At 41.9% G+C, this 60,948-nt stretch overlaps 1 protein-coding gene across 1 annotated transcript; it reads left to right on the forward strand.

Annotated features, from left to right (window-relative positions):
- Positions 1-32,723: 32,723 nt before the first annotated feature.
- Positions 32,724-56,190, forward strand: Exoc1l (exocyst complex component 1 like). The gene is made up of 3 exons (XM_052735914.1): positions 32,724-33,288; positions 45,429-45,559; positions 55,824-56,190. Exons 1-3 carry the CDS (start codon positions 33,168-33,170, stop codon positions 56,088-56,090), a joined length of 519 nt encoding a protein of 172 aa, XP_052591874.1. The 5' UTR covers positions 32,724-33,167; the 3' UTR covers positions 56,091-56,190.
- The last annotated feature ends 4,758 nt before the right edge of the window (positions 56,191-60,948 follow it).

A 60,948-nucleotide genomic window follows, 5' to 3' on the forward strand; every position in this document is an offset into this window, starting at 1 on the left:
TCTCTGCCCAGCCATGTCACTTCCTGTCTCAACCTTCCAAGTGCTGGGATTAAAGGTGTGTGATCCCAAGTGCTGGAGTTAAAGGGGTGTGCCACCACTGCCTGGCTCTGTTTCTCTTTTAGACTGGATTAATCTCATGTAGCCCAGTGTGGCCTTGAACTCACAGAAATCCAGACAGATCTCTGCCTCTGCCTCACGACTGCTAGGATTAAAAGTGTGTGCCACCACTGCCTGACCTCTATGGCTAACTCTGTGGCTAGCTCTGTCCTCTGATCTTCAGGCAAGCTTTATTTGTTTAAAATATCACCACACTTTACAGTAAGAGGGCCTAAAGGCAAATACTCCCTATTCACAACAGGGACTGATAGAGGCAGATTGGGGTTCTAAATACCATTCTCTAATGACAAGAACCATATTTATTATAGGATTGGTGGGTTCTTGAGCTCTGGGGAGGAAAATATAAGGTCAGACTAGACTATGAATAAAAATTGTTGTTAGGGGAAGTTCTTTTAAACCAGAGAAATGTGAGCGTTTCAATGGCCAGAGCTGAAATAATTTGAGCTATACAGTGAACAGGAACAGAAGTGAATTATAGCCAAACAATAAAATATCTATCCTACACAAATCCTCAAGAGTGTGTGTGCAGTGAAAGGAAAGAGAGATTCAAGGGAGGGGGGGGGGCGATGCTTCTTCCTCACAAAAGACTTAAATAATAAGTGGAGAAAGAATGCAGAAAATAAACCACCACTGGATCGCCACAGCCAAGAGTCACTGGTGAGCAGTGAAATCAGGGAGGAAGGCTTTCCCCCAGCCTCAGAGAATCTTACTAATACTGATCAATAGCTTTGGTGGTTCCAACAGGTGTCTATAAATTCTTAAACACACTCCCTTCTGGAGTGGAGTTTGCTATCCCTGAAATCAGCTGGACTTAATAAACTTAAAGGTGTAGACAGATGCATGTTATGTAATGGTTCCATGAGAATTTAATTGAGGCCATGGTTACCTCTAGGACTTTGTCCAAGTTGTAAGTTCATTGGTAAGTTCAGGACTGCTTGTCCTCAGACAAGAATTTCAGCTTGTAACAAGAAATTAATTGACATGATAATTATGAGGGTTGACTACCACCCAGTAGATTGAAGATAATTTTGTGAGCAGAGAAAAAATTTCCTTTGAGATATGCCTGATGCTAAAAGAATGATGGATACTTGTAATATAACACTTTATTCCTCAGAATACTCTGAAATTTTTTTTATCTTAAAATGTTCAAAGATCAATACCGCTTCTTACTGTATTGCCAGCTTATAAAACATATAACCTCTTTTAACGGCTAAAAACAACAAATATAAATTCAGTTTGCCTAAGCACATTAAATTTTTAACAGAAACAGAAAAGGTCCAAATGATCTCTTAGGAGCAGAAATCTGTGTCTACAGAATGGCTCACTGGAGTTCACTCAAAGATTAGCAGGTTGAAAATTACAGAAAACGTTTTAACAGGTAAACACAACCACTTAGCTCTGTAATCACATTTTTCTCTCATGCCCATACCTCAAACAACTAAAAACTGGAGTAGGAAATAAGAACTCAAGGATTAATAGCATATGGTTTATTTTATTTTTTACTTTTACTTTTATTTTTAGTAGACCTGACTAGGCTAGAACTCAGAGGTCCGCCTGTCTCTTCCTCCTGAACGTTGGGATTAAAAGTGTGCACCACCATGCCCAGCAAGGACTAATATTTCTTTAATCAATGTTTAAAAATGATGAAAGAAAAGAATTGCTTCACCAGATCAAAAGAAAAGAGTTACCCCAATTTGTTTATAAATCTTAAAAATTGAGTCAAGGATCAAATAGAATCTGTAGAAATACCAGGAAAATAATAAGACATCATGCTGTATTGTGTGTTAGGTTGTTCTTGTTCACACTGGAAGCAAAATAGGACAGAACTGTACTTTCTAAGTCACAGAAAAATAAACAGTTTCCTTCGCTACCTCTCTGAGAGTTCCTCAGCTTCTTTGCTTGGGTTGAGTGCACAGCAACCTCTCCAGCGTTTCCAAATCTTTACTCTGTAAAGCAAAGAATGCTAACATTGACTGCACCCTCCTTGTCCCCATGGCCACAATTTCTCTAACGATCTGGGAAGGATTTCTAGCCTGGGGAACTCGAAGTGTTGTGTGCCTGTGATATTGACTTTTAACTCTACAACTTAAACTTTGTTGAACTAACTTGAGGAAATAGATGTGCTTAAAACAATGGAAGCAGCCTGCATGGAATTGTCCACATAGTGTAGGGAAATAAGTTTGGCTATCACCTGGACAACGGAACCATTACGTCTGCTGAGAGGAGTTTCATGGGAGTTAGTGGGTGTGAGTCCCTGGAATACAGCTCGACCTCAGGTCAGCTAAGCTTACTAAACACTTCAGAAACCTACAAAGGGGAGTCAGGATGTTCCAAGAACACCAACCATGCTTACCTGCAATTGCAGACAACAGAACGCCCCAAACAGACTCTCCTCTTTCTATGCAGACATACAGATGATAAAGTTTAATTTATAAAGGAGCACAACAGTGTGTTTAAAATGGTGACACAGAATAATGGCCACCCTCTGCAGCATGAAAGTTACATGAATACGGTCTCTCCTGTTGAGTGAGTCAAGGCAAATGTTAATATTTAGGAGCCTCAGGTGATCATGGGTAAGTTGAAAGTTGCAGAAAATGAAGCTGTGGATGACAGCACAGTGACTATTGAATTTCCTATAATTTAGAGACTTCAGTCTGAATACTGGTCTACTGACTGAGGGTCACACCGTGAGAGGAAATGCAGCTGTAGCTTGCAGTAGCTTGTCTTCATGCACTGCCATCCTTGGAATTTTATTTCAGCCTTAGTCATCGAGGCAAAAGAAAATGGCCTCTACACTGTATCATGATGTCAGTTTCTCCTCCTATCCGACATGTGATGATAAAAATTCTAAATTCACGGCAGGAGAGATTGCTCAGTGGGTACAGAGCCTGTTCTGTAAGTGTCAGGATCTGAGCTCAAATTCCCTAATCACCTGTATAAAGGTGAATTCGACAGCACGCTCTCTGTAGCCTCAGTGCTATGTGGGGAGGTGGGGGTGGGGGAGGGGGGAGATCCCATCTCAAACAAGGTGGAAGGTAAGGACCAGCCAAGGTTGTCCTCTGACCTCCACATGTGTAATGAGACACAGAGAGAGGGGGGGGGGAAGGGGGGATTTTTAAAAATCTGAGTAAGATCAAGACACTCCTAGACCTATTCTGGTGAATTGCTTGCTCTCACTGATTACACCCCTCACCATAATCATATATATACTTACAAAAGCCATTTCTAGTTTGGGGCTCCCTGACACAGGAAGTATTCCGATTCATTTCTTCTGTTTGTTTGTTTTTCAATAAAATGAATGACTGATAGCAGTCATGTACTCAGAAAATGTTTGAGTTGAAAGAACACATGATCTTTAAGTCAGGAACTTCACTCCACTGTGTGGTGTGTCTACATGGGAATGATGATCCTGTCGTGGCTAGAGCTGGTCACTGGGGTCTAGTTCACAGGGACCCAAGGAAAGAACTTAACTTACCACGTTTAGCCTACTCCACCAAGCAGAAGAAAATAATCATTTAATTGTGCCAAAGAACTGAGAAGGGTGAACTGGTCTAGTTGATGTCAAGACGGTCTATATATAATAGGAAATTAACTCTCTTAGACATAAGAGTTTACAGAATTAACTTCTAATCTATGCTAGAAGTCATAGATAAACTATAATCTAATTATTTTCAATATGAATTGAGTTTGAAAAAATTCTAAGCTACTCTACAAAACATACACCAATATGAAAATGTCCAGAAGATTCACATGCACAGAAAGAACCGGGGATCCATTCTAAAACATTAAGGTTTATCCTCTGCCATTTGGGAAATGGAATTTTTAATCTCTTAAATTTTCTTCTTTACAACTTCCCTATAATTTCAAAGTTTTACATTAAACCTGTATTGCTTTTATATCTCAAATTTAAAATCCAGCAACAATTTTATTATTAAAATAATGTTTCCAATTTTAAAAGTGAAAATCTACTGAAATTCTACCAAACACAATTCTTATTTCATTTTGATGCATTTAAGATCTCCCCCCCACCCTCTCTCTCTCTCTCATGCACTCGCGCGCGCACACACACACACACACACACACACACACACACACACACGCCTCTCTTTCATTCACTCACTCTGTGTCTTTCTGAAAATTCTTGCTAGAATATGTACACACATACTGATACATACAAATATATATACCTAGGTTCACACACAGGACAGAATGTATTTGACAGAATCTGGTTTGGAGGCTGATTTGGTCCCTCCATGATATAGTAACATTTTTAGGCTGTCATTTTCATAGCTGCATCGTAATCTAGTACAGGATGCACGACAATACATTAATCCAGTCAGTCCCTTCTCAGCACCCGTCTTTCATGTCACCTCCTGTGAGACTATACTGCCTCCCCTATGTTTTGGTTCAGCACCCCACTTATACCCCATTGGCCCTACAGCACAGCACCTAGTGAATGCTGAATGGACCGTTTTCCGTGCTGAACTGTAAGCTGTGTGAAGACAGGTTCCATCAGTGTCTGCTTGTTATGACATCAGCTACAATACCCAATAGAGGTAGGAACCCAACAGGTGTCAATGTAAATGTCTCCCTTTCCAAAATTGTCAACAACTAGATGCACATACCTGGATGTACAAATCTGGACACTTATCCAGTTTACTCATGGGGACAATTTTAAAAGTGGAATTGCAAAGAAAACATAATAGAGATCCCACAACTCTTGATCCTTAAGCCAAGGGATGTTGTATAAACATTTTGATTTTTGAGAAGTCCTGTGAAGTCACCCCAAAACCTCTGTGGGAGTTAGTGCTCCCACATCATTGAGTAGAAGGACCCATTCCCCCACAGCCTGGAAAATCTGGCATTGTTTTTCTTCTTTTTTACCATGTCCCAAGGTGATAGATATACTTACCCATCTTGCTTATCACTTTAAAAATGAAAGAGTTCATTATTCTAGAAATCAGATCACTATTAATTAGATGTAAATCAAAATACTCACCATACTACATTTAGAAAAATTGCTCATGGTAGATAGTTTACTAGCTGGCTGGTTAGTGATATTCAAGTAAAACAGCACCCACACCATGCCCGATTCCTTTCAATGTGCCTGAAGGAAGCAGAATATAAGTAGAAACAAATATATAGTACATACATAGAAATGTATATATGATAAAGGGGTATACAGGCAAAACATACCAGAACACAAGCAAGCATGGAGTAAGTCTACCTGTTGTGGAATATTATTTTAACTGTGTGAAGGTGTGTTACATTTGTTTCTGCTGCCTTTGTTAACGATGCCAAGACGTGTTACATTTATTTGATTAAATAAAATTAACCTGGGGTCAGAAGGCTGAGTCAGCAAACCAGCTGACAGGAAGTGGTAGGGAGAAACCACGTGTTTCTTAGGAACCAGGGTTCCTAAGTGGGGGCTGAGCAGAAGGACACCCTGTTTTTAGGGAGACACGAGCTAGGAGAGAAGGTTAGCTACTTGCTATTCAGCCTCTCTGAGCGAGCAGAACTCCACCTCAACCTGATTGATTCATCCTGATTTGACCTGATTCATCCTGAGTTCTATAGAGGGCTAGAGATCTAGATAAAGTTTCCTTTATAGGCTGTGACTGAGCTGGTGCCTGAGGAAACAGGAGGCTTAACCGTCGCTGGTAGCTGTGAAGCTGCAATGGCCGGTTGGGGCAGCAGTTGCTTAAGGTGCCGGCACTGTATTGAATGTAAAACATCTACCTGAGCCAAACACACACATGAATGTACAAACTAGGATCCTGGGGGAAACTCTCTGGCCTGGGCTTAAAACTCACTGTAAATTAAACTAATTGTCAAGTGGCTCTCCCAGCCCATTTTCTGTTTCTGTTATAAAACATCATACGCTGGATACTTTACAAAGAAAAGACGTTGAATTATCTCTCAGGACTTGGGGTTTACGAACACACACCCTTTCAGTTTGGATGGCTACGGGAAAGCATGTGAGTGCTGAGCTATGCATGTAGAAAGGGAATCGGGGCTGCTCACTTGTGACAACCCACTCCCAAAGGAACTGATTGAGACACACTCCTCACACGAGGCGGAACCGAGAGCTGGTGACTCCAAGCTCCTCTCATCCAGTTGCTCACAGGATATATAATGGGTCCTTATGAACCATTGTCCCATCACCGTCCCATAGAACACTAGACTTACTATTTCTACCTAACTCCGTTGGGATACCCATTATTTAGATAACCATCATCCGCTCTCCCCACCACTCTTCCCAACTTCTAACCATCATCCCCTCTTCCCATCACTCTTCCCAGCTTCTACCAATCACTGTTACACATTCCACCTGACTTTAAAAAACTACATATGAGAGAGACCATGACAATTTTTGTCTATGTCTAACTTTTCCCACTTAATAACATTTTATAGTTCCATTCATCTCATGGTAAATGATATGTATCACTTCTTAATGTTCTTTACTTCTTCTCAATCCACTCATCTACTGACTGGTTCTAATTTACTCTGTATCTTGGCTAACAAGTGTGCAGGTGTTTCTTGAATATGCTGATATGATTCCCTTTGAATACAGACATTCAGAAGTAGATTGCTGGATGTGTGGAGAGCTCAAGGAGCCTTCGTACTGTTCTCCAAGGTGACCACACTAACTTGCCCTCCATCAATGACATACCACATTCTCCCCAAATGAGTTTTGTCCTTTGACTCATTCTGACTGGAAATGTGGTATCTCATGGCTTTGACTCACATTTCGCTGGTAGCTAATGAAGGAGACCCTTCTTTCTCAAGGTTGCTGGTCATCTGAATTTCCTCTTTTGAGAAGAATCTATTCATACTTCCTGCCCACCTTTTAATCAGATTGCTTTGTTTCTGGTATTGAGTCAAAGGTTCCTTACATATTTTGGGTATTAATTCCTTGTTGGGTGAGTAGTCTGAAAATTCCCCCTTTCTATAAAACATTTGAGATAGAAATGGTCAATTGTCCTAATTTGATCACCACATATGGTATAGATGTAGTGAATCATCACATGGGATCCTATATAGTTCCCCAATTAAAATAATAATTTTCAGGGGCTGGAAAGATGACTCAGAGATTAGGAGTGCTTGCTATTCTTGTAGAGGATCTAAGTTGTGTTTCCAGAACCCACATAGCAGCTCACAAGCATCTGTAACTCCAGCTCTACAGGATCTAATGCCCTCTCCTGGCCTCCATGAACACTAGGCATTCACATATTGCACATACATACAAGCAGGCAAAGCATTCATACAATAAATAAATAAATACTTTAAAATAATATTTAAAAGATATATGCATATTACTGAAATTATCATAGTTTTTAAAGCTCTGGTTGAAATGTACTAAAAGTAATTTGGAGGGTGGGGAGGTTGCCAAGGAGGTTGCTCAGTCAGTAACGTGTCTGTGGCACAAGCATGAGGACCTGACTTCAGGTCCCCAGAAGCCACAGAAAAGGCCAGGTGTGGCAGTTCACATCTGTAATTCCAGAGCTGGAGGGTATGGATTCGAATGGGATCCCTAAAGCTCAGATCAGCCAGTGAGTTTCAGGTTCCATGAGAGAGCCATCTAGGAAAGACACCTCATGTGGACCTCAAGCCTCCATACACATATGGATATGCATGGACATTTGTATGCATATGCACACCCACCCACCCTAATGAACATATATGATGCTCAACACCTCTCCCTCCCTCCCCCCATCTCTATCTCACACATACATACACACACAGAGTAATTTCACTGGTTTCTCCTCCTATATGTTGTTGTTGTTTTTTTTTCCAGACAAAGCCTTACTATATAACCTAGGTTGCCCTCAGACTCACTATGTAGCCCTGACTGGTCTCAATTCTCCATCCTCCTGCCTCTACCTCCTGACTGCTGGGATGACAGGCATGTGCCCTCGTGACCAACTTCTGTTTCCCCCCTTTTGTATGTGGCTACAAAGAGTTAAGATCATATTACAGCTCATATTTGTGGCTTGTATCATGTCTGTATGAGACAGTAATTGTCTAGACCAATAAGATCAGCCTTAGATGATGAATCAACTGTTGGGGTGTCCTAAGCATTCTCCAGAAAGGTAGAATAAAGTGAGCATTAACAGGTCCCAGAAAAGAACTGAAGTGGGCTTGGCTTGAACTCAGGAGTTGGGGAGGGGGACTTCCCATGGGTAGAGGTGAGGAGAGCCACAAACCAAAGGTGTTAAGCCAGGTTATCCAGGTCTGTGACTCCTCGTCATCACTCTGAGGCTCTGGCATAGTGTTGCCAAACACTCTAACCCTAGGTGAGTGCTGCAGCAAGGTTAAATCTTGAGTTATAGGTTAGGGTAAAATGAGAAGGGTGTCTTCTCATTCTGGAATGAAGAACAGAACTAAGAGACTGTCCCAGTTGGCTTTCTGCTGCTGTGATAAACACCATGACCCAATGCAACTTGGGGAGGAGAAGGATTATTACATCTTCCATGTCACATTACATCACTGAGGGAAGCCAGGGCAGGAACTAAAGCCAGGAACCTGGAGGCAGGAACTGAGGCAGAGGGCCCTGAGGAACATTGCGTACTGGATTGCTTTCAGACCTCATTCCAGCTACCATTCCTTGTAGAGCCAAGGCCCAGCATGCCTAGAGATGGTACCACCTACAGTGGCCTGGGGCCTTGACATCAATCAGCAATCAAGAAATTGTCCCACAGACTTGCCCACAGGCCAACCCAATTGAGGCAATTCTTCAGTTGAGGGTCCCTCTCCCCAGGTGTGTCAATCTGACAATCAAGATCAGCTATCCCATGGACCATGGACCTGAAGGACAGACATCTTTCAAGGTCCCTTTTGTAATGGCAATTCTAGAGTTGTGGTTGGGGATGATAGGTTTGGATTGAAAGCACAGTGATACCATCTCTTAAACAGTCCCTTTCATCTGGATGTGCCACACAGTTAATGCCTTGAATGAGTCACTGTCATTATGTCTGGCTTTGTACCCATCCCTTCCGTGATGAGCAGAGAGCAGCTACCATTCCCTTTACTCCAGGTTCATCATTAGTCTTTCTCCAGGAAAATCCCTTCAGGCTTTGGACTTAGGACAGGTGAATGGATACAGACTGAAGCTCATGATCTTTTTCAGTCTTAGACTCCCATAACAAACATACAACAGATCAATGGCTGGCTGGTGCCCCAATGAGAGATATGACAAAGAGACAGAGGAAACTTTTGGAAGTGGTGGATATTTTCATTATGATTTCGGCAACAATTGACAGATACATGAATGTACAGAAACTTCTAAAAATGTACATTATAAATGTCAATTTTAGTTTTATAAAGCTGTAATAATGTAGCTTCCTGTCAATCAATCAAAAAATCAGTGATCAATTTTCACCACCTATACAGACTTGTCTACATCCTTGGTAGGAACAGAAGTCTCTGCCTGAAGAGTATCTTAGAAAGACATTCTATCATTTTCTTACACACACAAAGCATATTTTTTAAAAAATTATTTTGTTATTTGTGTGTGTGTGTGTGTGTGTGTGTGTGTGTGTGTGTGTGTGTGTGTGCCCAAGGAGGTCAAGTGAGGTCATTAAATCCTCTGGAACTGGAATCACAGGCAATTATGAGCTACCCAACATGGGTGTTGAGAATCAAACTGCTGTATCCCAGAAGAGCTGCTGTGCTCTTGACACTGAGCCATCTCTCCAGCCCCATAAAGCAGTTTTGATCAATGATAGACAACATATTTGACAATGAGTCCATAAAATTATATAGTCTGCCGATGTTGTACTAACCTGCCTAATGACATTTCCCAGAAAACATGCATTCCTGTTAAGAAACTCATGACTATTTTAGGAGTCTTGCTTCCATAATATAATCACACTGTGTTAATCAAAAGAGGGTCTTCTGCCACACTCTGAACCCAGTGGGTGCATCGCTAGTTGCTAGTGAATAAATAAACCTTTGAAAACTCTAGTATAACAGAGTGGTCCTCTTCAGTCAGGTTACACAGAAGCAGAGCCTGAGACAAGTCTTCTGATGCAATTGGTTTGAGACTTCAGGGATGCAGGGTGAGCAGGGGCTGGGTGAGGCAAGAAGCAAAGATGTGGGTCCAGTAGCATTCCAGTCCCAGCCTGACCCCACAGGGACCCATGGAGCATAACACTAAAGTGTGCTTCCTGTTTAAGTAGTTAAGACTGGCTGCATAGACTCCCTTTTCTGTCATCTTCTAACTAAGCATCACACTGGAGTCTTGGGGCATGATCTCTTTGATATTCCACAACAAGGGCTATTCACTTCCCAAGGTACAGCTGTGTCCCATTGGAAGCCTGGCCTCAGAGAAGCTGAAGGATGGACACCGCTGCTGAGAAAGAGCCCTAATGACAGGGAAACTGCTTAGTTTGAATTTGGTTCCAGCATTTGGTATCCTGTGTCTCAGTTTCCTTATCTGTAAAGGGAACTAATGAGAGCAGCTGCTTCACACACTCATGGGTCTAAGTCCAAATGCATGCAAGCACTCGGGATAGCACTTTATATAAAACCGTGCTTGTAATTCACTTGGAATCAATGACAGCATGAATGCTTGCCAAACATAAATTTGATCTGTTGCCACTGTAGTGTTCCAAGAGATGCCCACACCAGCTGGGTTATTAAGCAAGGGCTATCCAGTTGTTCTACATAGCTGAACACTGAGGGGTGAGATTATCACCCCAATGCTAAATTTAACCATAACCTAAACAGTCCACATCTAGGAGACTGCTGAGATGCACACCCTCGTTTTTAACTGGCAATTTCTCTGGGTTTAAAGTCAAACAAATTAATCTTCCATGTGTTTCTCTTTGAAGAGTGGAGATGGAGGCTGTTAGGTTCCTACCACAACAGCAAACAAGGTAAATCAACTCTTAAAAGTGGAAGGCCTTGTTGTGGCTCAGAGTTCCAGTCTCTGGGCACTGGACCCTGTTTCTCTGGGACTAGGTTGGTTCAGTACTGCACAGTGGATGCTCTGATGGGGAAGGCCTGTTCACCTAGTGCAGGCAGGTAAGCAGCCAAGGGCATCACTATCCCCTTCAAGGATATACCGCAATGACCTAACTTCTTCCCACCAGGCCCCGCCCCTTAAAACAGTGGTTCTCAACCCTCCTAATGTTGCAACCCTTTAATACAGTTCCTCATGTCTTGGTGACTCCCAACCACAAAATTATTTCGTTGCTACTTCAGAAGTGTAATTTTGCTACTGCTATGAATCGTAATGTAAATACCCAATATACATATGTTGAGAACTGATGCCCAGTAGCATATGGCATATAATAGCTATTTCCTTTTATTTTACTGTTATACAGACTGAGTGTGGGAAGAGTTGGAGCTTTCACATTAGAGAGACCTGGGCTCCCTACCTCACCCCTGCATTTACCAGCTGTGCATGTCAGCAAGTTCCTTTGCCTCTCTGCCTCTCAGTTCCTATTCTGTAAAGGAAGAAGATCATAATGAAGATCAATCAGGCACTGTGTGTCAAGCATTTTGCACATCACTAGGCACTTAGGAACTAGTCGTCACAAACAGCTGGAAGTCTACTGTTATAGAATATTGTTTTAGGTGTGTTACTTTTATTTATGTTTCATTTGTTTAACTCTGTGAAGCTGTGTTACTATGCCTGTCTAAAATACCTGATGTTCTAATAAAGAGCTGAACAACCAATAACAAGGCAGGAGAAAGGATAGGTGGGGCTGGTAGACAGAGAGGATAAATAGAAGAAGAAATCTGGGAGAACAAAGAAGAAAGAGCAAGAGAACAAGGAGAGGACACTAGGGGCCAGCCACCCAGCCAGCCACAGAGTAGAAGTGAAAGTAAGATTACAGAAGTAAGAAAAGGAAAAAGCCCAGAGGCAAAAGGTAGACTGGATGATTTAAATTAAGAAAAGCTGGCTAGGAACAAGCCAAGCTAAGGCCAGACATTTATAATTAAGAATAAGCCTCCATGTGTGATTTATTTGGGATCTTGTGGCAGGCCCCCAAAAGAGTAAAAACAACCAACAAGAGTCTACCTTAAACCTCTTCTTAGACTAGACTCTTCTCAAGATACCAGGCGGTTCTTATTATACCAAATGGATACAGAAGGAGACAAAAACCATGATTTTTCCAACCTCAGAAATGTCCTTATCACTTGTTCTTACTCAGGATGCTTATCTTGTCTCTCTGATGCCTCAGTTTCTTTATTTGAACACACCTTGTATTGATTATTGTAATCGTGAAAACATTTTGAATAAACATACCACGTTGAAGTAACACGATCATTCAATTATTGTTTATTGAAAGACGTGATTTACAAAGTATTTGAAGCTGGTCTGTCAAGATGGCTGAGGAAGTAAAGACACTCGCTGCACAAGTCTGGTGAACTGAGTTTCTCCTCACAACCCCCAGTGGAAGGAGAGAACCAACTCCTGAAATTTGTCTTCTGACCTCCACATACACCCCATGGCACACACACCAACACTTCTACAAACATATCACACACACATACACATAATAATCAATACATGAGTAACACATATTTGAAACTTACTGAAGGCTGGGAGATCACAAAGAATTTAACACAGATAATCCTCACTATTAGCCAAAGACCCTTAACATTCCTTTCTGTATCCTTTTACCAAAAAAAGATAACCTGTCAAGCAGGTCAATCCATCTCACTGATGACGGACGGCTCTTTCTCCCCCTGGCCATGATGAACAGACAATATAGAAGATGTGCTGGCAATTAGGGGGAATTATATTTTGTACAACATAGCCTTGCACAACTGGAGCTAGGGGTTTTTTGTCATATTTCCACTGCCAAAGTTTTAGATGCTTAGAACATTAGAACTAGAAAATCTATAGCATTCTGAAGAAAAAAAAATCAAGCACATGTATGTACTTTCACAAAAATGATAAAATGGTTATCATAAAGCATGCAAGATTAAGAGTTGGAGAAAGAATATAGCAAAAAATGTAATAAATGAAAAATAGTGAGCAAGAGATAATTGACTCCTATATGGGATTTTTATTTTCTTTTTAGTTGAGAAAAGTAGTTTTGCATATGGAAGGCAATATGATGTTTCCATACAAGGCATACATTTGTGGAATTATCAAGTCAAGTAATTAACACAGATAGCCATTTATAGGTTTTTTTTTGTGGTGAGAACATTTACATCATTTTTTTTCACTATTTTGAAATACCCAATACATTATTGTTCACAATCTTCACCACTCTGTGCATAGGTCACCAGAATGTCTTTCCCCTGCTTCGCTGAAATTTCCTATTCTTTTTAACCAGATGGCTGACTTAGAGCTCCATCCTAAACCTGCAAAGAGACAGCTAAGAAGCCTTCCGGGTCCACTGAGAATCCTGGAAATCTCTGGAATGGGGCAACACCAGATATTTTTGACAGCAACAAAACTAGGGTAACCTGAAGGATCAGGCAGTGTTTCTGGGGAATGCACTTGGCTCCTCAGATCACTCCCACTCTGTGCACCTGTTCAACATCGTCCTCCCCAGACACTGGAGGCTCATTCTCTGGAGAAAACAGGGTTTCTGTTCAGGAATGTTAGGCACAGAAGAGGGGCCATATGCTGTAGCCTCAGTTGCGAGCACAACATTACCTAGTGTGTGTGTGTTGAGACAACACCCTCTCCAATCCCTTTTCTTGGTGAGTCATTTTCTAAACATGCACACAGGGCTGTTTCTTTCAAATGAAAAACTAGAAGATACTTCCTTAGGGAAAAAAAGAGCATCCTAAATTGGTATGTGTGGTGATGTTCACAAAATGCCTCCTGGAAGTCACCCTCCAGTGAGTCCCACAAGCCCATAGCTTCCAGATAGCTCAGAGCTCTTACACATGACCTAATGACTAAGCAGTACTGGATACCTATGGAAGAAACACACACCTAGAAGAGGAACCGAAACAGAGGACCAAGCGGGAGATGGGGAGGGGAATCAGAAAAGCAGAGATCACTAGGATAATGCTTAAGTAAAGACAATGTACTTCGATAGAAAATAGCATTTTATCCATTAGAAAAGAGTGTTTCTTCCTCTCCCCTCCCTGTGTGTGTGTGTGTACACAGGTGCATGTGGAGGTCAGAGGTTGATGTTGGATGTTTTCCTCAATGTCTCTCCACCTTGTCCTTTAATAATATTTTTTGTGCTTTTTGAGATTATCTCCTTCTTCCCTTTTCTCCCTCCAAACCCTCCTATGCACATACACACACCCTTGCTCTGTTTCAAACTCATGGTCTCTTTTTTACTTATTGTTACATGCATGTGTGTGTGTGTGTGTGTGTGTGTGTGTGTGTGTGTGTGTGTGTGTGTGTGCGTGCATGCATGCTCACCCTGCTCATGCCTGGGCGCACCTGTGGAGGTCAGAGGACAACTTTCAGGAGTCGGTTCTCTCCTTCCTCTTGTGAGGCCAGGGGATGGAATTCAGGCAGCCAAGCTTGGCAGCGAGTGCTTTTACTCACTGAGCCATCTTTCCAGACCCAAAGACGTTTTTAAAATAAATTTTCAGGAAACCAAAAATTCTTGGCAAGTATGTGTGTAATCGCAGAAATAAAAACTCCACAGAAAGGAGAGAATACAAAGAAAGGCAACTCTTCTGAAAGGTAGAGAGCAAACACACCCAGAGTGCATGCTTTGGCAGCTTATACCTCAACTGGGACAATAGGGGCTTGGCACGACCCCTTGTCAGAACGATGTCATGGTTTTAGTACAAAAGGTCCTGAAGGTTCACGTGCTGAACTTTTCTTTATAGCTTCATCCCCAGCTTGCGGCACTGTTCCAAGGGGACTAGATCACAAGGGTGCTAACCTCATGAGTGGGTCAATCCATTGATGAGTGCATAGTTTAGTGTGCTATTAGAAGGAGGGGTCCTCGTTGGAAGACAGTGGTCACTGGGGACGTACCCTTTGAAGGGTCTATCTTGTCCTTGGGCCCTTCTTCCTCCTGTAAGATGAACAACCTCCTCTGTTCACCCTCCTGCCTCTGTCATGTCCTCTCTCATCTCGGTCCAAAGTGATGGAGCCAGCTGGGCACAGGCTAAAACCCTGGTAAACCAGAGCCATGATGGAACCTTCCTCCTTTCAGCTGACTTTCTTGGATATTTCATCACAGAGAGGAAAAGAAGAGTAGCACAGGGGGAAAGCTATGTTAACACATATAAAAAATCCACATCATTACTGGAGACATTTTGTTGCAACAATTCCAATGATCGAACAGTTCCATTTCTGAGTATATACACCCCAAAGTCATGACATCTACAATTAAAGAAGACAGAAGATAACAAGTGTTGATGAGAAGGTGTAGAAAATAAAACTCTTCTGCACTGTGGCTAAAAGTGTAAAATGGTGAGCCAGAATGGAAAATGATAAGACAGTTTCTCAAAAAAAAAAAAAAGAGATTAAGCTCAGTACCATATGGTACAATAATTCCTTTCCTGAGCATCTACTCAAAAGAACGAAAGCAAAGGCTTAAATGGGTACTTGTACAAATGTGTTCAAAGCACCCTTATTCACAATAGTCAAAAGCTAGAAATAACTTCCTTGCCTACTGACAGATTAATGATAAACAAAATGTGGATGATAATGGAATGGTATTCAGCCTTTGAAAGAGAGGGGATGTTGATCCATGCTAAGTGTGGACGAGCCTTTAATACATCATGCTGAATGAAACAACTCATCCAAAAAGAACAAATGGTGCATAATTTCCACTTCTCTGAGATATTCAGGGAGGTTAAATGGGTAGTACCCAAAAGCATGCTAACAGCTGGGGGCCGGGGTGGGGCGACTGGTCCGTGGGTATGGGATTTCCTTTGGAGAGGAAGAAAAGTTGAGATGGATAGTGGTGACCATTGTGCATCATATGGTGCATCTACAGTGATAAATCTTGTATGTGTTTTCCTATAAGAAAAACTGAGAGTGAAATATGCAGTCTACAAGAAACAGAATCCAAGTTAAATGAAATAGCTCAGTAGTTGGGAGTGTTTTCCTCCAAGGAAAAACTGCTACTTTTCTCCCTTTCTTCCTTTTATTTTTTATATGTCTTTATTTTCACTGTTTAAACATGGTCTCACTATGTAGCCCTCGCTGGCCTGGAACTTACTGCGCAAACCAGGCTGGCCTTGAACTCACAGAGATGGCGTGCCTCTGCCTGCCAAGTACTGGGATTACAGGTCTCCTTCACCACACCTGGCTGCTGCTTTTCAAAGAAGTTTTGTAAACAATCTTTTAAAATTATATGCACAGAATTAGATATTACTATAAACAAGCAACAGGAATAAATTAGACACCATTTTAGGCAACCAAATCATCGAGAAGACCAAGTTAATCTAAAACAGAAAGGTCAGAGTTCAGCATCCTTCCCATTGGTACCCATAATAGCCTCTTCTTGCATTTCTTAAAATAAACATTGCTGGGAGTTCTGCCTTAAGCTTTCTTAAATTACTTTTCTTCATGTTTTATTAAATGCCTGATAACACTACCAATTTTCCCACTTTGCCTGGCATTACTGGTTAATGGCATCCCTAGTCTAACCACGATTTTGAAATAATGTAGTTTTCCTGGTTGTGTTTGCTGTCTTCGTAACCCAGTCAAACTGAAGTTTCAGGCCCTGCATCCAGTGTTGCTTCCCCAGCGCTTAGAGAGGGGTTGTGGATAAAAGATTAGACATACTTTTTTAAAGTGGAGGCTATTGAATTAGCTGAGTCCAGAAACTTGCCCATGGCCACCTTTTGGCTGCAGAATGCCTCTCCATTTCAACTCAAGCTGCCAGTCAAATATTAATTTTAATGTTAATATTTCCAGTAGAAATATGATAGCATCATAAAGAGCAGTAATACTGAGCAATAATATATAATTTACCATGCTTCAGACTTTAGAATAAAACCTTCATAAGCACAGTGCCTCCAACAATAACCCATTAGTTAGCAGTTGAACGTATACTAATGGGAAGCTATAAAATAATTTTTAAAAGAACTATCAGGACCTGTTATCAGCATATCCTCCAACACTGACAAAGTGCTTTTTCCCAGAATAGTAATCAGTAAGTCATTAACCTTGGAACACTAAATAAAATTCCCTATGCTTTTAAGACGCCGCCCATTATACAATAGTGTCAGTTACTATGGGTGGCTTCTCATCTGATGCCATTGTCTCAACCAGATTGTGTTTCCCAAGGAATACTTATATAAAAAGCACTCTTCAAGCATTTGTAAAAAGCAATGGATCAAAGTGTAGTCTTGAAATGTGTAAGCTGAAAGTGGCCTCTTTTTTTCCAAAGGGAAAAAGTGAAAATTTTATTTTCTATTGTTGTTGCCCAAGATTGGTTGATTTCAGGTCTGGTATGAGGTTAATCTTCATATTCTCAATGTTGATTTTGAATTGGAAGAATAGGGGTGGAGTGGGTGGCTGTTTGAGCCATGCCCTGAAGCACATCCCTAGTGAGGTAGCAGATAGCTGTTATATCTGCCTAGGACCTTGAGGTACATGGCCCTGGGACGTGGCTGCTGGGGGACCCTTAAGACCTGGGATGTACATACAGTCTCCCTTCTTCACTATCTCGTGGTTTTGGATGCTGGTATGGACCAGGGCAGATCTCTCCAAAGAATCACGTTAGAACGTGCCTCACCCTTCCAGGATCCTGTGACAAATTCCTTTATTCTGTCTTGTGAGTTAACCCTCAAATCAATTCCTTCGCTCATTAAGCAGGCTCTGTGGATTGCTAGCATTATAATCCCAATGTAGGGGTGTTTCCAATTCAGTGGAAGACGAGAAAGCGTGCAAGTGGAGCAAATAGCTGGTGTGCATACGTGCTGCCCAAGCAAGCTACGCCTGGCAGTGTTGAGGGTGATCCCAGTGAGCCAGAGTCGTGGGCACTCACCGGGCTAAGAAAGCCTGTGGGCTACACAAACCTAGGCTGGGCCTGGAAGCTGGGAATGGCATGGGCAGGCGAGGTTCCAAGGATTCGCCAGGCTGGGCAAGCACAAAGGCTGTGAGGCCCAGGCTAGGCCTGGAGGATGGACATTTTTTACTTTCTTTCTTTCTTCCTTTCTTTCTTCCTTCCTTCCTTCCTTCCTTCCTTCCTTCCTTCCTTCCTTCCTTTCTCTTTCTTTCTTTCTTTCTTTCTTTCTTTCTTTCTTTCTCTCTCTCTTTCTTTCTCTCTTTCTTTTTTCGAGACAGGGGTTCTCTGTGTAGCTTTGTGCCTTTCCTGGAATTCACTCTGTAGCCCAGGCTGGCCTCAAACTCACAGAGATCCGCCTGCCTCTGCCTCCCGAGTGCTGGGATTAAAGGCGTGAGCCACCACTGCCCCTCTCTTTATTTCATGAGTAAGGAAACAGAGGCTCAGAGAGATGACGAGATGGACTCAAGACCATCCTCAGGTAGGAGAGGACTGAGACAGGGACAGGGCTGCCTCCTCCATATTCTGCTTCATACCTGAAGAGAGTCTTCTATCTCCTCTACGTTCTAAATCCGTAGTCTTTCTAGAACTTTCCATTTCTCCTCATCACTTTCTTTTCCACTGTTGGTTATGCTTTCATTATGGAAAAAATTTAAAATACACCAAAATAGTAAAGAACAGTATAACACACCCCAAGTTTAGCAGTTATCAACACTGATCCACAGTTGTTAGTTTTACTTCACTTTGCTTCCTACATAAAGTTTTTTTTTCTCCCCTCACAAATGTTTTAAGGTAAAGATCAGATAGATAAGTAAGTCCAGTCAAATTGACTCCAGGTTGTGCTTGCTGACATCAAGACTTGATGATATTGTCAGAAATCTGGACCAAAGAAAAACTGGAACCAATCTTCACCTGCACTCATCATTAAACTACTGCCTCCCTGCTTCTAACCCGTCCTTGATACCTGGGGTAGCCACCCTGACTCTAGGACTGTTCAAACCCCGTTTTTGTACTGGCAGTGTGATCTTTACTCCCCTTGCCAACAGGGGTCTCCCTGGAGCCTTGGGGGACCATGAGTGGAAGAAGGGACCTAGCTGATTTGGGTGGGCTTCACCTTTGGAGGCTTCCTGCCTCAGTTAGTGACTCCCCAGTAATGCTTCACCCCGGCAAGGGCCGTGTCTTCCCATAACAGCACTAAGTCCCATTTGTAGCCTTCTCAATGCTTGGAAAGCCACCTCCAGCCACCTCCTCACCAGGGACAGCCACATGGGCAACCTGAAGGGCCCTCATCCCAACGCCAGGCTCCAGCCATAGGCTCTTTTTGGGAAATCAGAAACAGCCCACCCCAACAGCTGAGCTCCTCACCATTCTAACCACTTCAGCCTTTTAGCTTTATCTCCAGGCAGAAGGATGATCCTTGCTTCCTTCAATGGCTTCATTCATGACACAAGAGTACTTTTGTCTTTTCAATGAAAAGTCTTTGTGCCCAGTCAAATCCTCTTCAAGGTTACCGTTGTGTGTTTCTGCCTGGTGACAGATCTCTCTGAACACCACATTTTAGGTTCAATCCCAGCACTTCGGTTTGCATCGGAGTTTAATAATTAGTTGGTAGTTCGTGAGATGCTGCTGAGCTTAGGGTCAGGTGTGTGTGACAACATTAAAGTCAGTAAAAGTTCTGTGCGAGCAAAGGGATTCAGATCACCTTCCTATGTGTCGTTCACAGGGAAACGATGCTGTTCCTGGCACCTGCCAACCCCTCAATTCCAGTTCGCATTTTATGACATCAATACCAGAGACACATGTAAGTATCTGCTGTCCTAAAAGCCATGATACATTTCTAACATTATGAAAATGGAGAGGCTTTCAAACACACATAACAAAGAGCAAGATTGGGGCAGGTGGGAAGCCTCCCAACACCTGTACCTTCCTCCTAGTCTCAATCATTCTTAGTGTCTTCGTTTCATTTCCCACTGCATTGATGAAATACCCTGACAAAAGCCGCTTAAGGGAAACAAGGTTTATTTGGCTCACAATGCCAGCTTATAATCCATCACTGTGTGGAAGCCAAGATGGTAACAACTTGGAGCAACTGCTCACATCACATCCACAGTCAAGATCAAAGGGCAATGGATTAATGCATGTATGCCCATGCTCATCTCACTTGCGTATTTTCATTTAGTCCAGGGCATAGCCCATAAAATAGGGCTGCCCACATACAGGGCAGATCTTCCCACTCCAGTTAACAAGAGTAAGAAAATCACCAACAGGCCAACCTAATCTAAACAATTCCTCATTGAGACTCCCTTTCCAGACAACTCTACAGTGTGTCAAGTGGACAGCCAAGGTGAACCAACCCAGTCCCCTTCAAGAAGACATTCACTTCCCTGCACCTCTATTTCTCTGTCACTTGGGGTTCTAAATTCTGCTTATCGTGCCGACCCATAGACTTACTTGATTCACTCAATATTGATCATCTACAGGCAGGGTCTTGCAGATTCACTCAATATTGATCATCTATAGGCCAGGTCTTACGGTAAGTATCCCAGAGTATACAAGGAGAATTCTAAGATAGTTCCTGCCCAAAGGGAGTTAACAATCCAATGTTTTCCATGGAGCACCATGTAGCAGACACTGCTAGTAGCTGAGAATACAACATGGCCTAAAGTATGGCTCTTTCTTCAAGGGTATAACAATTTAGGAGAGACAGAGACAGACAGACAGGGACACAGACAACCAGGCATAATGTGAAAAACACAGGATGAAACCAGGCTTGTAAGCTCAGCTACTCTGGAGGCAGGAAGATCACAAATTCAAGGCCAGCCTAGGCCGTTTATGGAGACTTTCTTTCAAAACAACCAAACAAATAAACAAGAATATGTTAGGGGTTACAGCTCAATGGTACAGCATTTGCCTAGCATGCATAAAACCCTAAATTCAAATCCTCAGTGTCACTGAATAATAACAAAAGGAAGAAATGCGTCAGCCTGGCAGTTGAAGAAATCAAAGACTTGAGTAGAGTTTGTTAGAATGAGGCATAACCACAGTAAGGAAACAGCAGAGGGAAACTGTCTGCAGAGGCGCGCTAATGAGTGGCTCTTTTTGTTTTCATTTTATTTTTCTATTTAATTCCCCTCTCATCCCTCCTCCCACTGCCCCTTGCCTCCCCACCCCCACCCATCATCCCCTCCTCCTAAGCCAGGTACACTTGGTTGAGGCAGGACCAAGCCCCTCCCCGCTGCATCAAAGGTGAGCAAGGTGTCCGACCATAGGTAATGGGATCCACAAAGCCAGCTCATACACCAGGGATAGATCCTGATCACACTGTCAGGGGCCCCTCAAACAGACCCAGCTACACAACTGTCTCCCATATGCAGAGGGTCTAGTCCGGTCCAACGCAGGTTCCACAGCTGTTGGTCTAAAGTTCGTGAGTTCCTTTGAACTTGGTTCAGTTGTCTCTGTAGATTTCCCCATCATGATCTTGACCCCCCCTTGCTCACATAATCCCTGTTCCCTCTCTTTGACTTGACTCCTGGAGCTCGGCCTGGTGCTTGGCTGTGGATCTCTGCATCTGCTTCCATCAGTTACTGGATGAAGGCTCTATGATGACAGTTAGTGTATTCACCAATCTGATTACCAGGGTAGGCCAGTTCAGGCACCCTCTCCACTATTGCTAATAGTCTAGTCTGGGGTCATCCTTGTGGGTTCCTGGGAATTTCCCCAGCTCCAGGTTTCTCCCTTACCCCATAATGTCTCCCTCTATCAAGGTCTCTCTTTCATTGCTCTCCCACTCCATCCCTCCCCCAGCTCCACCATCCCATTCCCTCATGTTCCCATCCCCCATCCCCTCCCCTCATTGTGCTCCCTTATCCCCAGTTTACTAATGGAGATCTCCTCTGTTTCCCCTTCCCAAGGTGATCCGTAAGTCCCTCTAAGGGTCCTCCTTGTTTTCTAGCTTCTCTGGAGCTGTGGGTTATAGTCTAATTATCCTTTGCTTTACATCTAGTATCCACTTATGAGTGAGTACATACCATGTTTGTCTTTCTGAATCTGGGTTACTTCACTCAGGTATTTTCTAGTTCCATCCATTTGCCTGAAAATTTCATGATGTCATTGTTTTTCTCTGCTTAGTAATACTCCATTGTGTATATGTATCACATTTTCTTTATCCATTCTTCAGTTGAGGGACATCTAGGTTGTTTCCAGGTTCTGGCTATTACAAATAATGCTGCTATGAACATAGCTGAGCAAGAGTCCTTGTTGTATGATTGAGTGTCCCTTGGGTATATGCCCAAGAGTAGTATCACTGGGTCTTGAGGTAGATTGATTCCCAGTTTTCTGAGAAACCGCCATACTGATTTCCAAAGTGGCTGTACAAGTTTACACTCCCATTGACAATGGAGGAGTGTTACTCTTTCTCCACATCCTCTCCAACATTAGCTGTCTTCAGTGTTTTTGATCTTAGCCATTCTGACAGGTGTAAGATGATATCTCAGTCATTTTGATTTGCATTTCCCTGATGACTAAGGATGTTGAGCAATTCCTTAAATGTTTTTCAGCCATTTGGGATTCTTCTGTTGAGAATTCTCTGTTTAGATCTGTAGCCCATTTTTTAATTGGATTGTTTGATATTTTGCTATCTAGTTTCTTGAGTTCTTTATATATTTTGAAGATCAGCCCTCTGTCAGATGTGGGGTTAGTGAAGATCTTTTCCCATTCTGCAGGCTGCCATTTTGTCTTATTTACCATGTCCTTTGCCTTACAGAAGCTTCTCAGTTTCAGGATGTCCCATTTATTAATTGTTGCTCTCAGTGTCTGTGCTACTGGTGTTATATTTAGGAAGTGGTCTTCTGTGCCAATGAGTTCTAGGCTACTTCCTACTTTCTCTTCTATCAGGTTCATTGTAGCTGGATTTATGTTGAGGTCTTGGATCCACTTGGATTTGAGTTTTGTGCATGGCAACAGATATGGATCTACTTGCAATCTTCTACATGTTGACATTCAGTTATGCCAGCACTATTTGTTGAAGATGCTTTCTTTTTCTCCATTGTACAGTTTTGGCTTCTTTGTCAAAAATCAGGTGTTCATAGGTGTATGGATTAATGTCAGGATCTTCAATTCGATTCCATTGATCTTTGTGTCTGTATTTATGCCAATACCAAGCTGTTTTTATTACTATAGCTCTATAGTAGAGCCTAAAGTCAGGGATGGTGATACCTCCAGAAGGTGCTTTATTGTAAAGGATTGTTTTGGGTATCCTAGATTTTCTGTTTTTCCATGTGAAGTTGAGTATTGTTCTTTCGAGGTCTGTGAAGAATTGTGTTGAAATTTTGGTGGGGATTGCATTGAATCTGTAGATTGCTTTTGGCAAATTATGTTGGTTCTACCTATCCATTAGCATGGGAGATCTTTTCATTTTCTGATATCTTCTTCAATTTCTTTCTTCAAAGACTTAAAGTTCTTATCATACAGGTCTTTCAGTTGCTTAGTTAGAGTTACCCCAAAGTATTTTATATTATTTGTGGCTATTGTAAAGAATGATGTTTCTCTGATTTCTTTCTCTGCCCATTTATCATTTGTATATAGGACAGCTACTGATTTTTTTTTAGTTAATCTTGTATCCTGCCACATTAATGAAGGAGTTTATCAGCTGTAGGAGTTCCCTGGTAGAATTTTTGGGGTGACTTAGGCAGACTATCATATTGTCTGCAAATAGTCAAAGTTTGACTTCTTCCTTTCCAAGTTTTATCCCCTTAATCTCCTTTTGTTGTCTTATTGCTCTAGCTAGGACTTCAAGTAATATATTGAATAGATATGGGGAGAGTGGACAGCCTTGTTTTGTTCCTGATTTTAGTGGAATTGCTTTGAGTTTCTCTTAGTTTCTCTCCATTTAATTTGATGTTGGTTGTTGGCTTGCTGTAAATTGCCTTTATTATGTTTAGGTATGTTCCTTGTATTCCTGATCTCTCCAGGACTGGATTGGAAAATCTAAAAGAAATGGACAATTTTCTGGATAGGTACCATATACCCAAATTAAATCAAGACCAGGTAAACAATTTAAATAAACCTATAATTCCTATGGAAATAGAAGCAGTCATTAAAAGTCTTCTAAACCCCCCCCCCAAAAAAAGCCCAGGGCCAGATGGTTTCAGTGCAGAATTCTACCAGAATTTCAAAGAAGAGCTAATACCAGTACTCCTCAAATTGCTCCACACAATAGAAACAGAAGGAACATTGCCAAACTCTGTCTATGAGGCTACAGTTACCCTAATACCCAAACCACACAAAGATGCAACAAAGAAAATTACAGACCAATCACCCTCATGAACATTGATGCAAAAATACTCAAAAAATACTGGCAAACTGAATCCAAGAACACATAAAAAAAAATCATCCATCATGATCAAGCCAGAGAGGCAGGGATGGTTCAACATATGAAAATCTGTCAGTGTAATCCATCATATAAACAAACTGAAAGAAAAAACATGATCATCTCCTTAGATGCTGAAAAAGCTTTGATAAAGAGTGCCTCTTAAGGAGGACATTGTATGGAGCAATGGGGACAATGTTTCAATAATATACTGTTCTGGGATAATTTGTAGTTGGGACTTATCTTGGTTAGCAACAGCTTGGCCTTGGGGGGCTGACTGTCTTGTCCTGAGTCAGAAATGGCTTGTATAGCCACTACCTTCCCAAAATGGCATCTGCATTTTGCAGCTTGAATTTGATATGAATTAACTCTTTCTAAGGGGATAACAGTCCTGCTGGGAGATAGCAGTGTCCTTGCTCAGAGACTTGCTCACTGCTCTGAGGCAAAACAAATGTGTGCTGAAGGAGTACTGTTTCCACACAGCCATCTGTATGAGAATGGCACCTACATTAATCAATGAGCCTGGGTAGCTCATAGCTGCCTGAAGGGGACTGGAGGAGAGGAATGTGTGAACCTGATAGAAGCTTGTAAACTCTTGTGGATGGTTTGACTGTTAAATACAGATTACTGATGAGGATGGACCTCAGGCAGGTGCACAGAGTCTATTTTCAAGTTCCATTGTAGTGAGTATGAAAAACACTTGACATTTCTGTAGGGCTGTCTTTTTTCTTTTTTTTTTTTTTTTTTTTTTTTTTCCGAGACAGGGTTTCTCTGTAGTTTTGCGCCTTTCCTGGAACTCACTTTGTAGACCAGGTTGGCCTCAAACTCACAGAGATCCTCCTGCCTCTGCCTCCCGAGTGCTGGGATTAAAGGCGTGCGCCACCACCGCCCGGCTAGGGTTGTCTTTTTAAACTATATTTAAAGTTCAGTAAATCCCGTATCAGAAGATATAAAGAAGATGGCTCTTTGCACTTACGGTTCCCAAAGCAGGGGTTCTTCACAGCACACAGGGGTGGTCTAGGGCACACAGCAGGCACCAGGCTTGGTCAGAAGGCACAGACGGATGGGAGAAATTGTGCACAAGAGCTTTTATTGTTGTTTCTGTGGGCATCGATAGATGAGGCTGAGTAAGCGTGTTTAGGATTGGCTAGTCTGAATAATTTCTGTGGATTCTGGAAAACTGGGGCTGTCCCTAATTGACTAGTCTTTCCTGGGGTAGTGGGGTGCCCCTCCCCAAAGTGTGAGAGTGTGACTGCTGCGTTGGTTGGCCTACATTTCGCAGGTGTAGTCACCAGTAAGCTTACTCACCCTTGAGGTTACTATCTTTGGGAATTCTTTGAAGTTGCAGGAAAGAGTTAGTCCTCCAGGGCCACTGAGGCTCCAGATGTCAACACATTAGATTATAGACAATTAAATAAATGGTTAATAATATTTCTTGACAGCAGGGCAATATTCAGCTTTAAATTCCTAATATCTGTCACAGTAATGTGTACCTAATAAACCGTGGGAATCTCCAGTGTCTGCAGGATGATCAAATTGCTGTAGCCCCTCACAGAGTGAGTATATACCCCTCACTGTGTATATACCCCTTATTGAGTATATACCCCTCACTGAGTGAGTATATACCCCTCACAGAGTATATACCCCTCACTGAGTGAGTGTATACCCCTCACTGAGTGAGTGTATACCCCTCACTGAGTATATACCCCTCACAGAGCATGTACCCTCACTGAGCACATACCCCTCACTGAGTATATACCCCTCACAGAGCATGTACCCCTCACCGAGCACGTACCCCTCACTGAGCAATGCCTGTAGTTGGTTCTTTTTACTCTTTGCTCTTTTACTCCTTGCTCTTTGCTCTTTTGGGGGGTCTGCCATCCAGTTCCCAAATAAATAACACAGAGGCTTATTCTTACTTATGAATGCCTGGCCTTAGCTTGGCTTGTTTCTTAGCCTGTTTGTTCGTGGCTTTGAGACCTAACAGGTAGAGGAAGATTGTAAGACCCAGAGGACTAGGATGTCTGCTGTGGATAAATCTATGTGTGATATGGGCTGTGAATAACTTCATCTAAGACAGAAGAAGGCAGAAGAAAAGTTGATTAGACACACCGAGGCACAAGCATGGTGAGCAAAACAATAGAGAAAAGCTGTCTGCGGAGTCATGCTTAGGAGCCATTATTAAAGGAGAGACTCTACAGGGGCAATGGAGCAGTGTCTGTGTGTGTGTGTGTGTGTGTGTGTGTGTGTGTGTGTGTGTGTGTGTGTGTGTGTTTCTCCTATATACCCACTCATGAAATCTCAATACTACAGCTGCCTAAACAATGACAGCACCAGTTGACATCCCAGAATAGATTAGGAAACCTCACGATCAAGAGCTATGGACAATTAAAGTCTGCTGACAGAGAATTACTATTCCCCAGGGACGAGCCCCCTAACTGGCTATCAATACCAGTGATCATCCCTAAAAATATACAGATATGAGCCACACTAAATGAATATGATAGGCTGTATTTATAGATCCATTCATTTATTCATATATATTATATAGATAGATAGATATAGATATAGATATATTAAGAAGCCATGAATTTGAGAGGGAGTTTGGGAGGAATTGAATGGATTAGAGGGAACAGGAAATATACAAACACAGTATACATATATAAAATTTAAAAATAAATTCAATATAGAAAGAAAATGAAAAGTGAGTACTCATTCTCCTTTAAGCAAAGCTACTTTATCTTATAATTAGGACTCTTTAGTTTTCAAGAGAAAAAAATGAATTCACACTTAAGAAGGTCGGTAGAAGACAGCACAGTTTGTGGGATGGAGTGCCGCCTTCAGGCATGGCTGGACCCAAGGGCTCCCGATGATGCCAACAGGATCCTCTCCATCTTCATCTTCTCATGTCTAGTTTTCCTCTCTGTGCATGACCTCATCTTCTCTTTCTTTTATACTGAAAATAGCCTTTCTATTGTCAGGGAGAGTGGCCTGAGGCAGCTCCTGCTTACTTTACCCTTTCAGCTCCAGATCCAGTGGGAAGAGAGAAGGCAAAGGCCTTCCCCCCACACCCACTAGAATCTTAAAAAGAAAGAAAAAGGCAATCAGAGGGACCATGACTGGCTATCCATCCATCAGGATCAGCTGGGGCACTGAAACCCAACTGCTTTCCTGAACAGGGAGAATTTAATGTATCCTATTTCTAACTAGCAGTGTGTGGAAGGTGTTTTACCTGAAACGTTAGTCCTGCCCCCTTTATCTTTGTGAAGGAAAAGTCACTAAAAACACAAGAAAAGACTCGGAACAGCATGGAGATGGCAGGTAGAGATGGGCAGCGCCTAGCTCCAAGCTTCAGGTGTTATAGCAGCAGGAGACAAAAAGTGCATGTTCTCTCTCACGTTCGGATCCTAGCCTCTAACTGTGAGCTGTGCGTGTCTACGTGGGAATAAATATAAGTGAAGACCAGGACACTACAAAAGGGCCATGAGACTGGGGGGAGTAAAGAGAAGCAGGGCAGGAAGGCAAGAGAGCCAAGTGGAAGGTAATACTTGGTGTGAAAGGTACAACCAGGAAGGGAGGCAGGGAGATGAGAAGCAGGATAGGGTAGGAGATAGAAAATCAACCAGAATGAAAGCGGAATGAAAACCCCAAGTAAAAAAAACTACTACTTGACAAGCTAATTTAATAACAACAACAATGATAACACTAACAATAAAAATTTAAAGAACCTAAGGTATGAAAGAAAAAAAAAAGGCCATGGTTGAATACTGATAAGCTGGAGAGCCCTTCAAAAGGGCATAGCTACATAGGAAGCAGAAGCCGCTGTTGCTGAGGAAATTTGCCACAAGGCACAGAGACAGGTCTTCCTATAGAAGCATCTTGTCAACCTGGGAGAGAGTGGACTGGACGGGCTGCACCTGCTCTGTAGAAGCAGCCACCCTTGCCACAGAGTCTGGCCGAGCGAAGTCTATGGGTAAGGCCACGGATGAGTGGAAGTGATCCGATGTGAGAGCCACCAATCAACTCACAGTGATAGCTGTCTTCATACAGAGCTATTTGACAGGCACAGTTCGAAGAGCTTTTCAGATGTTAGCTTACTGCATCTTCCTGACCCGAGAGCCAGGCAGAGGATGCAAAGAGAGCTCCCACTGTAGAATCGCAAGGCTCTCATTACCACAGCAACAGAGGTCCAGAACCAGAAGGGCAGTATCTTTGGATGCTGTTGCCTTGGAAGGGCCACTCACTCCAAGTCCTCCCAAGCTGCCCCTCAAATTCATGCCCTCTTTAAAAATATTTTTTAAATATTTCATTTTAAATAATTATATATATTATGTGTATAACTATATGTGAATAAATGGGTATATCTATAAATACAGAATAAATCTATAAATACAGACATGGCTTACCATTCTGCTAGTGGGCAAAGCCAAACTATTTCTAGGGCTCAGCCTCCAGATTGTAAAGCAAAGTGAAAAAGAGCAGGTTTGGGACTAGGAGCCAATAAATTAGGTACAATCCCCCGTGAGTCACATGTACAGTCCTGAACCACTCACACTGAGTAAAGGACGATGTCAATGAGCCAAATCCAGGCCTGGTTCACAAGTTTGTTTGTTGCTATGGTCAAGCCCAATGCAGGGCAAGCAGCTCCACCTCTATAAGCCCAGTGGCTTCTCACAGGCCAGGGGAGTTCTCCTGCAGGAAAGGAAAGAATGCTAGAGAAACATCAGAAGAGCTGGTTCCAATTGGGGTCGCTAGTCAAAGAAAATTAAAGCTTTCTTTAAGATCACTAGTACTGCATGCACACACTCGGTGCTTACCAAGCTGACCCTTGCCAGCCCCAAACCACGGGCATGTGCATGAACTCAAGAGAAACTGTGAAGTCTCAACAAGAAAGGACCCCTAAAAAGAAGGCTGCGGTGAGAACTGGTGCAGTGGGGAGCCACAAACAAGGGCGACTGCTTGTTTGGGTTCCTGAGGGTGCTGGCCCAGCTGGGACTGTTTTAAACAGCTTGCATACTTTCCTTGCAAACATTCCCATCCAGGTGGGGTGAGGCAGAAAACACCTCTCCTGGTGGCCTAGTGGGGACAGTTGAGTCTGCTGCAAAGGGGATAATGTCATAATTAGTGGAAATTCGAACCTTCTTCTAAAGGAAGATTGTCGTGGCCATTTATACAGCCCCTCTCTGGCTGTCTAAGCAGACTGACTCGCTTGGTGAGCTGGCTGGAAAAGACCTTTCCTGGGCTGTTTTCCACTTTACAACCCTCCAATGAAAGGCCTCTCTCAGGGCTGGAGAGATGGCTCAGTGGTTAAGAACACTGGCTGCTGTTCCAGAGGACCTGAGTTCTGTTCCCAGCATCCCTATGACAGTTCACAACTACCTGTAATTCCAACTCAAGGGAATCTTACACCTTTTTTCTGGCCTCTCTGGTCATCTTCACACACACACACACACACACACACACACACACACACACACGTGAAGAGGGGACAAAGAGCAGCTGGCATTGGGGACAGCAGGCTGCCCACACCTAGTCCCAGAAGTGATAACACCAGATGAGGAATCCCAGCTTCGTAAGTCTATACAAAAGCTTAAATGCTGGTCGGACCACAGGTCCCAACACTCTAGTCTTCTACAAGAGCTGAACCACTTGTCACCTAGGGCTAGTGTTTCTGGGCACTTGGATCCATAAACCAGCTGCCTCCGTTTTCCTGAATTCTAACGGGATGAAGTAACAAAAATAGGCAGAGTAAAGTGTACTCATTTGAGGCTTGGCCAAATCAAGAAGAGAAGGAATTCTCATCGCTCCCCACCCTCCCTGGTACCTATAGCAGTTGAAAGAAAGCCTTGTGAGGCAGGCAGGTAAAGTCAGCTCCGAGACAGGCAAACTAGTCCTTTCTTGGGGCTAGAGGACCCAGACGCCAGGCTGCCTTCATGTCTCTGTTCTCTGTTACAGAGACACCTTATTATTATCATTGTTGTTGTTGTTGTTGTTATTCATTCAAGTCCGGTCCAAGGAAACTGGGACAGACAGTAAGCCTTAAAGATTCCCCATTTTTAGAAGAGAAAAGAGTCTTGGGAGTTTGTGGGGTGGTGTGTGTAAGAGCCTGACCTGAGCCCGTCCTGGCAGCTTTCTGTGCTCCAGGGTCTATTTCTTTGACAGGTTCGGGAGGAAAGCCTGATATCTATTTTTTTCTATTTGGGTAGTTAGTTAGTTAACATTGGATCACAGTCTCCCCTCCCTCCTTTCTTTCCACTTCCTCCCCCCTCCCCCTGTCCTCCCTCAACCCACCCCTCCTCTGTATTTGCTCAAAAAGGGGCAGGCCTCCCATGGGCTTCAGCAAAGCATGGCACATCAAGCTGCCTTAAGACCAAGCACCTCCCCCTGTATTCAGGCTGGGCAAGGCCATCCAGCATGAGGAACAGGTTCCCAAGAGCCAGCACCTGGGACAGCTCCTGCTCCCTTTGCCAGGAGTCCAACAAGTAGGTCAAGCTACTCAACTGTCACATATGTGCAGAGGGCCTCGGTCAGTCCCATGCAGGCTCCCTGGTTGTTAGTTCAGACTCTGTGAGTTCCCATGAGCCAGGCTAGCCATTTCTGTAGGGTTTCCTGCGATGTCCCTGACCCGCTGGCTCCTACAATCCCTCCTCCCTCTCCTCAGCAGGACTCCCTGAGCTTGGCCCAATGTTTGGCCGTGGGTCTCTGAATCTGCCTCCATCAGTCACTGGATGAGGGCTCTCTGATGACAACCAGGGGAGTCACCAATCAGATCACAGGGGTGGGCCAGTTCAGGCTATGCATCCACTGCTGCCAGGAGTCTTAGCTGGGGCCATCCTTGTAGGCTCATGGGAGTTTCCCTTGCATCAGGCTTCTAACCGGCCCCATGAAGCCCCCCCCCCTTTCCAGTCATCTCTCTCAGCACTCTCCCCCTCCACCCATCCCCAACCCAATACTTAAAGTTTCCATTTCTCGCCTCCCAGTCCACCCAGGAAATCTCCTGTATTTCTGCTTCCTAGGGAAATCCATGCCCTTTGGGCCCTCCTTGTTACCTAGCCTCTCTGGGTCTGTGGATTGTAGCCTGGTTATCCTTTACTCCGTGTTTCACCTGCATGTATGTCTGGGTACTCCATGTGTGACTGGCGCCTGCGGATACTGGAGGGCTTAAGATCTCCTCGGAACTAAGGTTATAAATGTTGCAAGCCAATAAAGTGGTGCTGGAAATGAAACCCACTGGGGAGATGCCGAGCATTGAGTCTGTGTCACATGGAAGAGCAGTCAGTGCTTGTAACCCAGCCCTAAGCACCCGCGAATTTTGAAGAGGAAATACTCAGTGCCATACTCCCCCAGGGCTTTAGGAGGCGTTGGCTCCTCTCCATCTCTGTGCTCTCTGGCCAGTCTTGTTCCAGACCTCTCACAGGCCACTTCCTCAGACTCCTGCTGAGGTGGTTTGAATGAGAATGGCCCCCATAGGCTCATATATTTGAATGCTTGATCCTTAGTTGATAGAACTGTGCGGGAAGGATTAGGAGGTGTGGCCTTATTGGAGAAGGTGTGCCACTGGGGTGGGCTTTGATGGTTCAAAAGTTCACATTAGACCCAATCTCTCTGTCTCTGCCTGTCTCTATCTGTCTCTGTCTCTGTGTATCTATCTCTATCTATCTCTATCTCTATCTCTATCTCTATCTCTATCTCTATCTCTATCTCTATCTCTATCTCTATCTCTATCTCTATCTCTATCTCTCTCTCCCTTACCTGTGGATCAGGATGTAAGCTCTCAGTACCATGCCTGCCTGCTGCAACACTCTCTACCATTGATGGTCATGAACTCATCCCCTGAAACAGTAAGCTCCCAATTAAATGCCTTCTTTTTGAAGTTCCCTTGGTTATGGTGTCCCTTCACAGCAACAGGGCAGTGACTGTCGCTTCATGTAAACACTGGTCCTCTCACGATTTCCCTTCACTTTTATGCAGTGTTCTAACTTTCATGGTTCAAAGACTTATTTGGTGTCTCTGCTCTATTAGATCATAAGCTCCTTGAGAAGAAGAAATTCATCCTCCTGAGAAACAAATGTAATGAATGCTTCACCTTAGCAGGTGCCTGATATATTTTCATTTGAGTGGAGGCATAAATAGAATTAAAGTGGGCCCATCTAAATGTCCATCTTAAAAATAATTCAGGCCTAGGAATTTGTGCAAACTCTTGGACGCAAAGGCTTGAGTACATTGCAGGAGGGCAAAGGGAAGAGAGAGGAGACCTGTTGGAAGTGTTAGGAGTAAACACGGATGCCTTTTTTCTGGGCAGTGAAAGCGAAGTTCTTAATGGAAGATGATCCCAATCAATAGCGCCAGACAGCTGATTTATATAATGGCCTCAAGCTGAAATAGTGGTCTTTCTCTGCATAGTGCTGCTGTGAAAGGGGAAAGGCTGCCGACCCGGAGACTCCACAAGTAGATCTGTGGCCATCTGTCAGTGTTCATCAATATGTTCCCCCATCAGCGAGCCAGAGGAGAACTGCCAGAGAGCAGCTTGCAGCAGGCCGGATGCTGAAGATGCCAGAGGAGGGTTAACACTGGATTTGGGCTGCTGAGGTGGGGCTGCCACTGAGCAGGCACCCAGTGTCGGGAGCCTGGCCTTTTGCTCCGAGTGAGAAGGTAAAGAGAGTGGGAAGCCAGAGGCTTGCACACCCAAAGGAGACATCTAAGCGGCAGCAAGCAGCGGCAGCAGCGAGGATAGAGTGAGCTTGATCCCAAACACGAGCCAGGTGGAACCCGAGATGTCATCGCTGGTGAAGGAAGACTTGGAGAAAAAACTGTTCAAGCCGCTGGCGCAGAATCTCTGCGAGTTTATTGAGATCGAGTTCTCGGTCCAGGACAGGTATTACCTCTGTGTGTCAGGTCAGTAGCGCTGCTTTCTGGTATCATTTCAAAATGCAAAGAGCTCAAAGGTGAATGAATAAGGAGTATAGAGGAATTGTGTCTGTCTTCCTACCCGGCTCAGGAATGCGTAGATCTTCTTGACGGTTTAATTAGCCAGGTTAAGGAATGTATATTCTACAGACTTTTAAAAGCGCTAAGGTGAACGTTATATATATTAGACGGCATTAATGATTCAGAAGAGAAACTGGGTCTGTACTTTTCTTGGTTTGATCGGTTTTTTTTTCCCTCCAATCTTTTATCTAATTTGCTTCATAGCATACAATTTTGGTGTATGAAAAAGACTCAACTTTTAAAAATCCAATAGCACTCTGAGTATGATTAAATGCATCGTAGAACCAAGTTATACAGCCATTCCCAATGCCTTTCTGTCTGGAACAGATACAAAACCTTAGACTTGTCCTCCTAGGGCCTATTGAGACTTTCTGGTGGTTAATTTTGAAGAAAGAAATTCTCTTTAAAAGCATTCTCTTACAGAAAAATATTACCAATACTTTGATAGTAGAAATTAGTTTATGAAGATAGAACTTTACAGATGAGGGAACAAGCCCTAATGTAGAGATCTGAAGTATAAAGTTTTTAGTAAAATAAGAATTTCCTTCCTGTTTTTAAAGTACAAGAAAATTGTCTGTGAACTGGCTTTTGCATTAATTATGATTTTCCAAACCTTTTATGAATTTAAATAGAAATGTTTGTGTCGTTATTGAATTGGGTACGCAGCTCTCCCTTTTCCCGGCCCAAGCCTCTCGGTTCCCTTCAGGGGATTAGGAGAAAAGAGATCAGAAAGTCTAGTGTTGGCTGCAGATGTTCCTTGTGAAAGGCAAACACCCATTTTCATATAGCTCATTATCTCTGTCCTCCTGAAAACTGGTTTAGAAGAGCATTCTAAACATGCCAGGAGGAAGCCAAGCATCTTTGGGGAAAGTTCTAAGAGTTCTTTAAAAGGTTATAATTTCTAATAAGTATAGAAGTATTTATCCAACCATAAGCATGGTAATACTTATCTAATGCCTAAGTTTATTATACTACACATATGAAGTATGGGGATTTGGCATGTCAACAAATGTAAGAGACTTAATTGGCTCATAAAATAAATTATGTAAAAAGGTATATTAAAATTACTTAACAGACCACATTGCATTCTCATCACCCAATCCCCGAATCAAAAGGTATTTTTACCCACTATGCTAAAGAGGATGCCCATTCTAATAAAAAATATAATAATTTTTACCTGTTATGATGCCTGCTTTATATAAGTAGCTTCTCGTTAGGTAGTATTGGCAGTATTTTAAAATAAAAAGTTTTAAAAATAAAATAGCCATGGTAAGTTATGAATCTAATTTACCAAACATATCTTAGTGAGTCCCTTCAATAATTACATAATTAACTAAACTTGTTTTATATATATCCTACAGTTAAGCATTTGGAAAATATTCAGTGACTCTGATGTGTGCTAAGGAAGTCAAGCTCTTCTCTAGATGAGGAAGACATGATTTCATGATATTCCACATAAAGTTGACACATTAAGCCTTCTTAGTTTCTCACTTTCATAGCTAGACTTCATGTCCATCAGCCTGGGAGCACTTTCCCAAAATGTAACACTTTATTTTAAATGACCATTACAAAAACATTTCAACCAAACAGCAGTTTGAATGATTCTTGACAGTCCGAAGAGTGGGACCATGCTTTACCTGGAAAATATCTATTGACATGAATCGAGTCACTGGACACTTGTTGAAGCAGATGATTCCATACTTGAAGCACTGTCAATCTTCAGGGAGTAGAGGTCACATGATTGCCTCTTCATCCTCTTTAATCCAATGGTTCCTATTTATGAGATCCATTGGTCCAGAGTAGTCATATTCCATCATGCATTTTTCTGATTAAAGAAATTAAGATATTTAACCATGGTTGAACTTCCTTCTTATCTGAGTAGGGTCCAACCTTTGCAGTGGTCTCAAAACAAGAACTGTTTTCTATTAAATCTTGATGATTCTATGGCTGATATCAAAATAAGACACCATAAACTCAATGGCCCTCTCAGTAGGTAGCTGCAAAGTACATTGGGCATTCCCTGGGACCTACATCCTTTGCATCTCAGACTCTGCATGGTGATTTCTCCCTGGGACTAGTTTATCCCACCATAAAACACCACTGTTCCTGGCAGTTAAAAGCAGTATCTTCCAGTGTAGGGAGGAGCTCTGTTTCCTGCAGATGTGAGGGGAAAAAAGTCATGTGTGTAATGAGAAGAGTTTGATAGCCTGTGTTGTAGCATTAGCCAAATCTGAATGGGAAGTAAAAGGATGTGGTGGGACAGACCTGGAAATTCTTGACATGAAATCTTATTGTTAAGTCTGGCCCTGATTTGTTGCCTATCAGCCGTGAAACTGGAGATAAGATAATGATCTTTTATGACCTTATTGCTGACATCTCTAAAATAGAAATAAAAATAGGATAGTTACACATATGGAATCATAGTGGCTGTGAGAGCACACTGTCCAAGACCTATGCAAATCTCGAGCTACATAAAGTCCCACCATGGAGTGGGGAGGTGGCTAGGAACCCCTTCTCTAGCTAGGGAGCTATTGGCAAATGATGGCTGCTGGAAGAGGGAGAGTCAGCTCTCTTTAAGGGTATGGCCCTTGGTGGGTTGACCATGCTCCAGAGGATGGCCACATACCTAAGAGCGTATGGGCACCACAAATTAGCCTCCTTAATTAACGATTAATTAATCATTTAAAAAAGGGTGGAAGGACACAAAGTTGAGTGGGTAGGTAAGGTAAGGGGTGAATCTTGGAAGGGTTGGGAGGGAGTAAATATGATCAAAATACATTGCATGATAGTCTCAAAGAATTAATAAAAATTGTAAACACCTATCAGGTGCTCCCCTACTATTCTCCCTCCTGAATTTTTATTAAAGGTAGTTTATTTTTTAAGCAAGTGAAAGTATGGCCTTAAAAGAAGCAGCTTTAAGTTTTAAAATATGTAGAAAGATATTTAATGTCAACATATACACTGGATAGTGTATATATATATATGCTGTAATATATATGTAAATACATATGTATAGTAAAAATAAAATATATTATAAAGACTTGATATACTCTGTTACCTTTTAAATTATGCATATACTCATGTATAGATTATTTTAAGTGTTCTTATATTTTTAGGAAAACATTTTTCAATCATGGGTATTTTCTTTAATAAAAACCACTTTATTGTAATGAACTCCCAAATGAAGACAGCATGCAGCTAGATTAAGGCACCCACTCAAACAAATACTTGGCTAGTCCCAACTCCGCATTTTTTTATATTTCTTTTTCAATTAAGAAATTTTTTTCCACACAACATATTTTGATCATGTTTTCCCCTACCCCAACTCCTCCCAGATCCTCTCCACCTCCCTACCACTCAGCTTTATATTCTCTTTCCTCACATTCTCTCCCTCACTCCTTTCCCCACCCCTCCCTTCTCTCCCTCCTTAAAAAAAAATAAGAGGGCTGGAGAGATGGCTCAGCCGTTAAAGGCTAGGCTCACAACCAAAAAAAAAAAAAGAAACAAAAAAGAAAATTGAAACAAATAGGCAAGAGACCAATAAGACAAAAAATAGCAACAAAATTGGAGGTGGGAGTCCGCAAAAAATACCACTGAGTTCATTTTGGGCTGGCCAACTACTCCTGGGCCTGCCTGGACCGTGGTTGATACACCCAGTGAGACTCCACTGGAGAAAACGGATTTTCCTTTTGCCAGCAGGCATCAATTGCAGGTAACTTCTTGGTTGGTGGTGGGACCCCTTGTCTGATTCCCCTCTCAATGCTGGGACCCCTTCTAGCTCGAACCCTGTGGGTCCTCTGCCTGCTGCCACAGTCTCTATGAACCTCTCTTCATTTCCGTGAACTTCAGTACAGCAGGAGTGGCCATTCTGAAGCCATGGAGCTTTCCTTAGGGTTTTACATTTTCACTGACAGTTACATTTTTATGAGCTTATCTGTCACAAAGAAAGAAAAAAAATGACAGAGTTGAAACTAGAAAAACATTTAGCTTCATACCCTCCTTCATGTCTCAGGTGTCTTTGGCCTGCATTGTGTCCTTCCTTGCAACCTAATATTACCCTTTCTCGGTCCCTTTTCTAAATGTTATACTGGGCCCATTTTACAGTTGTTTACTTAGATGTATAGAATGTATAATATTGTGAGGTCACCCAACCTCCAAGAGAATAAAACACCTGAATGTTCTCCCTGATGCTGATCCTAATGTATAATATAGACACTCCTAAGTACTAATCTGAAAATAAGTGATACTTGTCAGAGTTATGAGGACTGAGTATTTTTCTACTTACTAGATTTTGATGACACCCAGAACATTTTTCTTCATGATTCAAAGAAAAGAACAAATCAGTCACATCACTTATGAGTATTACATAAAATAATATGCAAAGGAAGCTGCTTGGAAGTACTTTTCAAGGTTTCATTTAGAACCCCTGGGTAAATTTGTGACTTCCCAGGATCTTATTCACAGAGAGAACAAATCTAAAGAATGTTTAAAAGTTTCAATTTCACTGAGTAGCTTTTGAACACTAAATTGAGAACAGTTCTGCTAATTGATGATTATTTGTGAGCATGAAAGTATGGGATACTATTTTGAAAAGTTTTTATATACATAAAACTGTTATCATGCCAACATAACGAGACTTGGGCCATAATATATCTAAGCTGCCATGTACACATCCTAAGCACAGAACAGAACACAGGCAGCATGTGTATTTGTTTTCACTCTGTAATATAGCTATGGACATACTTGATTCTGCAACAGTATAGAAATTTGTGGCCCCAAAGAGAGCACACTTGCAGAAATTATACTTGGAATGCCCTTTCATTATATTGTTTAAAAGGGGGGATTAATACAGAGTTGATTTATAAAACAAGTGTATATCTTACTAAAATTGCATACAGCACAAAAGTTATCACATAACTGTTACAATCAAAATTCTGATATGTGAAATGTTGTCTACCAAAGTAGATCTCTCTCTCTCTCTCTCTCTCTCTCTCTCTCTCTCTCTCTCTCTCTCTCTCTCTTCCTCCCTCCCTCCCTCCCTCCCTCTCTTCCCCTCTCTTTCACACACACACACACACATACATACATACATACGCACGCACGCACGCACGCACACAGTTATAACTGTGTACACACAAGTACCAAAACACACACTAAACAAATAAATAAAATCAACAATACACACTATATCCTCATCAATTAGTTACCTGAGACAGATTTTCCCAGTGGTTAATTTAACACTTGGAGATATAAAGTATATATATAGATATACACAAAATGATCTGCCAATCCAAGCCACACCGTTTGTAGCATGCACAGAGACTTTGAAGTTTTGAAGAAGGAAAACTGCTTAATCATTTTCATTATTAGGATGAAGCTTTGTAGATTAGATGAAAGGGAGAGCTGTGAGGTATGCCTACTCAGAGTCAGGCATGAGCTCATTTAATGCCATTTCTGTGAATTATTTCCTGTCGTCTTCATGCAGATGAGATGTTTTACAGATGAGGAAACAATGATCATGAGAAGTTAAGTAATTAGCCTAAGGTTACAGATAATCATTCCAATTCTAAACCCAACTTCTTTCCACTTCACCACACTTCTAAACCGAGAAGAATAACTGCACCTCTTAGCATGTGAGTGCAGAAACTTCAAGAGCTTCCTATGTGTTCACTCATTCGTCACTTCTTAGGGACAATAAGGTCAAATTACGGTTGCTCAAGATCACCCACCAGTAGATGGCAAACGGAGAATTGAAAGCCAGGTCCATTCGTGCTTACTTTTATACCATGTGACTTTCAGTAGGTATGCTGAGAATATTCTAGAAAGGAGCTGATTAAACAAACCTGTGTAAATCCCACTGGATAGCTAATTTTGTTTCTTTGACACTTCCGTTTCTACAAAATCAGTTTCTTTCTCTTCCACATGTCTTGTATTTCTATAAGTTCACCAATAACATAAGCCCTAACTTGCTTAAAGCCAATCATTTTTTCTATTCTAAAGGCTCACAGTGTGGCCTGAAATGGATCTTATAAAGATATTTCTAGAAAAATATTATTTGAAAATATGATATGGTGAAATCAGCCGTAGCCATCTCAACAACCACAAGGCATTAGCAATAGAGTGTGACATTTCACTGAGGCTTTTAAAAGTATTTCATGATAACTTCTTCCATTATTTAATTTAAATGATGAAAACCATTACATAACATCAGATTATAAAACAAAAGAACCATCTATTTATTTAATGCATTTCTGGGAGGCTTAATTGTGAGTTTCACGTTTCCTCGATCCTGACTAATTATTTTAAATCAATGACTGGTCCTCTTTCCATTAACCTCCTAAATACTGGTAGCTCTTTTAAAGGTGACGGAAAAATACCTTAATGACAAAGCTTGCTTTAAAATTAAAATAGTGATAATTACAAAGATTGGAACTCTGAAAATATGTACTGAAATATAAAACCTGGAAAAATTAGAATAAAATCTTAAATCCAGAACAGGCTATTTCTACAGTTCCCCAGAACTGTAGATATCGCCCCAAACCATAGATATCACCCCTAAACCATAGTTATAAACCATGTCCATAGATGTCACCCCAAACCATAGATATCACCCCTAAACCATAGTTTCAAACCAGGTCCATAGATATCATCCCTAAACCATAGATATCATCCCCAAACCATAATAACAAACCTGATCCTCTAAGAGAAAACAACTCTAACATTTACACTTTGTAAAACGCAGTTGGGTTCTTAAGACGATGTGACAAGTTTCCATTTTCCAGCTGCATTAATGTGGAGACAGCCACTTAATTCCAGCTGGCAGCAAAGCTCAAGTGTGGAAATTAGGGGTTGGGTCAACTCCAGCCTCAGCAGACTCCTTTGGCTCGTGGCTAAAGAGAACTATTGGAAAGTTCTTAGCACTAAGCAGGCTGTTTTGTCAAAAGAAGGAGGCTGTTCTCCTTCTGCACTACATCGTCTTGGAAAAGCTTAACTTTCAGACACATCCTTATGTTTTCTGAGTCTGGTATTAAGCTAATGACCATGATTGTAAGAAAATTTGATGACTGGTAGGGATTATCTTCTTAACATCTTTTCTCCTTTCCCTGTCTCCAACCCATCCTTTATGGAACTTCCCAAAAGAGTGTTTTAATGTTTGCATAGCTGCTCAAAAGTGCTGAGGATAAGTGACTGTTGAGTGCTCGGTCCTAAACAGGACATGGGTACACCTCTTTCAAGGGTCAGGGGATAGCAGGAAGGACAGGAGGAAAGATTCAAAGAGCCAGAGGATGAGGAGGTATACTATGAAATACAGTCTTCTGAATGTTGCATGACTGTTGCATTCATGAGCCTGCCACAGCTGTGGCTACCTGTACAACACACACACACACACACACACACACACACACACACACACACACACACACACAGAAAGTAGGAGGGAGGACTAGTCAGGGAGAGAAAGTCGGTAGGAGTGGAAGGGGGATAAGACAGGTGATGGGGATGAATACAATAACATACATTGTACGTGTATATGAAACTAACAAAAATAAAATAATAGCCGGGTGGCGGCGGCGCACACCTTTAATCCCAGCACTCAGGAGGCAGAGGCAGGTGGATCTCTGCGGGTTCGAGGCCAGCCTGGGCTTCAGAGTGAGTTCCAGGAAAAGCTCCAAAGCTACACAGAGAAACCCTGTCTCAGAAAACCAAAAAACATAAAATAAATATGCAGAATGTAAGATGATATCATGAGGTAAATATATTTAATTAATACATTACCTAACTGCATTTATTGTATATGTGATTAATACAAATTATGTTTGCTATCTCAGCACTAAGAAGGTGGAGGCAGGCAGATTCCCGGGGCTCCTGGCCAGGCAGCCTCACCCACTCAGTGAGAACGGCCAGTGAGAAACCTTGTCTCAAAAAGGGAGGCTGAGCAGGACTGATACCCAAGGGTGTGTGTGTGTGTGTGTGTGTGTGTGTGTGTGTGTGTGTGTGTGTGAACTCTGAATAAGTCTAAAGAATGAATATCTTCACTTGATTAAAAAAGAAAATGTTCTAAAATTTAAATCGTGGCCTCTCCATCTATTTAAAGCTTTTCAGTGACACCCCCATGTGTACAGAGTTTTCAGAATAATGTCTGAACCTATTCCAGGCCTTTCAGGAACTAGCTCCTCCTTCACCTTCTTCCTACTGCCTGTCCACCTTCTTCTTGCTTCATGCCAACAAGGCCAAAGACTTGCCAAGACTCAGAAGTGCCGGGTGTTCGGGGCCTTTGCACCCGTGCATTGCTAAAATTGCCTTTATCCCTTTCTTCGTTCCAGTAAGTTCTGTTGCCTGTGACAACTCAGATTCCCCCCTCTCTGAGCCTTTCCTCCCGCACTCAGATAGTCGGGGCGGCCGGCCGTGCCCCTCCTCCATTGTGCTGGCCACGCCCCTCTTCTACGCCCTGGTCCCACAGAGCCTCCTTCACTGCAGTGTTCGCAGCACTCTTCGCATATTTTCCTCGGAAGCCTCCTTTCTCTGCAGGCGCAGTGAGAGCAGGAAGGGTGCCTTATGGGAATTCATTATTTTTTTCAATTCCTAGCACTGTGCTTGATTCACAAGGGACATTTAAATATTTATCGGCTTAATGAAGTGGATGAGTGATTTCCACAGTCGATCAGCAGGCTTTCATAACTCGTAGACTATGCCGTGGGATTTGCTCCCTGAAAATCATACTTTTGTACGATGCCCAATTACCTCTCCAAATCTCTTTACCCCTGTTGTCTCTCCGCCCCTCGAAGGCTGGTGAGACAGCAGGCTGGGGCAGTAACAGTCCTGATGGTGGACCTTCTAACTAGATAGACACAACTGCCTCCTGGTGGAAGCTGTTACACCTTCAGCGCCTCCTCTTCGGCCCACCAGCACACTCCTTGTCCTCTTCTCTTTCCATCTTCCTAGGCTAACATCTAGGCCCATGTGCATGGGTCTCCTTTGGGGCTAGAGAAATATAGCTGTGCAGAAACAGGCCAACTTCTCACAATGTCAAGAAGATCCCAGAGTCTCAGCGTCATTGGCCCCAAGTTAAGACCTGTAATTGATGTCTTCTCCAGACATGCGCCTCAGTCACCTCCTCTGTCCCCAAATATGTCATCCCTTCTCTTCAAAATTCCTAGAATGTGTGGTTTGCATCATACCCTTTAGCCTCTCTTCCTACTAGCTAGAATCCTACCTGGCCCAGGGGCCAGCACACAGTGTACATGCAATCCGTGTTAGTGCATGGCGTCTTCTGCAAGCCACCTTCTCCAGTCACCATAAAGAAACAGCCTTCAGGACAGGAGTCAACAATCTTCCTCCGGTTCAGATTCAGACCCATGGCCCTCTGTCTCACCTCAGGGAATTCACAGGATTAGCCTCAAACTCTGAGCTATTCTCATTATCTGACTTCTGTGGCGTCATGCCATTGGGTCTGTCTCTTCCTCTCTCCTCCAGCCTCTTAGCGATCATCTTTTCTCTCCACTCTCTCACTTCTTTCCTCTGAAAATGTTCCCTTGAGTCTCCCCTGGAAAACCATTCCGCAGACACAAGTCAAAACTCACTCCAAGACTGGGAAACTTCCATCTCAATCCCTCCTGAGGTAACTTGCAGACACTGCACGTGTACATCTAGTGCATCCCACCGTCTGGCCCACATCCCATCCCTTTCCATTTGGACTCACTACCATGGTTTGCTTTCCACGGTGTAGCATCCTAATCCAGTGTCATCAAAGCCTCCTCTTAAACTTCTGTTTACCACCCACACACCATTCTGAGCCTACTGCTAGCCTTTAGCAAACTAAATAAAACCCTTCAACCGTGAGTGTCTACTGGCCACTCTCCTGAGTCATTTGTGTACTTCAGCTTTTCCGTGTGAGTCTGTTTTCCTCTCGTGTCCCCTTTCTAACACCGGTGAGTGACCTTTATTCTCTGGAGACGAATTACCTCTGGTAAACCACACTGCAGTGGTGTCAGGATTTGACTCCAGGACTCTGCACAGCAGAGCCCCCTGAGAGCATTGTCTCCCCCAAGGCCCTTCAGCTCCACTTTCTTCTCTAATGAGTCCTGTGCATTGTGCTGTCAGAGAAATTCCTGCACAGGACACCATGTTATTAAATCCTGGCCCACAAAGGGAAGGGGGACTGTTGGCTAGGTGTCACTGTAGGCGCTTGCACGGAACACCTGATCCAATGCCCTCATGTTGGACTCATCAACTGGTTCAGACTCCCTTCTCTAGGAGGCAGTTAACTGACATCACGGTCACTTCTGGATTCCCCAGATTTGGATTCTCCAGAGGATGAATGCTAAACATCACAGCTCCAGAGTGGTTCCTGCTTCTTTTGAAGTCTAAAGTCATGCAACACATTTTAACAGCTTTCCAAACCTAGCTAATCTTATTGTCCATCGTGTGTTAATACCAACCACTCTACATAGTTTACTCTCTTCCCTTTACCTGGTAAAATTCAACTTCCGCTGTCAGCTTCCTCATACTGTCCTCTCCTAGGAGTGCCCACATGATGATCCTCTAATTCCCCACCAGATGGCCTGCTCATGTCACTCAGCTATGACGACGAGTATATTGTAATGTATTGCTTTATAGCTACATGGCTAGAAGGTCACATGTCTTAGTGTGTTTTGTGCTACTATAACAAACTACTGGTGACTTAGTAATTTATAAAGAACAGATTTATTTCTCAGAGTTCTAGGGGGAGATGAGTATTCCAAGGTTGAGGAGCTCACATCTGGTGAGAGCCTTGTTGCATCATCTGTAGTGGAAGTCAGAGAAAGAGTGTGGGAGTGAGAACAAGAGAGGAGAAAAGAGAGGCCGATGTTAGACCGAGCATCCTTTCATTAGGAACATACTCGCACAAAAGCTACCCCACCCCCGCAATAGCACCATTGATCCACTCATGAGGGCTCTGACCTCATGACCTAATCTCTTAAAGGCCTGGCCTCTCAACATCGTCGCAATGCAGATGAAGTTTCCAGCACAAGAACTTGGGGGACACACTCAAATCACAGGAGCCTGCCAAAGGAAACCTCCCAGAACCCAAGGAATCTTTTCCCAAAACAAATTCCAGTCTCACTCAAGAAGACACAATCAGCTTACAATCTGCCAGGTGACATTAACCATCTGCAAAGAAAACTCCAGGCATCTTATCGCCTCCGCCACCTCCTTACAATAACCTAGTAGATATGACCCGTGGATAGTCCTGTCCTCCTACTGAAATCCTGAGCATCAGAGCAGAAACCAGGTTTCTTCCTTCTCTCCCTGTGCCACTTATAATCTATGCAGCCAATAGCAAACACTTGCTAAATACTGAGTAATTTTTGAATCATTGATAATTTTAATAGAACAACTCAGTATTCCAAAGAGACCAGAGACAAATGATTTCAGGGCCAGGAAATTATTGTTCTCGTTTTGTTCACATTAAGTATGGAAGGATTTCCCCCATGCCTCTCAATGTAGAATAATAACACCGTCTGTGCTGGTGGCACATTTTGAACACTAGAGTTGGAGAGACATGGGTGACAATCTCAAACGTTATCAAACAAGTCACTGGAAGATGTGTCACAGGCACGTCTGCATTCAACTTTTCATAGCAGATTTAGAAGAAGTGTCGCTCTTCAATACTGAATTGCTGTACGAACAGAGCTGTTTGCTATTTGTACCTTATTTTCTCATATGCTCATCAACTAAGATTCTGACTTGTTCTAGTGAACATTTTGTCCTCAACTGTCTGCTCATGCTCAGCCTTTTATTTTCTGCCTCACCACAAAGCCCAGAGTTCAAAGTGCACTGCTCAGTGTTCTGACGGACAACTGTCACAAAATAAAGTTAATGTCTTGAGCAAATTTGGAAGCATGTTGGCAAAAGTCCAGATTACACTGGGACTTATATTAGGAGTGTACTTATAATTTGGGTACAAGGTCATTAAATAAAAAGGAGATAAATAAATACTGCAATGTGACTTGGAGAATATGTAAAGTAAGAGTTTGTATAAACGAAGTCTTTTTTCTGCCCTACAGTGACCAAAACTGATGAAGTAAAAATCATCATGGTGAAGCACTACAGAGTAGGCCTAGATGAAAAGTACGAAGTAACAAAAAAGTGGTCTTTGAATGATCTTCAGATGATTGATGGAAAAGAAGCAGATACAGTAAGTGTTAGCATTCTATAAAGGTAGCACAGGATCGATACACTGGAGATCGTTCCGTTCGATGTCCTGCTTTATAGATTCTTGGCATGTCCGAAGTGTTAAGATGACATTATATTGTTCTTAAGTGGTATGGATTAATTTCCCGAGATGATCTACACTGACTTTTATGATTTGCTTTTATGAGTTGGAATCTGAATTTTGTCTATTAAATCTAAAAGCATCTTTCCTAAGCTCTTCTTGACAGTTTAAACACAATCTACCAGTCAGTCCTACAACTTTAAATGCAACTTTTTCCAACAGATGACATTTCCAAGGCCACCCTCTCAAACCCAGATTTTTCTGGTTAAGTTTTGGGAATTCAGTCCTTCTCTAGGCCATAAACATTTGATGTTGCCATTGACTCATTGACTGTTCTAGTCAAAGTGTCTGAACTTTGTCATTTTCTGAACCATTATGCATTCTGTTATTAGCTTTTAGGTCACCTAGAAATATCACTTTTAAAACTGAGTATATTTAAAACTGACAAGACTCTTGGTCAGAGAATTGGGATATGTCATTGTTTTGTGTCCTAAGTACTCAAATTTTCTGAAAATATGTTTTTACCTAAATGTTGAGGACTTAGAAACTGATTAAGCATATTATGGCATGTCTACAATTAGATTAGTTTGTACACAATACAAAATGTTAAACCTTAGATTTTACACATAAGTATACATATGCAAACAACTTTAATAATAATTCCCTAAGTGATAGTGGTACAAATTTTGAGCTATTTTCCTCATTATACTTTTTGGCACTTACCAAATTTTTATATTGCATTGACTCTTAATGAGAAATCTACAGCAGGTTTATCAATCCGTGGTTCAGAAATTAGCCATCCACATTCAGTTTTAGCCCATTTGTCTGCACTGCCTCGTTCTCAAATATTACTTATGTCAGAGTTATGTCTGCTGAGTTTGGCTGGTGTCTGGGAACATATACATGAAGCCTTCTTCCGTCTGAAGCATTTAACTGTGTTCTATTTCTTCCCTATTTTTCTTGGCCTCTAATTCCATTGCAAAATTGTTGATGATCTCCTTTTCAATTTGAAGATCATGGTCGTTGAGAGTGAACCAGGTAAAAATGGAAAGCTCACCCTTTCTGCTTCTCTCATTACTTAAGGATCTACCTGCCATACTAAATTGCTAGGAGAAACACTGTTTTATCCAAATAGTCATTCTGCTAAAGACTTCTCTTCCTGGCTCCTCTGGTAATTTCTACCTTTCTCTTGGGGTTGAATCCTCAGGAGTAAATACTTATTGTGATTTTTATCAATAGCAATGATACAGTGGTGATTTGTATCACTGGCAGCGATACAATGGTAAATAGAGCAATTTCAAGCCAGTTGTCACTTTTAAAATGGAAAGGACTGCAATTAAATTCAATTTGTAAAGCAGAAACAAAAATAATTTTGGATTTGGAGACTGACTAGTGTAACAAGAGATAGGCTACTGTACCAAAGGTGGGTTGGGCTGACTGAGGTCTCGGTTCTTGTCCTGGCTCTGCCAGTAACTACATGGGTCACCTAAATGTCACTTCTTCGAAAACTATTACTCCAATTTTATACAAAAGATTACTACAAATCCATGAATTACCTTATTAACTGTAGAATTTTAGTAGAGAAAAAGAGGAGAGTGGGGAAGAAGGAGAGAAGGAGGAACAGACGCTAGCTCAGCCTTCAATTATTAGGCTAAAGGAAAGTATCACTCTTTTCTAAGTATTTCAAAGACATGAAAGATTTCCCCCACATGATGAGGGGCAGGAACTGGGAGAGAAAACAACCTAGAGGCACAACCAGTGTGATTTCCTTTGGCTGAGATTCTCTGTAATCGTCCTTCAACTACCACAACAGTTGTTAGGTGTGACTCGCAGAGCGCTGCCTTTGAAATCATTGCACCGCTGTTCGTCATTCATTTTGTTCTGTAAATAGACTCTTACTATGTAGCTCAAGCTGTCCCGGGACTCATTATGCATCTCCTACTGCCCCCCCCCCCCAAGTGCTAAGAGTGTAGACATGTGCTGCTATGGTCAGCCTGTATATTACTTTTGTAAAGCACTGGTGTGAGTGTAGAAGGGTGCATGTATACAGGTATGTGTGTAAGTGTTCTTGCCCATGTGTACGTGAGGCTGGCAGTCACTTTCAGATATCTTCCTCAATTGCCCCTCCATTTTTTTTGTGTGTGTTTTTTTTGAGACAGGGTTTCTCTATATCCTGGAAGTCATTCTGTAGACCAGGCTGGCCTTGAACTCAGAGATCTGCCTGTTTCTGCCTCCCAAGTGCTGGGATTAAAGGTGTACGCCACCACTGTGTACGCAGGCTGTTCCCTGCTTTTCTTTGAGGCAAGGTCCCTCAACAAACCTGAGACTTGCTGTTTTTGTCTAGACTGGACAGTATAGTTAGTACCAACAATCTCTGGTTATTGAGCCTTTGGAATCCTCCTGTCTCTGCTTGCTTTCTCCTCCCTGGCACGAGTGTTACCAGTGCATGCCACCATGCCTAGCTTCTTACATGAGTGTTGCGGATTTGAACTCAGATACTCATGCTTGGACAGCAAGCACTTATCCAATGAACCACCTCTCTGGCCTCTAGTCTAGAGCTTGGTTTTGTTTTGTCTTTTAAATATTGATTGTATAAACTAAGGGAGTATTTTAATGTAAGTATCAAGGGCTTGGCAGATATGAAAAAGGGACCATCCATTTATTAAGCTGTATACTAGCAGCTTATATAACTGATCTCACAAACATGTCACAGCAACTCCATCTAAAATGATGGTCTAAAGCAGTGGTTCTCAACATGTGGGTAAAGACCCCTTTAGTAAAGACTCCCTCACAGGAGTCGCCTAAGACCATCAGAAAACATAGATATTTACATTATGATTCATAACAATAGCAAAATTACAGTTATGAAGTAGCAATGAAGATCATTTTATGGTTGAGGGTCACCACAGCATGAGGAACTGTATTAAGGGTTATAGTATTAGGAAGGTTAAGAACCACTGTTCTAAAGGGGAGGGCTGTTAAATCAGATAAATAATTTGCACATAGTTGTTAACAGGAACTTAAAGTATTCTTGTGTGGTTTGGACCTTGCCAGTTTCTTTGTTATTTAGGGCAATGCTTAACTCCATTCCTCCTTTCATAGATGCACTCACATCAGCCCAGCACACATCTGTTGAGAGCTTATTAGTTGCAATAGATAAATACTAGGAACGCAAAACAAATAATGTGAACTCTGCCCTCCAGGCTAGTTAGGAGCAGGGCAGAAAATGTATTTTGTGAATGGAAATGTGTTTTGGACACTACTACAAAGCATTGCCTTTCCTATTGATAGCAGCAAGGATTGTCATGATTTTAACACATAACAAAAAAAATCACTAGAAACAACAAGAGCTATGTCAGTATTGAATTTTTTTGTCCATATCTGTCAAACGACTTCATGGCTCTCACTATTTGCCAAAGCTTATTCCACATTGTTAACTTCAAAGTTATCAAGTTGGTAAACAGCACAGTGTCAAAGGGTGGTTAGTCATCCAGTGTGTCCCCATTTGCTTCCAAAGTAGTGTGAAGGACCGATTTATTTATTTTTATTTATTTTACATACCAACCACAGATCCCCTTCTCATCCCTCCTCTTGCTCCCCACCCCCCAATCTACCCCTTATCCCCTCTTCCAACAGAGTAAGTTCTCCCATGGGGGCGGACAGCTAAGCCTGGTACATTCAGTTGAGGCAGGACCCAGACCCTCCCTTCTTCATCAAGGGTGAGCAAGGCTTCCCACCACAGGTAATGGGATCCAGAAAGCCATCTCATGAACCAGGGATGGATCCTGATCCCACTGTCAGGGACTGCTCAAACAGAAGGGACCGATTTCTAAATCCACACAGGGAGAAACCTATGGCTCCCTCCAGAAGTCTACAAGAGGATTTGTTCTCTTCTTCCATCCTTACACATCCTCTAAAATGTACTGGAAAGACGTGATAACTACACATTATATGACATTTTATTTATACAACTGAAAAGACGTGGATGTTCCAAACATTCTTTGCTCCTGTTTGCTTTTTCTTTTCCTTTCATTGAAAATAGACTTTTTTTCCTCATATAATACATCCTGATTATGGTTTCCCCTCCCTCTACTCCTCCCAGCTCCTCCCCCTTATCTAGATTCACCCCCTTTCTTTCTCTCACTAGAAAACAAGCAGGCTTCTACGGGATAATAATAAAACAAAAACTAACACATCAAAATTGGCAAAACAAACAGAAGGAAAAGAGCCCAAGAGAAGGCACAAGAAACAGAGATTGATTCACTCGTTCGCACACTCAGGAATCCCATAAAAACACTAAACTGGAAGCCATAATATATACTCAAAGAATCTAAAAGGTAAAAAGACAAAATATAGATAAAAATAATAAGTTTTTTTTTTTTTTAAGGTAGAGCCCTGACACAATGTGAGACAGGGAACCTCCACAGATGCCTGGAGTTCATTTTCTCTTGGCTGTCTACCGCTGGGCATGCAGCCTACCCTTAAGAGCAGTTTGATTCCCCAGTGAGACTCCCTTGGGGAAGCCAATTTTCATTTGCAAGTGGTTATCAATTGGGGATTCTCCTAGGATCCCAACTGGTACGGACCCATACAGGATCTGTGCATGCTGCCTCTGTGAGTCTCTGTGAGTTCATGTGTGCTCCTATCATGTTGATTTAGAGGGCTTTGTTTTCTTGGTGTCCTCCATCCTCTCTGGTTCTCACACTTCTTCCACCTCCTCTTCCTCAGGGTTCCCTGAGCCCTGGGAGGAAAGATTTAATGGAGACATCCCGTTTAGAGCTGAACAAGGCACTGATCTACGATATAGCAGGATGTCATTAGAAGTAATTTTATTACTAGGTTTGGGGTTTTTTGTTTTGGGGGGGGGGTTGTTTGTTTGTTTGTTTACAGTAGTATTTGGTTTTACCCTTGGCTATCTACTCTCAGGTTCTTGATCACAATGTCAGTGTCTGGTATGGGTTCCATCTTGTGGAGGGAGACTTAGGTCAAATCAGATATTGGTTGATGACGCCCACAGACTTTGTGCCACCCTTGTACTAGCATATCTTGCAGGCAGGACATCATTGTAGGTCAAAGGGTGTGGCTGGGTAGGTGTTAACATGTCTCCTCTGGTAGCACGCAGAGTATCTTCCTGTAACAAAGACCCTAGAAGGTAGCGGCAAAGGCTCTATGTAGACTCCCCTCTTCTCTACGTTCAATGAGTTGTGTAAGCATTGTCTTCAGCAATTGGGGCCATGAAATCAGTTTGTGGAAAGCAACCTATACCTAGTCTTGGTGATAGCCCGGTTGTTTGAGGATTTCTATGGGACCTCTTTGGCCAACAACTCAATTATATGTAATCCAATCATTGAACTAGAAGCTTCATTTGGTGACAAGAGATGGCCAGTTGCAGTTCCATCTCCCCATTATTTGGTGACTTTGTTTAGATCACCTTCATATATGTATATATTTTAGGAAGCTTCTACTGTAGTGGGTTTCCATGTGACCCCCCCAAATGACCCTTAATTTTAGCTATCTCTCCTTGTATTCCCTCCCTCGTCCCCTCTTCCCTCTCTGTCTCCACTAGATCCTCTCATTCCAGTCTCTGCCCCACCCCGTCCATAACTATCTATTCTATTTCCTTTTCCTGTGGAGATCTATCAGTCTCCCTTCAACCCCCCAGTCTCTTACTCATTACCCAGCCTCTGTGGTTCTACAGATTGTAGCTTGAGTATCATTGGCTTAACAGCTAGCATCCACATCTAAGTGAATATATACCATTTTTTGTCATTCTGGGTCTGCATTAACTCACTCAGGATTCATTTTTTTTCTAGTTCCATCCATATCCCTGCAAATTTTATGATTTAAGTTTTTAATGACTGAGTAATACTCCATTATGTAAATGTACATAATTTTCTTTATTCATTCTTCTGCTGAGGGACATCTAGGTTGTTTCTAGTTTCTGAATATCAATAGAGCAGCAATGAACATAGTTGAGCAAGTGTGTCTGTGGTAGGACAAAATGTCATTTGGGTGAACATCCAAGAGTGGTATTGCTGGATATTGGGGTACGTCCATGCCCATCACCCTGAGAATTCACCACACCAGTTTCCATAGGAGTGGTACAAGTTTGCACCCCTACCAGCAATGAAGGAATGTTCCCCTTGCTCCACTTTCTTGCCAGCATGAGCTGTCACTTGTTTTATTGATCTTAGCCATTCTGACAGCTGTAAGATGAAATCTTAAAGTAGTTTTGATTTGCATTTCCCATGTGAGTAAGGATATTGAACATTTCTTTGAGTGTTTCTCATTTTGAGTTTCCTCTTTTTAGAATTCTTTGTTTAGATCTGTACCACATTTTTTAATTGTTTGTTTTGGGTTGTTTGTTTTCTTCATATCTAGTATTTTTAATTCTTTATATATTTTAGATATTAACCCTCTATCTAATAGAGGAGTCAGTAAAAATCTTTTCCCATTCTATAGGCTGTCACTTTGTCTAACTGACAGGGTCTTTTGACTTGTAGAAGCTTCTTGGTTTCATGAGGCCCCGTTAATTAATTGTTGATCTTAGTACCTGTGCTAATGGTGTTGTGTTCAGAAAGTTGTCTCCTGTGCCAATAAGTTCAAGGCTATTCCCCACTTTCTTTTTTATCAAGTTCAATGTTGAGGTCTTTGATCCATTTGGAGTTGAGTTTTGTGCAAGGTAGTAAGTATAGGTCTATTTGGAGTCTTCTACATGTAGCCATCCAGTTTGACCAGCACAATTTACTGAAGGTGCTGTCTTTTTTTCTGATGTGTATTTCTGACTTCTTTATAAAAAATAAGATGTAAATGGGTGTGTTAGCTCCAGCATTTTTCTGTTTAGTTTTTGTCTAGATGATCTGTCTATTGGCAAGAGTAGGGTATTGAAGTTTTCCACTATCAGTACGTGATTTAAGCTGCCATTGTGTTTCTTTTATGAACTTGGGTGCCCTTGTGTTTGAGGCATAGACGTTAAGGATTCCAGTGCCCTCTTAATGGATTTTTCCTTTGATGAGTATGTAGTGTCCTTTCCTATCTCTTCTGATTAGTTTTGGTTTGAAGTGTATTTTGTCAGATATTAAAATGGTGACACCAGCTTGCTTCTTAGGTTCATTTGTTTGGGATATCTTTTTCCATCCTTTTACCCTGAGGTGGGGTCTCTCCTTGCTGTTAAAAATGTGTTTCTTAGATGCAGCAGCAGGAGAGATCCTATTTTTTCATCCATTCTATTAATCTGTGTCTTTTTATTGGAAAATTGAGACCATTAATATTGAGAGATATCAAGGAGCAGTGCTTGTTGATTCCTATTATTTCAGTTTTGGGGTGTAAGTGTGTGTTTCTCCTCTTTTTATTTTCTTGTCTGGGATTATTTATTCCTTGTGTTTTCTTGGGTATAGTTAACTACTTTAGTTTAGAGTTTTCCTTCTAGCACCTTCTATAAGGACAGATTTGTAGATATTGCTTAAATTTGGTTTTATCCTGGAATGTCTTATTTTCTCCATCTACTGTGATTGACAGATTTGCTGGGTATAGTAGTCTGGGCTGGCACCTGTGATTTCTTAGAGTCTGTAGAACATCTGTCCAAGTCCTCTATTGAGGAGTCAAGTGTAATTCTAATAGGTTTACATTTATATGTTACTTGGTCTTTTTTCCTTGCAGCATTTAATAGTCTATTTGCTTTATATGTTTAGTGTTTTGATTATTACGTGCTGAGGGGAATTTCTTTTCTGGCCTAGTCTGTTTGGTGTTCTGTATGCTTCTTGTACCTTGATAGGCATCTCCTTCTTTAGGTTAGGGAAATTTCATCTATGATTTTTTTAAAATATTTTTTGTGCCTTTGACCTGTGTTTCTTGGATGTTTCCTGGATGTTCTGTGTCAGGAGGTTTTTAGATTTAACATTTTATTTGACTGGGGTGTCTACTTCTATCATATCTTCAAAGCCTGAGATTCTCTTGCCCATCTCTTTTTTTTTTGTTTTTTTTTTTTTTTTTTGGTTTTTCGAGACAGGGTTTCTCTGTGTAGCTTTGCGCCTCTCCTGGAACTCACTTGGTAGCCCAGGCTGGCCTCGAACTCACAGAGATCCGCCTGGCTCTGCCTCCCGAGTGCTGGGATTAAAGGCGTGTGCCACCACCGCCCGGCTTGCCCATCTCTTATATTCTTACACTGATGAGGCTTGCCTCTGAGGTTCCTGTTTGGGTTCTTAGGTTTCAGTTCCAGATTTCTCTCAGTTTGGGTTTTCTTTATTGATTCTAGTTTTACTTCCGGGTCTGGAATCGTTTTTGTTCATTTCCTTCCACTATTTGTGTGTTCATAGATTTCATTAAGGAATTTATTAATTTTCTCTTTAAGGACTTCTATCATGTCTATAAAGGCTAGTTTTGGGTAATTTTCTCATGCTTCAGCTCTGTTGCAGTACTTTGGGCCTACTGTGGTAGGGTTGCTGGGCTCCAATGGAGACATATTGTCCTGGCTATTATCTATTGTGTTTTTATGCTGGCATCTAGGCATCTGAGTTTGGGGAGATTGTAATTCTAGTTGCTGGAATCTGGAATTGTCTTTGTTGGGTGGGTGCTTTGTTCCTTGGTTTCTGTTGCCCTCTCTGGTTCTCAGTGGAGTGTGGTGGCTGTGTGTTGCCTGGTAGGAAGTTATTCTGGGATCTGATAGGTGTGGTCATTGGGGTTTCCAGGTAAATGTGTTCCTAGGTATTGGGAGTTGACACTTAGGAAAGGGGATGGACTAGAGAGGGTTGAGGGGTGTCCACAGGAGGGAGGAAAGCAAGTTGTTCTGTAGGAAGCATGTAGGTCCTTATTCTCACAGATAAGCACTAGGGGAACCAAGAATATTAAACATGCAGGCTTCTCTCTTCAAAGGGAGAAATGTATGACCTGTTTTCTACCTGGTTAAAAGTCTGATGACTTTTGCGCTGTGTGGCCCAAGACCACACCAGATCATCCCCCAGACCCTTACCTTGAGCTCGGTTTCTCAGTCAGTCTGTAGGACCTGTCTTTATGAAAGATATCACTTATACTTTACAGTTTCAATGTAATCACATCTCAAGCTTTGATGTACATCAAAGTGGGGTGGAGTTAATTATCACTCGAAAGTTTTTACCAAATAGTGCTGTGTTTAAATATGCCTAAAATAAACTACTCGATGTCACTCTCAATGTTTGAACCAACACTGGCTACCGAATCGGGTTGAACCGAACTGCCTTCATGTCTCTGGGATGGTCATCCACACTGTTCCCCCAGGTTCTGCTTAGTCCCCTGGGAATGGAGGCCGAGAGTGAAGAGAGGCCACTACAGCCAGTTTGTCACAGAGCTGGAGAGGAGACTAGAAGAGTGGATATGGAGGAGAGAAGGGAAAGTGAATATTTGAAGCTTGCCTACTGTCTTTGCTGGCCTACTTGCTCCTCTGGCAGACTTGGCTGGCAGGTTCCCAGAGAAAGCCTGCTGGCGTTGTGGGCTGGGATAACAGGGGAGTGAGGAAGAGGATTGGAGGGGAAGGTCTGGGTGACCTTCTAGAGATGGGGGTGGAAAAGTGGGGGAGGCCAAAGCAGGTGGTCTTCTGCAAAGATGGTATGAGACTGGGAAATTGGATTTGGAGGAGAGAGGAGAGTGGTGGAGATCTGTACTTAGCTACCTGCTTCCCTGGCCAGAGTGGCCTGCAGGTTCCCAGGGAATGCCTGCTGGAGTTGGGGGCTGGGGTGAATTAATGCGTGTGGGGAATGGTTAGAATGGAAGATTGTGTGGTCCACTAGAGAGGGGAGGAGGGGAGGGAGGGTGCAGCAGGTGGTCTGCTGAAGAGCTGGGGATGAGTCAGGTAGATTGGGTTCAGAAGAATGGAAGGAAAGGTGAAGATCTGCAGCTAGCCTGCCTGCTTCTCTGGCCAGAGTGGCCTGTGGGATTCCAGGGAATGCCTGCTAGAGTTGAGGGCTGGGATAAAGCAAAGATTGTGCTGTTGACTTTCAAGAAGTGATTCCATTTGGCTCTCCTAGCTTTGGAAAGCTGATCTGTAGATTTTAGAAATATATCTGATACTAATACTTTACAATCAATAGGCACAGCCAGCAGACCATGGGAATCCTGAAAACGACTTTGAATAGAAAGTAAACCAGGTCTCTCTCTCTCTCTCTCTCTCTCTCTCTCTCTCTCTCTCTCTCTCTCTCTCTTCTTTCTCTTCTAGGACAATCCGTTTTTTGACCTGCACTTCAAGAAAGTGTACAGCTTGGAGGCCTACAGCTGTGCCTCTAAGTACTCCTTCGCTCGAACAGTGAACAGGCTGAACCATGTGTATCTTAAGAAGGACTTACACCTCGTGAACTTTGATTCAACTTACATTAACGATGACTCCATTTGGTCCTCCAACAACAAGGACTGCCTGGTCCTCATGAGAATATGCTTTTATGCTTTCAATCTTGTGTGCTTGTCCCTGTGTCCCCTGCCACTTTGAAGATGTAGTCCTTCATCAATATCTGAAGAAAATGGCTCTCCAATTGAATACTGATAGTCAAAAGTTTGTTTTGCCTCTTCTTCAATGGCTGTTATTTATACTAAAATAAAATGAGGCTTTGTGAATTGCAGTGAAATATGTTTTAGTGCAATTCTTCAACAGTTGAGACACTTTGGGTCCAGTGTGTTCTATGGTAACTTTGGAAGTGTTGCATGGTTTGGGCTAAGTTAGAATCAAGAAAAAACTTTAAAATAGATCCTGGGTTCATAAATAAGATTTTATCTTTTGAAGATATCAGTACTGTTTAAAACATTCTTGATATCCAAGATAATTCCTCTAAAAATTCCAATGGCCTGTATTGTAGAAATGGAAAAGTCAGTCTTCAAAATTCTTACAGAACTGCCAAAGGCTCCTGGTAGCAAAAACAAGCAAACAAAACCTTGAAAAATAAGTGCAAAGTTGGAGGACTCACGCTTTCTGTTTGTGAAACTCACTACAAAACTATTATAATTAAAACAGCCTGGTACGAGCATAAGGACAGTCCCAGAACACAAAGCTACCAAGTTCATCCAAGGGAGAAGGAATAATCCCTTCAAGTGATGAGCCTTGGATAACTGGATATCCACACAAAAGAATTGAATTAGACACATGCCTTACACCAGCTATAAAAATTTAAATGACTCATTAACCTAAACATAGTAACTAAACCCATAAATTATTAGAATGAAATATACGAGTAAATCTTGAGGACTTTGGGATTGATACTTGGTTCTTATAATGTCAAAAGAAAAAAATAAGTAAACCAGACTTCATGTAAAGATCTCTTTGCACCAAAGGATATTATCAAGAAATTGAAAACAAACCTTGGAAGAAAGAATATATCTTCAAATCATGTGACTGAAAACGACTTGAAACCTAGACACACAGAGAATTCAGTGACATAAAACAACCCTGTTTAAAATGGGCAAAGGACATTGACAGTTGGTTCTGCAAATACATATATAACCAACAAACACGAGAAAGGTATTCAGCATCACTAGTCCTTAGGCAAATGTAAATCAAAACCCAAGTGTCAAGTCAGATCTGCTTTCACATCTACTAGGATGTCTGTGTCTTTATGAAATGAACATGGGTGTTAAAAGTTATAGAGGGTGTGGAGCAACTGGAGCCCTCTTCCACTGCTAGTAGGGATATAGATGCTACGGCCATGTAAGAAATGGGTTTGATGGTGCGCTGTAGCAACCTATTTCCAGTGTACAAGAACTGGCCCCAGGGAGTCAAGGGACCAAAGAAAAGATGCAGACAGATCCAGGACTTCACAGAGTACATTCTACTGGGGACTTACTGAGAGAAATGTAGGTCTTGTTGGTCAGGATACCTTTCAGATCCTTGCAATTTGGGTGGGGACAAAGTGAATTAACTTAAGCTGGAATGCCCTTGCTTAATCACACTGGTACGAAAGTGTCCCTTAAAGTACTGGAATTGATTGCCTCATCATTCTGGGTTCAGTTGTAAAACACACATTGCTCCAATAATTTGTTTATTTTAACAAATTTAGCAAAGAGAAATTGAGAAGTGCTATTCAAAAGTAGTCATAGAATGTACAATTCAGGACGGCTCATTCCATACAGGCAATTCCTAAGAAGTTACCAAATGACTCAGTATTTCCTTCAGAGGTGCAGACCCAAGAAATTCAAAACAGTGCCTTGAGTAAATAGTTGTATACCAATGTACATACAATTATGTTGTGTTTGCAGCATTCTTCATAATACCAAAAGAAGAAAACATCATGCATCCATCAAAAGATGAATGAATTGACATAACCAAGTAATTGGTATAGCCAAGTAATGGAATATTATTCAGCCTTTAAAGAGATACAAGTTTTGATGCATGCTACATTTAAAAATGTTATGCTAAGTTAAATAATCCACAAATGAAAGGACAATTATTGCATGATTTGCCTTTATGAAATATTTGGAGTAGATAAATTCAGAGGCAGAATAGAGGAAAGCTAAGAGACTAGAGGAGAGGGGAATGAAGGTATTTCTTAATTGTTACACAGTTTCTGTGATGAAAAATTTTAGAAATGGAAATCATGCAACATGGTGAATGTAACTAATACTACCTTCTTGTACATCGAATACGGTTAAAACAGTCAATATAATGTTATATATTGAACATAATTAAAAATAATGTGATAAATAAACAGCACATACTACATACTTTAAATAGGTAGGTTATATGGTAAATGAACTATACAATAATTAGCATATAAAAGGAAAAAAGGATCTCCTTCCATCTACTAGAAGGAAAATACGTAAACTCTTTACAAACTAAGAATGGGGGAAATTTTCCTTACTATCATTCAAAATCCAGGAACAGAGTAAATAATATTAACTATATAAAATACACATAAAAAAACTACAGACAAAGCCAAAAACAAATTGCAAACTGGGAAAAATTGCAACTTGTATCAAAGCCTGCATATGTTCCTAAAGTTGAGGAGTTTAGAAAAGGCTAGCAGCCAATTGAAAAATATATGAGCAGACAGTTCACAGGGAAGGAATTGCAAATGACACTGGAAAGCTTGAAAAGAAACTGGCATTTTATCTGTGGGATGAGCTCATTTCTTGTCTTATAGGGAAAAGCCAAAATATTGATAGTATTTCATCGAAATGGAAAATAAATAAGTCCTTGTGTGTATTACTGCATGAGAGAGAAAGCTGACATTCTTTTTCAAATTGTGTGTGTGTGTGTGTGTGTGTGTGTGTGTGTGTGTGTGTGTGTGTGTGTGACTCTTAAATGTGGTGATCCCAAAGATGTATTGGAGTATCTACAAAATGACATGTGAGCAGGCATGTGTTTGCAAAATGTTTAGATGAGCTCAAGTATCCAATTTTGGAAGATTAATAGAATAAATTATTGTGTATAAAATGAGACAGTGCACAGAAAATAGGGAAGGCTTCAGCACACCCTGATTGGTGATATGGGTAGATTCCCTGACTGGGGTGGGGGCAGAAAATTAGAAGCAGGGGATCTTATGTGGTTGCTTAGTAATACATATTTGGGTTCTTCAGTTTGGCCCTAAGATTTAAGGAAGAGTCAATAAACAGAGAAGCCATTAACTATTAAGTCCTAGGCACTTGGAGCCAATTGCTCTGGGGTTTTTTGGCTAGGCATCCAGACTACATGCTATACTTGTGGTAACTTCATGGACCCGTTACTGTACATAGCATGCTGGGTCCTGGGCTGCTTGCTGCAGGTTGTAAGTCAGAGTTCCGTTTTTGCATATAATCCGACCATTGTTTGAATACTCAGAAATATCTTAATTGTGGCAATAGTTACACCTATGTACATTTGTCAGAATTCGCAAACCTAAAATCATACTCAGAAACTGTGGTAGTTTGAACGAGAATGGTCCCTTTAGGCTCATGTGTTTGAATTCTTGGTTCCCAGTACGTAGAACTGTTTGATAAAGATTAGGAGGTGCAGCCTTGTTGATGGAGGTGTGGCCTTGTTGGAGGAGGTGTGTCCCTGCGGTAGGCTTTGAGGTTTCAAAAACATGCACCAGGCCCAATATCTCCCCCCACCTCGCCTCTCTCCCCCTCCCCCTTCCCCTCTCCTCCCTCCCCCTCCCCCCTCCCCCTCCCTCCTCTCCTCCCTCTCCCTCCCTCCCCCCTCTCCCTCCCTCCCCCTCTTCTCTCTCTCTCTCTCTCTCTCTCTCTCTCTCTCTCTCTCTCTCTCTCTCTCTCTCTCTCGCTCTGCCTCCATCTTACACATCAAGTGTAAGCTCTCAGTTATTGATTCAATGTCGTGCCTGTTGTAGACTAACTCTTTGATATTAAACCCCAAATTAAACGCTTTCTTTTAAATTGCCTTGGTCATAGTGTTTCTTCACAGTAGAGAACAGTAACTAAGATAGAAACACAATAAAAGTATAAGAATCTTTTTAAAATAAGCACACAGCCCCTAGAGCTGTTTGTTGGTACCTTTAAACAAGCAGGTCAACTGATAATGTTGAGCATGCATCTTACCATGTGGGGTGGACTGCAGACACCATTTCCTGCATGGGGTCCTCTTGAAGAAACTCGTGACCACCTAGCAGGTGGGGATGCTTATCACACATGCTTTGCTTAAAGATAACAGAACTAGGAAATGCATGGCTGCTTTTGAAAACAGAAAATCATGTTAGTGAATTTATATTAATATTTACAAGTAAAATTTAGAAGTATGAGGTCTCCACTTCTTTGATTTTATGTGATTATAGTCTCTCTCTTATCCTTGGTTCTTACTGACATTATCATTTGGTGTATGATTTGTCTACCACACTCCTTGAATGAAGCCAAAATCACACTACAACGTTAATTCCTACTAATATTTGGACATCTGGGCATGGGTTTTCGGAGCACTTCCTCATCATCCAGCGCTACGGTTATTCTAGGCTAACGCATTATCTCTTTCTTCCAGCTGTTCCCCAGCCCTCTAGATCTCTGTAACAGAGAGAGATTTCAAGTGATCCTCGACTTTGTTTTCGGGCTCTGTCACACCTCCTTCACTTATTCTTTGGGATTTTTCTTCCCTGACGATGTTCCTTTCTCTGCTGTCATCTGCAGTACAGCTCCTAGAAGACAAGAGAAATACAACACGTCCTTACACTTTTCTCCATTCATCAATATCTAAATATCATAATGATGACAAATGGATCGTTAGTATTATAAGATCCAAGGACTTACATGTGGCCAAAGACATAAAGGACAAGCCTATTTTTCAAGTACATTCCAAACTTCTGCTCATGTCAGGTCCACTAGCAATCCCATTGGTCAAAACCAATTCAAACCCAAAGTCTGAAACAGGGAAG

The sequence above is a fragment of the Peromyscus californicus genome, unplaced genomic scaffold, assembly GCF_007827085.1.
Source record: "Peromyscus californicus insignis strain IS unplaced genomic scaffold, ASM782708v3 Scaffold_13__1_contigs__length_99412109, whole genome shotgun sequence".
Taxonomy (NCBI): domain Eukaryota; kingdom Metazoa; phylum Chordata; class Mammalia; order Rodentia; family Cricetidae; genus Peromyscus; species Peromyscus californicus.

Bases quoted from the DNA above. Each gene is read 5' to 3' on its own strand.
- Exoc1l (XM_052735914.1), top strand. From the start codon at position 33,168: ATGTCATCGCTGGTGAAGGAAGACTTGGAGAAAAAACTGTTCAAGCCG. The intron at 33,289-45,428 runs GTCAGTAGCGCT...TCTGCCCTACAG, and splicing joins GTATTACCTCTGTGTGTCAG to TGACCAAAACTGATGAAGTA. The intron at 45,560-55,823 runs GTAAGTGTTAGC...TTTCTCTTCTAG, and splicing joins ATGGAAAAGAAGCAGATACA to GACAATCCGTTTTTTGACCT.